Source organism: Coregonus clupeaformis, chromosome 24 (assembly GCF_020615455.1).
Source record: "Coregonus clupeaformis isolate EN_2021a chromosome 24, ASM2061545v1, whole genome shotgun sequence".
Taxonomy (NCBI): domain Eukaryota; kingdom Metazoa; phylum Chordata; class Actinopteri; order Salmoniformes; family Salmonidae; genus Coregonus; species Coregonus clupeaformis.
In genome coordinates, this window is record NC_059215.1 from 28,262,254 (window position 1) to 28,329,278 (window position 67,025).

General features: G+C 42.4%; 4 protein-coding genes across 6 annotated transcripts; 3 read left to right on the forward strand and 1 right to left on the reverse strand.

Moving 5' to 3' along the window:
- Positions 1-11,352: 11,352 nt before the first annotated feature.
- Positions 11,353-26,846, forward strand: ttll9 (tubulin tyrosine ligase-like family, member 9). 2 transcript variants are annotated; one of them, XM_041846300.2, is made up of 14 exons: positions 11,353-11,503; positions 11,870-11,916; positions 12,471-12,563; positions 12,828-12,939; positions 13,753-13,938; positions 15,911-15,979; positions 16,167-16,257; positions 16,382-16,422; positions 16,755-16,842; positions 17,433-17,491; positions 17,635-17,831; positions 23,410-23,523; positions 24,982-25,106; positions 25,267-26,846. In XM_041846300.2, exons 1-14 carry the CDS (start codon positions 11,489-11,491, stop codon positions 25,335-25,337), a joined length of 1,308 nt encoding a protein of 435 aa, XP_041702234.1. In that variant the 5' UTR covers positions 11,353-11,488; the 3' UTR covers positions 25,338-26,846. The 2 variants fall into 2 exon arrangements, with proteins under 2 accessions (XP_041702234.1, XP_041702235.1); XM_041846301.2 differs by having other exon boundaries at positions 12,828-12,906.
- Positions 26,847-28,096: 1,250 nt separating this feature from the next.
- On the reverse strand, positions 28,097-36,082 carry fam217ba (family with sequence similarity 217 member Ba). The gene is made up of 4 exons (XM_041846299.2): positions 35,627-36,082; positions 29,901-30,000; positions 29,686-29,750; positions 28,097-29,609 (listed from the first exon to the last, which is right to left on the reverse strand). The coding sequence occupies exons 1-4, from the start codon at positions 35,731-35,733 to the stop codon at positions 28,211-28,213; spliced, it is 1,671 nt and encodes a 556-aa protein (XP_041702233.1). The 5' UTR covers positions 35,734-36,082; the 3' UTR covers positions 28,097-28,210.
- An 865-nt stretch (positions 36,083-36,947) lies between these two features.
- Positions 36,948-45,212, forward strand: ppp1r3da (protein phosphatase 1, regulatory subunit 3Da). The gene is made up of 2 exons (XM_041846298.1): positions 36,948-37,026; positions 44,064-45,212. Exon 2 carries the CDS (start codon positions 44,092-44,094, stop codon positions 44,998-45,000), a length of 909 nt encoding a protein of 302 aa, XP_041702232.1. The 5' UTR covers positions 36,948-37,026; positions 44,064-44,091; the 3' UTR covers positions 45,001-45,212.
- Positions 36,953-59,543, forward strand: LOC121538366 (calcium/calmodulin-dependent protein kinase type 1). Of its 2 annotated transcripts, XM_041846296.1 has the most exons (14): positions 36,953-37,026; positions 52,393-52,527; positions 52,938-53,031; positions 53,683-53,768; positions 54,100-54,231; positions 54,316-54,390; positions 54,494-54,632; positions 54,903-55,026; positions 55,129-55,204; positions 55,303-55,415; positions 55,625-55,703; positions 56,340-56,427; positions 58,928-59,036; positions 59,139-59,543. In XM_041846296.1, the coding sequence occupies exons 4-14, from the start codon at positions 53,692-53,694 to the stop codon at positions 59,150-59,152; spliced, it is 1,026 nt and encodes a 341-aa protein (XP_041702230.1). In that variant the 5' UTR covers positions 36,953-37,026; positions 52,393-52,527; positions 52,938-53,031; positions 53,683-53,691; the 3' UTR covers positions 59,153-59,543. The 2 variants fall into 2 exon arrangements, with proteins under 2 accessions (XP_041702230.1, XP_041702231.1); XM_041846297.1 differs by lacking the exons at positions 36,953-37,026; positions 52,393-52,527 and adding an exon at positions 52,550-52,737.
- The last annotated feature ends 7,482 nt before the right edge of the window (positions 59,544-67,025 follow it).

The following is a 67,025-nucleotide window of genomic DNA, read 5'->3' on the forward strand; positions in this document are numbered from 1 at the left end:
TGTTCTTGGGGTTGTACTCATCCTTCTTCTTCCTCCAAACACGGCGAGTGGCGTTTAGACCAAAAAGCTCTATTTTTGTCTCATCAGACCACATGACCTTCTCCCATTCCTCCTCTGGATCATCCAGATGGACATTGGCAAACTTCAGATGGGCCTGGACATGCGCTGGCTTGAGCAGGGGGACCTTGCGTGCGCTGCAGGATTTTAATCCATGACGGCGTAGTGTGTTACTAATGGTTTTCTTTGAGACTGTGGTCCCAGCTCTCTTCAGGTCATTGACCAGGTCCTGCCGTGTAGTTCTGGGCTGATCCCTCACCTTCCTCATGATCATTGATGCCCCACGAGGTGAGATCTTGCATGGAGCCCCAGACCGAGGGTGATTGACCGTCATCTTGAACTTCTTCCATTTTCTAATAATTGTGCCAACAGTTGTTGCCTTCTCACCAAGCTGCTTGCCTATTGTCCTGTAGCCCATCCCAGCCTTGTGCAGGTCTACAATTTTATCCCTGATGTCCTTACACAGTTCTCTGGTCTTGGCCATTGTGGAGAGGTTGGAGTCTGTTTGATTGAGTGTGTGGACAGGTGTCTTTTATACAGGTAACGAGTTCAAACAGGTGCAGTTAATACAGGTAATGAGTGGAGAACAGGAGTGCATCTTAAAGAAAAACTAGCAAGTCTGTGAAAGCCGGAATTCTTACTGGTTGGTAGGTGATCAAATACTTATGTCATGCAATAAAATGCAAATTAATTACTTAAAAATCATACAATGTGATTTTCTGGATTTTTGTTTTAGATTCCGTCTCTCACAGTTGAAGTGTACCTATGATAAAAAATTACAGACCTCTACATGCTTTGTAAGTAGGAAAACCTGCAAAATCGGCAGTGTATCAAATACTTGTTCTCCCCACTGTATATACACACAGTGTATATATATATATATATATATATATATATATATATATATACACACAGTGAGGGAAAAAAGTATTTGATCCCCTGCTGATTTTGTACGTTTGCCCACTGACTAAGACATGATCGGTCTATAATTTTAATGGTAGGTTTATTTGAACAGTGAGAGACAGAATAACAACAACAAAATCCAGAAAAACGAATGTCAAAAATGTTATAAATTGATTTGTATTTTAATGAGTGAAATAAGTATTTGACCCCTCTGCAAAACACGACTTAGTACTTGGTGGCAAAACCCTTGTTGGCAATCACAGAGGTCAGACATTTCTTGTAGTTGGCCACCAGGTTTGTACACATCTCAGGAGGGATTTTGTCCCACTCCTCTTTGCAGATCTTCTCCAAGTCATTAAGGTTTCGAGGCTGATGTTTGGCAACTCGAACCTTCAGCTCCCTCCACAGATTTCTATGGGGTTAAGGTCTGGAGACTGGCTAGGTCACTCCAGGACCTTAATGTGCCTCTTCTGGAGCCACTCCTTTGTTGCCTTGGCCGTGTGTTTTGGGTCATTGTCATGCTGGAATACCCATCCACGACCCATTTTCAATGCCCTGGCCGAGGGAAGGAGGTTCTCACTCAAGATTTGACGGTACATGGCCCCGTCCATCATCCCTTTGATGCGGTGAAGTTGTCCTGTCCCCTTAGCAGAAAAACACCCCCAAAGCATAATGTTTCCACCTCCATGTTTGACAGTGGGGATGGTGTTCTTGGGGTCATAGGCAGCATTCCTCCTCTTCGAAACACACCGAGTTGAGTTGATGCCAAAGAGCTCCATTTTGGTCTCATCTGACCACAACACTTTCACCCAGTTCTCCCCTGAATCATTCAGATGTTCATTGGCAAACTTCAGACGGGCATGTATATGTGCTTTCTTGAGCAGGGGGACCTTGCGAGCGCTGCAGGATTTCAGTCCTTCACGGCGTAGTGTGTTACCAATTGTTTTCTTGATGACTATGGTCCCAGCTGCCTTGAGATCATTGACAAGATCCTCCCGTGTAGTTCTGGGCTGATTCCTCACCGTTCTCATGATTTACATTTACATTTTACATTTACATTTACGTCATTTAGCAGACGCTCTTATCCAGAGCGACTTACAGTTAGTGAATACATATATTTTTTTTATACTGGCCCCCCGTGGGAATCGAACCCACAACCCTGGCGTTGCAAACGCCATGCTCTATCAACTGAGCTACATCCCTGCCAGCCATTCCCTCCCCTACCCTGGACGACGCTGGGCCAATTGTGCGCCGCCCATGAGTCTCCCGGTCGCGGCCGGCTGCGACAGAGCCTGGATTCGAACCAGGATCTCTAGTGACACTCAGGAGACACATGATCATTGCAACTCCACGAGGTGAGATCTTGCATGGAGCCCCAGGCCGAGGGAGATTGACAGTTCTTTTGTGTTTCTTCCATTTGCGAATAATCACACCAACTGTTGTCACCTTCTCACCAAGCTGCTTGGCGATGGTCTTGTAGCCCATTCCAGCCTTTTGTTGGTCTACAATCTTGTCCCTGACATCCTTGGAGAACTCTTTGGTTTTGGCCATGGTGGAGAGTTTGGAATCTGATTGATTGATTGCTTCTGTGGACAGGTGTCTTTTATACAGGTAACAAGTTGAGATTAGGAGCACTCCCTTTAAGAGTGTACTCCTAATCTCAGCTTGTTACCTGTATAAAAGACACCTGGGAGCCAGAAATCTTTATGATTGAGAGGGGGTCAAATACTTATTTCCCTCATTAAAATGCAAATCAATTTATAACATTTTTGACATGAGTTTTTCTGGATTTTTTTGTTGTTATTCTGTCTCTCACTGTTCAAATAAGCCTACCATTAAAATTATAGACTGATCATTTCTTTGTCACTGGGTAAACGTACAAAATCAGCAGGGGATCAAATACTTTTTTCCCTCACTGTATATATTTGCGGGATAAAAAGAAGAAGAAACAACCCACTATGACACAACCTTATAAATACCTGCTCTGCTGACAAGGTACCATTATAGACTACCATATACAGTGAGCTCCAAAAGTATTGGGACAGTGACACAAATATCATACCCCCATGACATTGGTGGGTATGATATTTGTGCATCTGTAACTTTCTCACTCATCATTAATCACGATTCATTCAGGATTATCTGTAATCATGGTAGCATCCACATTAATGTAGAAGTGTTTATAAACATATTCTAATCGTATTGATTTATTTAATAAAAGTGACTCCAAAATGACACTACATAATTTACCATTCATTTCTATTCGGCACAAAATTATCTGAAACATAACCAAAACAAACAGCAAATGCATCCAACAAATTTGTAGTGTCACAAGCTTGATGTAGTCATTGTGTGCTATGAATATGGGACCAAGTACTTCACTTTTGACTGCTTTAATACACATGTCCCAATACTTTTGGTCCCCTAAAATGGGAGGACAGAGCCAATACTTTTGTAGCTCACTGTAAATACCTGCTACGCTGATAAGGTAACATTATAAACACTACCATAGATACCTGCTATGCTAATGAGGTAACATTATAAACACTACCCTATAAATACCGGCTATACTGATGAGGTGATGTTATAGACACTACCTTGTAAATACCGGCTATACTGATGAGGTGACATTATAGACACTACCTTATAAATACTGGCTATACTGATGAGGTGAAGTTATAGACACTACCTTATAAATACCTGCTATGCTGATGAGGTATTATAACCACTACCTGCTATGCTGATAAGTGAGATAGGAAGCGATGTGAATTATATGAGTTTACAAGATTAATGAAAAGAGATGATCATTCAGAACAGCCTTACTGATTGAACTTTCATAAACTACATTATAACACTGTAAGCTTTTTCTCTCTGTTGTGTCAAATTTCCTCTGAGATGTATGTTTTAATTGTGACAAAGTCCCTGACAAACAAAAGGTATTGAAATATAAATAAAGTGAATACAAAAAAATGGACACTAATACATTTGAAGGGGCTTGAAGACAGGCCTTTTTTTAAACCCTTTGCCCATATCATCTTGTCTAATCTCGGAAGCTAATGCTGCGTTCGCAAGAGGAAGGTGGGAATTTACCATTTGTGAAGTTGTAAATACCAGTTGGATGCATTCACGTGCTTTGAACAGGTTGAGAAACGGCGATTGGCTAATGGCCAACAAGCTGTGTAAACCATAAACTAACTTAGCAGGCGTAGAAGGACAGGGGGAAATGGAAGTTAGGTTGAAAATACTGTATCCCTGAAAACCGGCAACATCCGCTTTCATCCACCGCCGCTAAGGGTGACCATAATCATCATCTCCTAGCAACCAATTTCATGAGCATCAGCACTTAAGAACAGCTTCTCCTTAAATTTAAATTTTTTGTTAAATGTTTTTATTTTTGTTAAATGTTTTTTATAGTTATTTTAGTGCATTGCTGTGTTCTGCACATCTAGAGGAATCGGAAGATACTTTTCTTTTGTGGAAATAGTTTGATTTTGAGAGATTTTGAGAGATTGGTCGACTTGGTTTTGGCATGGCTAATCTGCTGAATCTTCAGGCAAAACAAGGCAGGAATGGGATTGGGGGACTATAAACCCAACAAGGACAACAAGAAGAATTAGGACAAAGACAAACAAACATAAAACCAACAGAGGGAGAAAAATGAAGGATTTCTGAGGGATTTCTGGAGGATAGTTCAGGCCTTGATAGTGAAACAAGCATTCAGATGAACAAACAAACAAGCAAAGTGCACTTGGAAGAGAGGTGGGAACATTCTGAACATTGAGACAGTATCTTAATTTATGTGTAATGTTTTCTTTAATTGGAAAACACATTGAATATCTTTATTTGTATTATTCATAAAAGTGCATTGTTTAAAATGTGCATTTATCTATAGGTGCATTATTTATATAAGTGCATTCATCAAGAGGCATATGCACATCCTTCTAGAGCAGAGTGCATTGTTCAAAGAGGTCACCATGGAGATGAAGATGGATGCATTCTCTAAGCATTGTTTCAGAGACCTTGCCTTCACTTATCCTGAAAATGTTACAAGTGAGTCAGGAAAAAAGAAATTCAAAAATAAATTGCTAGAGAATTCCCAGACTTTGAGGGCAGACTTCATCCTAAAAGCGAACAAGGAAATCAAAGGAGACGGATTATCCTAATGCTTGGCACATAGCTCTCCACAAGGCCAAAAATGAACTTAAAATGTCCGAAAACAGAACAATGAGGCAATTGTACATTGATTCCACCCCCAAATTAAACATTAATATTTATAATAACGGCACTGTGATTGTTCAAGGTTCGGAGGCCAGTCTGGATACATTTGTCCAGTACTTTAATCAAATTAAACCTCTTGTTGCCAAACTCAAAACCTCTCCACCAAAACTGCATACAACAGCCTCCACATCCTTTGGGTCCCAGGATGTAGTCCCCAGTGCCCCTCTCCTTCCCCCACCTGCATCAGACATAGCCCTCAGCATGCCACTCTCACATGTGACACCTGCAGTATCACAGCATCTCAGAGAGGAGGAGATCAGCCTGGTGCGTCAGGATAGGGATGAAAACCTGAAGTTGCGGTATGCTATCAGGTGCGTTGAGGAGAACAACCAGTACCTCAGGATGGAAGTGTGCAGAGTACGAGAGGAACTGTCTACCACAGTCAATATAAGCCATCTCCAGGGCCTGCAGAAGGAGCTACTAGTTCTAAGCAGGAATTGGTCAGCCCCCACCAGCCAGTAAAAACCTAGGACCCAGCAAACTGTTGAACAAGGACCCATCATCCAACCCAACCATCCAACCAACCCAACCAACCAATCCACCAACCCAGCTGACCCCTCCACCCCAGTTGCTCCCACTCTTGCCAGCCTCCACAGGCCTGAGAAGAAGCCTGACATTGTTTTGATGATGGACTCCAATGGAACATTTATTAACGACCATGAAAATAGAGTAGTGGCAAAATGTTTGTGCCCCACATCTGAGAGAGCCATGGAGCTCCTGACCGTGGCCCAGTTTGGCTCACCGAGCCTCATCATTGTACATACTGGAACCAATGACCTGCGTGCTCAACAGGAAAAGGTGGCCACATCACTTGGGAGGGTGATGCAGAGGGCCTCTACCACCTCCCCAGATGCCATGATTGTATTGTACACCCTGCTCTGGAGGAGAGATTTTCACCTGCCACCATCGAGAGAATAAATGCCAGCCTCCCCTGGAACTGTGCTAAATGGCCAAATGTAAAATTGACCCACCATCCCACCCTTAGTCTGGACTGTCTGTATGATAATGTACACTTGTTCAAAGAGGCTGTCCCCACCTTCGCCAGGACGTTAAAGGATGTTGCTCTGGGTGGCCAGGAGCAGCAGACCAGCCACCAACTACCTGAGACTAATCAGACACTCCTTTAGACCTGCATCTGGTGGCGCCTCACAGAGACTGGAGAACAGCCAGCAACACTGCCCCCCATATCACCCGCCACCACTTCTCTCCCAGGAACTGCATGCAGATACACTGAGCTATGCTCAAGCCAGTCACAGTGGCCCCACACAGTTTGTAGCATCGCCAGCGACACTGCCTTCCACCCTACCTTCTTCAATTCACCCCACAACCTCCCTCCCATGTTACCAAATCAGGCCTGCATCAACTCAGCCCAGCTCTACACTGCACCGACCACTACCCTAGGGTCTGGCAAAACACTGTTGATGGTAGTGCACCACATGATGCAGTCCACACCATGTATCATTCACATCATCAGCCCTCATATGCTGAGAGTTAGGAGCTTTGCCAGCTACACTGCCCTCCGCACCACCCTCCTCAATTCCCCCACAACCTCCCTCCCAGGCTAATTTTGGTTACCTCCCTACTCCCATCCCCAGGACAGGTCTGGGACACTACTGCCCCCCATGGCAGCCCCAACCCTGCAACAGGAGCCACACCAAGGCCTCCTGTGCACACCCAGAATGGAGCATTGGCAGCCACTCCGGTCATCTGCAGCAGCTCCACTCCTTTGGCGGGAGCTTCATCCGGCCGGAACTGATCTCTGCCAACAATACTCACCCAGTTCCCGCAAGCCCCTGCATCCAGCGACTTTAGGGAGGTCTGTTGAATGCTCAGTCTGCTCTGCTCTCACGTGGTTGGCCAGGGACCTTGGCAAAGTCTCAGCTCACTCAACAAATAGCTGCAGATGACCAGCTCAGTTGGTAGAACATGGCGCTTGCAACGCCAGGGTTGTGGGTTCGTTTCCCACGGGGGGCCAGTATGAAAAATGTATGCACTCACTAACTGTAAGTCGCTCTGGATAAGAGCGTCTGCTAAATGACTAAAATGTAAATGTAGTGACCCTATGCCTGTTAGCTCTTATGGAAATGAGCTGAATACCCCCTCTGACTTTATGTCATGTAGGGGGCTTGGGCTAATGCACCTAAATGTGCCAAGTATGAGTAAAGAAATTGACACAATTTACATTTGGGTACAGGACTCGTGTCCTGACATTCTGGTTCTCTCAGAAACATGGTTAAATGGTTCTGTCTCTGATAAAGACATTGAAATAAATAATTATAATGTATTTAGATTTGACACATTACAGAAAGGGAGAGTAGTGGCCATATATGTTAAATCGAATTTCATGGCGCCCCGAACTTTAAATATTTCTGTTCCCAAGAAATTTGAGCTCCTGGTTGTAGATGTGTCCATAAACCAGAATACACATGTATTTGTTGCTGGGATTTACCACCGCCCTACTGCCATGTCGGATGCTGTTGGTGCTTTCTGTCCTCGGAGTTGGTCATTTTTGATGATTTGAATCTGGGTTGGCTATCCCCGACCTCAATCAATTTAAAAGTATATGCATTGATTTTAGTCTGACACAATTGATCTCAAAACCCACACGGCTAAATGTGAAAAACCCTGTTAACTCCTCATTGATTGAATTCTTATTAATAACCCCCAGAAATATTTGTCTAGTGGAGTATTTGCATATGATCTCAGTGATCATTGTCCCATAGCATGTATTAGAGATACCAAACAGCAAAATACTAATCCTTGTTAAATTAAGAAGATACATTTTTAAAAGTTTTCTCCTCAAGGGTTTTTACATGACATGTTCTACTCTGATTTAGCCACTGTCTCCTGTATTCCTGACCCTGAGTTGGCTCTAGAAAATGTATCCTCCATATTTATTCCTCTGGCAGATAAACACGCCTCTTTTAAACAATTCAGAGAAAATAAATCCACTGGGGTTGATATGCTTGATCCATTTTTGCTGCAGCTCTTTGCCCCCCTGATTGCTGAATCATTAAACCATATTTTTTTAACCTGACATGTACTCCCCCTTCACACTCCCCCGGCCCATGTACTCCCCCTTCACAAAGGGGGTTCCCGTTGTGACCTAACTAATTATCGCCCTATTTCTAAACTTTCTTGCCTAGCTAAAATATTAGAATCCTTGATTAATTCTCAGCTAAAATCTTTCTTATCTTTGAAATGTATTCTAAATGTACATCAGTCGGGTTTTAGACCAGGTCATAGCAGTATCTCTGCTGCATCCCTAGTTATACATGATGTGGATAAAAGGCAACATTGTGCTGCCCTCTTCATTAACCTGTCAAAGGCCTTCAATACTGTTGATCACTCACTGCTTATTCAGAAGCTTTCCTCAGTTTGCCTAGACCAGGCTTTTTTTAAACTTGCATTCAATACTAATTTCAGATCAATAAAGTGTTTCTGTAATACAATGAAAGCAGACTGTAGTTCAGATAGCGCCTGGTCAACCGTGAGGGCAATAGCATACACAACAGTATCATCGGCATAGAAGTGCAGGTTCCAATTTTTTACAGTCCATATTGTTAATGTAAACAGTAAAAAGTACAGGACCCAGAATTGAACCCTGCGGGACACCTTTCGTTATGTCCAGAAAACCTGATTTAAAACTATCAGTAGATACACATTGAGTTCTATCTGTAAAGTAATTTTTTAACTAGTTACATGCATGATGATGATTTAAACACTTTGGATGGTGTCGATATTGATCGTGTCCCTGCTTACAAATATCTGGTCATCTGGATAGAGGAAAAGCTGTCTTTTTAAAAGCATATTGATGAGTTAAGAAGCTGATAATAAAAATGGGCTTGTTCTATAGAAATAGGTCATGCCTCTAGCTAAATAGTAGAAAGCAGATTATTCAGTCGACCTTCCTATCGGTCCTAGGCTATGGTGACATCATCTAAATGAACGCAGCTGCCATTTCATTAAAGCCGTTAAATGCAGTTTAACATGGCACACTGCACATTATTATGGGCGACAGTTTTAGTACTCATCCCAGCATTCTCTACCAGAAAGTTGGTTGGCCCTCTTTGATGTCACGTAGGTTGACACATTGCTATGTTTTCATGTATAAAGCCCTTTTACAAAAACTCCCACCTTACCTAACAACATTACTAAACTTTAGAGTTATGAGTTACCACACCTGGTCTCAGGGATGGTTATCTCTGGAAATTCCTTTGGTCTCTACCGAGTTAGGTAAATCAGCTTTAAGTTTTCTTGCGACTTATTTGTGAAACAATCTTCAAAATGTTCTTAAATTGGATGTTTTGATTCCTCTAGGGCAATTCAAAAAATCGAATTGAGGACATTATTACTGATGAATGTGTTTGTTGTTTATGACTGTGTTTTTCTTTCTGCTTGCATTTTCTGTAATTTCTGTAATTCAGGGCTCATGTAAAAGAGACCTTGGTCTCAGTATGGCTTCCAGATAAAATAAAGGTTAAATAAAATAAACAACAAGTACAGCTATCATGCTTGTAAACAAATTATAGTGTTCAAAACCCATATTAATAGATTGCTTATGTGTAAATAATGTGTTGTTGTTGGATTTAACTGCCAAAAATGCTGTATTGAGGTCATTTCCTTAGTAAGTGACATCAGAGGTCAGCAGGTGGGAGAAGTGGGAGCTCAAGATGATAGATGAGTTTCCCACTAGTAATTACCAGTTGGAGGGCCGTTCAAGTGGATTTTTTCCCAGTCATATATGGTGAATTTCCACTTCCCACTTGGTTACGAACGCAGCGTAAACATGGTCGGGCTTGAATTTTGGATTGGGAGACAGCCTGGAAATAGACAGACCCCTTACTGTGTTTGCAAACACTGCCACACGAGGGCGATGCGCCCAAATTGGTGGCAGATCATGGGAGAGTTCTCATAGAGCGCCAGCAAAAAAAAGCCTCCATTTACATGTTGCTTATGAGAGCATTTCACACTACTTTTGGATTAGAATTGGATTTTAGGCTCGTATGAATGACCTGCTTAATATAATGTTTGTGTCATCATCGCAAATCAACTGCATTATACTTTTTTTAAACACTTCAACTTCAACCAGTAAAATCTAAGATTTTTATAACTAACCCAAGATAGACCATGTATTTTCCAATGGGAGCAAATTAATCATAGTGGGCAGAACAAGCAAGGAGGTGGGCAGAGCCAAGCACGAGCTAGTGAGATCCTATTAGCGCGTTCTAGCATTTATTAGCATATTTTCGTTAGGGAACGCCTGCTCTGTGAAGTGAGCGTTTGCACTAACTCAATTCGCTCTTGCACTCCTTCTAAACAACGCAATTTTTAGAAACTCAGTCCACTCTGTTTGTTACAGATTATAGTTTTGGAAACAGAAAACTGTATGGATATCAAATGTTTCATCGATGAGAAAGTATCTGGCTCATTGTTCTATCTGTAGTAAAATGGCTCTTTGGCTAGCTTTTGCTTCAGCCAAAATTGTTATTTTGCAAAGATCACAACCAAATATAGTATTATATGCGTATGAGAACCCTAAAAAGTTATTTTGTTTAGAAGTAATAAAAACGTAATTCTAGGCTATGTTGAATGGGCGCAGATGGTGATGGCTTTCTTATGGTGCGTTCAAGACAACTGGGAACTAGGAAAAAAACGAGGTAAAATGACGTCAGTAATCTTAAAGTCGGAAAATCGGAGCTCTAGAAAGAGGCCCGAGTTCCCGACTTGGACTTCCGAGTTGGATGACCCGTTCAAAACGAATTTTCCTAGTCGGAGTTCGTTTTTTTCCGAGTTCCCATTTGTCATGAACGCACTGAAGTTGGAGGTTTCAGAGTTCCGAGCTGCCAGTTATTTGAAGGCGGCATTAGTAGCGCATCCAAAAGACAAGCGCGTCTGTGCGTGACGTCAGTGTGTCTTGTACTGACTGAAAAGGGGGTTACCTGTACGCTTTTTCTCTCTTCCTATGATTTGGGAAATATGAAAATAAATGTAAATAAATGTTCAAAGTTTGTGTATGTGTGTGTAATTAATTGGAATTCATGTAATTGTAAATACAGTTTTTTTCTTTCACCCCTCTGAAATGAGGTTGCCATGACAACATGTGTTGTCAAACCAGAGAGATACTAGCTAGCTAGCTACTCCTTTCTAGTATCTCTGGTCAAACTACTCGACAGCTAGCTAAACATTTAGCTAAGTAGCCTTTTAGCTGAGCCCTGGAAACAGATGTGGCGAATGCTACCACGGAAACATGTCAAAGAATAGGGTAGGAAAGCCATTCAAATGAAAATGCTTGCATGCTGTGTAGCCAACTCTAGATACATTAACGTTACTGTTTGTGCATTTTAACCTGTGGTTCTGACACTGGTGAAGTTGAAGGCTCTGGTTCTTCTAGGCAGCTGATAGTGGGCTCTAGAGCAGATCTAGCGCCGATTATCAGCTGCCTAGGGTAGTCTGGTCACGACTTCATTGTGTCAGAGGCAGATATATTTAGCTTTGTCTGTTGTGAACGTTAGCAAAGATAATCGACTAACGTTAACGTTAAATGTCTAGCTAGCTAACTTATTAGCCTATCACTTGTTCAGGCAATTGTGAATGGCTAGCTAGCTTAACTCATTCATCGTTTTACCAGACTGCTGGATACAAGGGTCCTTATGGTTATCAAAAAAGAAGAGAGGGGTGAGTTGTTCTGCAAATATGGTTGTTAACTAGCTAACGTTAGCTAGCTAACTAACGTTACTCACTAGCATGATTTGAAACATCTGACAGTACATAGCGAATTTGACATTCATTTTGACACCCAGCTAGCTAATTGATGATAGCCACTGTAGGCTAATGCTATTAGCTGTGTGTGTGTGTGTGTGTGTGTGTGTGTGTGTGCGCGCGTGTGTTTTGTTTCTTTGCATTTTACTAGCTATATTGTGTGTACACACTCTTAGAAGAAAAGGTTTTACATGGAACCAAAATAGTTCTACCTGGAACAAAAAAGGGTTATTCAAAGGGTTCTCCTATGGGGACAGCCGAAGAACCCATTTAGGTTCTAGATATAACTTGTGTTTCTTAGTGTAGACTGACTTGCTTACATGACAATAAGTAAAATGCACATGATTTGTGATCTGTGAACACAGTAATGGCAAATGAGATTGTATCTGGTGTGATGATGTTGGATGTCTGATGTTTGTGACATAGCTTGGCAATAGAAGAAACTAACAAACCACTTGTTGACTCCACAGGGAGGGAAGAAGTTGTGTGCGTTACAAATGTGGCCTAACAAACACCATTCAGGATGTTTTGCGGCAAAGACCAGGCTGGATGGAGGTCAAAGAGTGAGTTGTGTAGGCTAGACCTAATAACTTAGCCACAATCTGTGTGTGTGTGCGCACTACATTGCATTTTGATTAGGCTATGTAGCATATTGTATCCAGAGTGTATGTATGTATGTATGTATGTATGTATGTATGTATGTATGTATGTATGTATGTGTGAGTGCGTGTGAGCATTTTAATTAGCTTATTGTATCCAGAGTGACTTAGCCAACTTTACAAGAAGTCAAATGCCCATGTTTTTTTTTTTTTTATCTGTGAGCACAGTGATGGAGAATGGGATTTTAACTGGTGTGATGTTGGGTGGCTGAGGGAGAATTTCGACCACTCCTACATGGAAGAACACGTGAGGATATGCCATTTTCGCAATCATTATGAGGTCAGTCAGTACCATTACACATTAGTCAGTAACACTTACTGTGGGACCCCCTATGTAGGCATTCATAAACCCTTTACAACACTAGCCTACAAAATACATTAGGCTATAATAGCCGTCATATGTATTCTAGTTAGATGGCAGGCAAATCTGTTGTCATGTGCAGAAGTTGACATAGAAGCACATGACAACAGATTTGCCTAACTATAGCCTAACCAGCCTCAAAAAATCTTATGCCGGTGTCCATAAGATTCATGTTAATCACTGCCTATAGGGGACATTATAATGTATTAGCTGTTGTGAAGGCTTTTATGATGCATGAGGATCCCTACAGTAGTGTTACATGTATTGTAAAAATAGCTGTTACCATATATGGACAGCAGGTGTCACTGTAACATATTTTCCCATGTGGCGCTCATATTTATAGTAATGCGTATTATAAGGGCAATCTGCAGTTCAAACAACAAAGCGGGCACCCCACACTGTTTTGGTAAACAGCTGAGGAATGGGGCTGGAGAAATGCAACCACTCTCAAATTCATAGTTAGACAGACTTATGGATGAAAGGACTGACCATCCATGAGATCAAAAATATACATTACTAGTTGAAGTAAGTCGCTCTGGATAAGAGCGTCTGCTAAATGATGTAAATGTAAATGTAAGTAAGATCATGAGGCGTTTCTTCAAGAATCAATGGGTATATAGGCTATCATTCATTTAAAAGTCAAAAAATGGGTGTACCAATCGCAGATTGCCACTCATAACATAACACTTATGTTTGTACTGTATCATAATCTTAATTTGCTTTATGATGCAGCTAACGCGCAAGAACCTAATGGTGAAAAACCTGAAGAGGTACCGCAAAACCCTTGAGAGGGAAGCTGGCCGCATTGAAGCAGCCAAATGTGACTTTTTCCCCCGAACCTTTGAACTGCCCAGTGAATACCACCTCTTTGTGGAAGAGTTCAAACGGAGCCCGGGCAGCACTTGGATCATGAAACCGGTGAGAGGACCTGCAGATTTGTTTTATTGTTTAATCTAGGCCTATCTAACCTTTATTTAATCCATTCCCATCAAGATACAAAAACATGTATTTTCCAAGGGAGACGTGGCAAACAAGGCAGCTCCAATTAAAAAAACACAGAACAATCATACAATCAGAACATACAGTGGGGGAAAAAAAGTATTTAGTCAGCCACCAATTGTGCAAGTTCTCCCACTTAAAAATATGAGAGAGGCCTGTAATTTTCATCATAGGTACACGTCAACTATGACAGAGAAAATGAGGGAAAAAATCCAGAAAATCACATTGTAGGATTTTTTATGAATTTATTTGCAAATTATGGTGGAAAATAAGTATTTGGTCAATAACAAAAGTTTCTCAATACTTTGTTATATACCCTTTGTTGGCAATGACACAGGTCAAACGTTTTCTGTAAGTCTTCACAAGGTTTTCACACACTGTTGCTGGTATTTTGGCCCATTCCTCCATGCAGATCTCCTCTAGAGCAGTGATGTTTTGGGGCTGTCGCTGGGCAATACGGACTTTCAACTCCGCCAAAGATTTTCTATGGGGTTGAGATCTGGAGACTGGCTAGGCCACTCCAGGACCTTGAAATGCTTCTTACGAAGCCACTCCTTCGTTGCCCGGGCGGTGTGTTTGGGATCATTGTCATGCTGAAAGACCCAGCCACGTTTCATCTTCAATGCCCTTGCTGATGGAAGGAGGTTTTCACTAAAAATCTCATGATACATGGCCCCATTCATTCTTTCCTTTACACGGATCAGTCGTCCTGGTCCCTTTGCAGAAAAAACAGCCCCAAAGCATGATGTTTCCACCCCCATGCTTCACAGTAGGTATGGTGTTCTTTGGATGCAACTCAGCATTCTTTGTCCTCCAAACACGACGAGTTGAGTTTTTACCAAAAAAATATATTTTGGTTTCATCTGACATTCTCCCAATCCTCTTCTGGATCATCCAAATGCACTCTAGCAAACTTCAGACGGGCCTGGACATGTACTGGCTTAAGCAGGGGGACACGTCTGGTACTGCAGGATTTGAGTCCCTGGCAGCGTAGTGTGTTACTGATGGTAGGCTTTGTTACTTTGGTCCCAGCTCTCTGCAGGTCATTCACTAGGTCCCCCCGTGTGGTTCTGGGATTTTTGCTCACCGTTCTTGTGATCATTTTGACCCCACAGGGTGAGATCTTGCGTGGAGCCCCAGATCGAGGGAGATTATCAGTGGTCTTGTATGTCTTCCATTTCCTAATAATTGCTCCCACAGTTGATTTCTTCAAACCAAGCTGCTTACCTATTGCAGATTCAGTCTTCCCAGCCTGGTGCAGGTCTACAATTTTGTTTCTGGTGTCCTTTGACAGCTCTTTGGTCTTGGCCATAGTGGAGTTTGGAGTGTGACTGTTTGAGGTTGTGAACAGGTGTCTTTTATACTGATAACAAGTTCAAACAGGTGCCATTAATACAGGTAACGAGTGGAGGACAGAGGAGCCTCTTAAAGAAGAAGTTACAGGTCTGTGAGAGCCAGAAATCTTGCTTGTTTGTAGGTGACCAAATACTTATTTTCCACCATAATTTGCAAATAAATTCATTAAAAATCCTACAATGTGATTTTCTGGATTTTTTTTCTCATTTTGTCTGTCATAGTTGACGTGTACCTATGATGAAAATTACAGGCCTCTCTCATCTTTTTAAGTGGGAGAACTTGCACAATTGGTGGCTGACTAAATACTTTTTTTCCCCACTGTACCTGTGCACTAAGTCTATAAGTCTACAAATGCATTATTTTCAAAAGTGAACGTGACAATTCACACAAGCATAGTTTAGCATTAGGTTGTCATCAGTAATAAGAAGAGTAGACAAAACAAAACTATTGCTTTTACATTATGCACTTACATATTGCATTTGTATCTTTATACTATAGTTATGAAGTTCATCTCCCTCTATCAATCTTTGTTCAGGTTGCAAGATCTCAGGGGAAGGGCATTTTTCTATTTCAAAAACTAAAAGACATCATGGACTGGAAAAAGGTAACACCATGCGGTAATATAATACGTTGAAACATGACATTATATGATTGTTGTGCAATGTAGATATCTTATAGGTTGTTGCCCTTAAACCATGTAAACATTAAGTCCATGTTTGTAATAATACATTTGAAAAAAGACAATGACAAACACACACACACACTGACAGTGGATGTTTGTGTTTGTACAGGATGGGAGTCGCTCAGAGGAGCAGAGAGATGAGACTCAAGTGGAGAGCTACGTTGCACAGCGCTACGTAGAAAATCCCTACCTTATCAGTGGTGCATTAAACTTAAGTTTGATAATAGGTCTAAGTTTGAAATAAATTATTACACAATGCATACTTTTGATGTTTATGTATTGCTCTTCTCTAACTTTCTCTTTTTATGACCTTTCCTTAAATAGGGAGAAAATTTGACTTGAGGGTTTATGTGTTGGTTACATCAGTAAGTTTAGGTCTTCTTAATCACTAAATCAATCAAAATCAAAGTAATCAAATCTATAACTATTTTAGGAGATCATTGGATTAAAGCACTTCACTCATACAGGCATGACACGTCAACTGATGGAGTAAGCAACACATGCTGTAAAATATGTAAATTGAATACTGTTAACTAGATTTCATTTGTGTGTGTGTGTGTGTGTGTGTGTGTGTGTGTGTGTGTGTGTGTGTGTGTGTGTGTGTGTGTGTGTGTGTGTGTGTGTGTGTGTGTGTGTGTGTGTGTGTGTGTGTGTGTGTGTGTGTGTGTGTGTGTGTGTGTGTGTGTGTGTGTCTTAGTATATCCCACTGAAGGCATGGTTATATCGAGATGGCTTTGCCCGATTCTCCAGCACTCGATTCTCTCTCACCAGCATTGATGACCAGTGTATCCTTCTCATTACCTCATTACAGCCTTAAATGTGAGCTGAGTTATTGTCTAAGAGCAGTTATCTGCACACAGTAGTCAACTGTTCTGCAGCCAAATAATAATTGTATTTTCCTAAGAAACAAACTCCCAACTGTCGGCTCTATTTCAACTCGACTCAATTCAGGATGAAATCCGGAATCCTAATAATAAATTGTCTGTGACAATTTGAGTCTTTTGAATTGCCTGGCATTTAAATATATTTGACCCAAATTCTGTTCTACTATTTCTCCATCATCTCTTTCTCCAGTGCCAGTCTGTTTGTGCCATCATGCCAACTCCTTGTCACTCATTGCCCTGTCAAACAGTGCATTCCAAATGTATTCAGACCCCTTGACTTTATCCACATTCTGTTACGTTACAGCCTTATTCTAAAATTGATTAAATCGTTTTTTCCCTCATCAATCTACACACAATACCCCATTATGACAAAGCAAAAACAGGTTTTTAGAAATTGTTTGGCTTGGCAATGACAGCAATGGAGTTGTCAGGAGCACAAACAGATATGGGACTAGGCTAAGAGAAGATTTCTCCTTAATGCCTCTCCTAAGATGTCCATCTCACCAATGTGGCAGTGCAAAAAACAGCGCCAGATTATGACCCTGAAAAGGTGTGTAGAATTCCTTCAAAATTCACAATGTTGGGGGTAATCTATATCGACCAAATGTTTTGTAAGACCACTATTAAACAAAATTGAAGAATAAATTACTTTGCTATGAATCTCTCTCTCTATTCTCCCTTCTGTGTGTGTAGGGCTGTAAGTGGCAGATGCAGCAGCTTCGGCGATACCTGACTGCGAGGCATGGCACAGAGACCATAGAGGCTCTGTTTAAGGACGTTGACAACATATTTGTTCGTAGCCTGCAGAGTGTGCAGAAAGTAATCATCAACGACAAACACTGCATTGAGCTCTATGGCTATGACATCCTGCTGGATCAGGACCTCAAACCGTGAGACACGCACACCTCCCTCCTCATTCCCCACCAACTGACTGCATTTCTAATACAAAGCATTAACCAGTCTGACCCCAATATGTAACCATTAAATTGCTTTATAAATCTGAAGTTTATGTAGGAAGGTATGTAAAAGATACTGTATCACTGTGAAGTTAAGTCAAGCATTTGAAGTAAACATCACATAGTCACAGAATGGTAGTAAGACCATGCATTGCTCATGTCATTGCATATCGTAAAAAAATGAGAGCAGCAGTGCAATGAATCATTACTCCCGTTTATACTTGGTTCTAACATGCGTTCTTTGTCCTGATCTTGTCCACATTCTCATTGTGACCACATATTTCGACAGGTGTAGATGATTAAAAGACACATTGTGATCTGATTGTTATCAGATCTTCCTGACCACCTCCAGAGTTAGTCAAGGACCCATTGTGCCTGGATATCTTACAAGTGTTGACAGGTCTGGACAGTGAAACCATTTAAATCATCTTTATATCACACTCTAATATCATTGACAGGTGGCACCATTGACTTATGGCATCAATATGTTTCTAAAATAATCATTAAATATTACTAGCGGTACCCCGCAAATCAAAATGTGTTTTATCAGTTCAGCTTTTTGATCTTTGGATATACACTACCGTTCAAATGTTTGGAGGGGTGGTAGGGTTAGTGGAAAATAATAAAGGAAAATATATTTTTAAAATATGTACACTACCGTTCAAAAGTTTGGGGTCACTTAGAAATGTCCTTGTTTTCGAAAGAAAAGCAAATTTTTTGTCCATTAAAATAACATTAAATTGATCAGAAATACAGTGTAGACATTGTTAATGTTGTAAAGGGCTACTGTAGCTGGAAACGGCAGATTTTTTATGGAATTTCTACAGTGGGGGAAAAAAGTATTTAGTCAGCCACCAATTGTGCAAGTTCTCCCACTTAAAAAGACGAGAGAGGCCTGTAATTTTCATCATAGGTACACGTCAACTATCACAGACAACATGAGCAAAAAAAATCCAGAAAATCACATTGTAGGATTTTTAATGAATTTATTTGCAAATTATGGTGGAAAATAAGTATTTGGTCAATAACAAAAGTTTCTCAATACTTTGTTATATACCCTTTGTTGGCAATGACACAGGTCAATCGTTTTCTGTAAGTCTTCACAAGGTTTTCACACACTGTTGCTGGTATTTTGGCCCATTCCTCCATGCAGATCTCCTCTAGAGCAGTGATGTTTTGGGGCTGTCGCTGGGCAACACAGACTTTCAACTCCCTCCAAAGATTTTCTATGGGGTTGAGATCTGGAGACTGGCTAGGCCACTCCAGGACCTTGAAATGCTTCTTACGAAGCCACTCCTTTGTTGCCCGGGCGGTGTGTTTGGGATCATTGTCATGCTGAAAGACCCAGCCACGTTTCATCTTCAATGCCCTTGCTGATGGAAGGAGGTTTTCACTCAAAATCTCACGATACATGGCCCCATTCATTCTTTCCTTTACACGGATCAGTCGTCCTGGTCCCTTTGCAGAAAAACAGCCCCAAAGCATGATGTTTCCACCCCCATGCTTCACAGTAGGTATGGTGTTCTTTGGATGCAACTCAGCATTCTTTGTCCTCCAAACACAACGAGTTGAGTTTTTACCAAAAAGTTCTATTTTGGTTTCATCTGACCATATGACATTCTCCCAATCCTCTTCTGGATCATCCAAATGCACTCTAGCAAACTTCAGACGGGCCTGGACATGTGCTGGCTTAAGCAGGGGGACACGTCTGGCACTGCAGGATTTGAGTCCCTGGTGGCGTAGTGTGTTACTGATGGTAGGCTTTGTTACTTTGGTCCCAGCTCTCTGCAGGTCATTCACTAGGTCCCCCGTGTGGTTCTGGGATTTTTGCTCACCGTTCTTGTGATCATTTTGACCCCACGGGGTGAGATCTTGCGTGGAGCCCCAGATCGAGGGAGATTATCAGTGGTCTTGTATGTCTTCCATTTCCTAATAATTGCTCCCACAGTTGATTTCTTCAAACCAAGCTGCTTACCTATTGCAGATTCAGTCTTCCCAGCCTGGTGCAGGTCTACAATTTTGTTTCTGGTGTCCTTTGACAGCTCTTTGGTCTTGGCCATAGTGGAGTTTGGAGTGTGACTGTTTGAGGTTGTGGACAGGTGTCTTTTATACTGATAACAAGTTCAAACAGGTGCCATTAATACAGGTAACGAGTGGAGGACAGAGGAGCCTCTTAAAGAAGAAGTTACAGGTCTGTGAGAGCCAGAAATCTTGCTTGTTTGTAGGTGACCAAATACTTATTTTCCACCATCATTTGCAAATAAATTCATAAAAAATCCTACAATGTGATTTTCTGGAGAAAAAAAAATCTCAATTTGTCTGTCATAGTTGACGTGTACCTATGATGAAAATTACAGGCCTCTCTCATCTTTTTAAGTGGGAGAACTTGCACAATTGGTGGCTGACTAAATACTTTTTCCCCCACTGTACATAGGTGTACAGAGGCCCATTATCAGCAACCATCAGTCCTGTGTTCCAATGGCACGTTGTGTTTGCTAATCCAAGTTTATCATTTTTATTAGAAAACCCTTTTGCAATTATGTTAGCGCAGCTGAAAACTGTTGTGATGATTAAAGAAGGAATACAACTGGCCTTCTTGAGACTAGTTGAGTATCTGGAGCATCAGCAATTGTGGGTTCGATTCCCCTCTCAAAATGGCCAGAAACAAATAACTTTATTCTGAAACTTGTCAGTCTATTCTTGTTCTGAGAAATGAAGGCTATTCCATGCGAGAAATTGCCAAGAAACTGAAGATCTCGCACAACACTGTGTACTACTCTCTTCACAGAACAGCGCAAACTGGCTCTAACCAGAATAGAAAGAAGAGTGGGAGGCCCCGGTGCACAACTGAGCAAGAGGACAAATACATTAGAGTGTCTAGTTTGAGAAAGACGCCTCACAGGTCCTCAACTGACAGCTTCATTAAATAGGACCCGCAAAACACCAGTCTCAACGTCAACAGTGAAAAGGCGACTCCGGGATGCTGACCTTCTAGGCAGAGTTGCAAAGAAAAAGCCATATCTCAGACAGGTCAATAAAAAGAAAAGATTAAGATGGGCAGTCTGAGAGATGTATTTTTCTTTGCAACTCTGTCTAGAAGGAACGAACCCCGGAAGAACAGCGTCTACAGAATGACGACATCGAGACCTACCAAGGTGACGTGGGCGAGTCTGCTGGCCCCATTCCTGTCTGGAGACGCCTAAAAGGCGTATTATGACCTCAACACCGAACAGGCGGCTGACTATGACTGTCTCAAGAGGGAGGTACTCAGCCGCTACGTTACAGCCTGGCCTGTCGGGCCCAACTGGTCCACGACTGGAGGTTCGTGGCCGAAGCTTCCCCCCGAGCCCAGATGAGCAACCTACTGCGCATCACCAGAGCATGGCTCCTAACCAACCTAGCCACCCTCCCCGTTATCGACAAAGTGGTAATGGATCACTTCTTACGGGCGCTACCACACGACATGAAGAGAGCGACGTGCCTATGCGCGCCCCAGACCTTGGAGGACCTCTTGGGAGCCGTGGAGATGCACCAGAATACCGAGGCCCTGCTGAAGGGGACGCAGGCCGAGTCCGGGAGCCGTCGGAGGGGACGGAAGGACGACCCCACCACCGTACTACCCAATCCGACAGTCAACCGGGCTAAAGGACTGCAGACCCGCGGAGAGACAGCCGGGAGAGAGTCGACCCCCTGCCGACGACCCCAGATGGATGAAGACCAAAGGAGGCATTTTGAGTGTGGCGCCCGTGAACACCTCGCATGGAATTGCCCGGGTCGAGAGGAGTCGATGCCATCAGCGGGCCCCGGAGACGAGCCGGGCCACGCAGTAAACTACGTCACATCCTGTTGGGCCCACAGCGAACCACCAGCACCCATGGTCCAGGTGATAGTCGATGGTCACGACACCCATGCTCTGTTGGATTCCGGGAGTGTGGTAACGCTCGTACAAGCACGCCTGCTGGCCCATCCGACCGACCGTGGTGAGGAGATGTCCGTCTCCTGTGTCCATGGCGACACCAAGCGGTATTCGACCTGGCAGGCCACCATCGTGACGCCACAAGGGAGTGCCAGATGAGGGTGGGTGCTATACCTGAGTTGCCGGTACCCCTCCTCGTTGGACGAGATTGTCCGAGGGGAGAAAAAGAGTACGAGCCGGCGACTGACAAGAGCGGACACCGCCGTGTTTTCCGAGAAGCCGAAGGAACGGTACGAAAAAGGCTATACCGGATCCCCGAGGCCCGAAGGAAGGCCGTGAAGCAGGAGATGGAGGGTATGCTGAGGATGGGAGTCATCGAGGAGTGCCACAGCGCATGGTGCAGCCCCATTGTGTTGGTGCCCAAACCGGACTGCGTTTCTGCAATGACTTCCGGGGGGTGAACAACATCAGTTTGTTCGAAGCCTACCCCATGCCGAGAGTGGACGAGCTCATCGACCAGTTGGGAAAGGCCCGGTACATCAGCACCCTGGACCTAACCAAGGGATATTGGCAGGTACCCTTGGCAGCCTCCTCCTGGGAGAAGACGGCATTCTTGACACCGGACAGCTTATACCAATAACGGGACCTCCCGTTTGGTCTACATGGAGCCCCACCCACGTTCCAGCGCCTGATGGACCGAGTCCTCCAACCCCACCAACAGTACGCAGCGGCCTATTTGGATGACATCATCATCCACAGCCTGGCAAGCCGGGTTGACAGCGAATCCAAAGAAATGCAAGCTGGTGTTCGAGGAGGTGGAGTACCTGGGATATTTGATCGGACGGGGGAACATCAAGCCCCAGGAGAGGAAGGTTGAGGCGGTTCGTGACTGGCCCGTTCCCCTCACCAAGACACAGGTCAAGTCCTTCCTGGGGCTGGTGGGAAACTATAGCCGGTTTATCCCCAACTTTGCGGCTATAGCCTCCCCCCTTACCGATCTGACAAGGGTCCGCCTCCCAAAAACAATGAAGTGGTCGGATGAGGCCGAAGCGGCGTTCAGGCGCCTGAAGGAAGCCCTGTGCTCCCATCCGATTCTCGTGACGCCCAATTTCCAGGTACCGATGCTGGTGCAGACGGATGCCTGCGACACAGGACTAGGGGCCGTCCTGTGCCAGGTACATGATGGGGAAGAACACCCCATCATGTACATAAGCCAGAAGTTGATACCCCGAGAAAATAAGTACTTGATTGTCGAGAAAGAGTGTCTAGCGATGAAGTGGGCGCTAGACACTCTTAAGTATTACATGAAAAACAAATGATAGTCCCACTAAGCGCAAACCAGATGGGATGGCGTATCACTGTGGATCTGTTGGTGTGTTCACAATTTAAAGTGATAGCCAGGTCTGGCACTATTCTTGGATCATCTTAATGTTGGATCATTGCCGTAATCCTAATCTCTTTTGGGCCGATTCAGAGTTATAAGCGCACGCAACTCTTGACTTTCACTTAAATCTTTAATTGATGTCAATGGGAGACTGGTGCGAACATTCAAGTCTGATCAAGTCGAATCGCAATTCAGAATGTGTCTCTCCACAGGTGGCTGATAGAGGTGAACGCCTCTCCCTCTCTCACCGCCAGCAGCCAAGAGGACTACGAGATGAAGTGTTGTCTGCTGGAGGACACCTTACACATCGTGGACATGGAGGGCAGGTAGGGAGTAGGGCAAGGAACTCAACCCAGGGCCAACATGCCTACTGGTTTCCTTCTTTGCTTTTGATTTAGCCACTGATTTAGACCTAGGAAATCAAGATTCTCAGGCCAATCGGGGGGGGGGGAGAATCTATTTCACTCATATTGTAATAAAGTATAGGTCATATTTCATAGAAAATCTGGACAGCTAAAATACTGGACAGCTACTGAAAAATCAACAGACAATATATCCCCCTAGTGATAGAGCTGAATATCTATGGATTAGGGTAGACGTCATTATGACCCTTTGTGGCAGGGTTGGGGGCAGCTCCATTTCAATTCAATTAATTCAGGAAGTACACAAATTTCGATTGGAATTTCTTTCTTATTGAATTTGAGTTTACCTCCTGAATTGAGTTGGAATTGACCAACACAGCCTCTATGCAAACTAAGGCCCAATTAAATTTACATTTTAGTCATTTAGCCGATGCTCTTATCCAGAGCGACTTACAGGAGCAATTAGGGTTAAGTGCCTTGCTCAAGGGCACAGACAGATTTTTCACCTCGTCGGCTCGGGGATTAGAACCAGCGACCTTTCGGTTACTGGCACTACGCTCTTAACCACTAAGCTACTTGCCGACCAATCACAGATCAAATCAATCACAGATAAAAGGGAAACCACACTACAGGTTCAACTCAGAATGTTTACTCTGTATTAATGTTAACTGCGTTACACCTGACACACCCTATAAGCTCCAGTGCAGACTGCAATTGTCAGTAGATATTGACCTATCCCCAGAAAATACAGTATCCACAGTGTGGTTGCCTTTAGTGATGGAATTTGGTCCAAATATTGGCTTGCTCCTTTCCTATCTTCGTTACTTTTCACTGATGAAAAGACTTGATTGGTAGTCTCCCTGTGCAGATGGGTTGCCTCCCACATGAACAATGTTCCAACATACATGTCTGAACCGATACAAACGTCCAGTTGGTATAGTCGGAAATGGACAGGAAAGCAGGAAATACAGCTTTCTTACTTCACCGCCTTATACGCTTGTACCCTGGCATAAATATCCCCACCGGACACAAAATTGGTAGCTAGCTAGATGGAGCTGGCAAATTATATTTTCAATGTGTATTTTCCAAGTTAGTAGTTTGCATGCGCCATGACAGCTAACGTTAGCGTTACATGCTTTCCACCACTGACTGGCTGTGGCTATAATTAGCCTAGCTATCCTCTTTCATGTTTCCGAGGTGATAATATTTCAAGAGCACAATTCCCGCCTGCATTTTAAGCCGAGCCTACCCAAATTTGTGATTTGTTAGGAGAGTTGTCTGTCTGGAATATTTTTTTCTACCCTTTCGAAGTTGCCAAGAAAATCCCCTATTCTTCCCAGACCTAAGGCAACAGCACTTCCCGAGACTACTTGATGTTATTTTTCCTATCGTCTATATTCTCTCTTTGGTTGTTCTCTTTAGGTTGACTGGCAGAGAGAAGAGGGTTGGTGGCTATGACCTTATGTGGAACGATGGACCCGTCTACAGAGAAGATGTCAACCTAGAGACACTGGGCAGCGCCTGTTTCACTGCAAACACACACCTCGGTAAGTCTGGCTTAAACTGTTACTCTGTCACCACACTTGGGTTCAAGTCCATCTCAAGTCAGTCAAAATGATTAATTTTTACACTTCAATACATTTGCTTCTCACCTTAGAGAGAGCATAATATCAGATTGTGTTTTGACAACTGTTTTCTCCACAACAGGCTGTGTAAACGACAGGAAGAAGCAACTCCGTCAGCTTCTAAAACCATTTCCAGGCCAGAAGAGGATATGACACACTACAAAAAAATATTTTCCAATTCAAATGAAGAATTAATCATGTCTGTGTACACAGTATACATATCACCACTCTTGAGTTTCCATCAATATTTAATAAATATGTATTTTCTTACAACCCTACTCATGGATGGTGAGGTCACACTCACTCAATGATATCGCTCAATGATTCAGTGCAAAGCATATTTATTTCTATGCCTTACAAACAACTGCATTCAACATTGAGAAAATATGTACCACAATCTTTCTGCGTGCGTGTGAGAATGTTTACAACAACTCTACTCCCTGATCTATGGCTTAGATACTTTACATTAATATTGAATAAATAAAGTGCAATTTAACACAGCACGACTATTACATGTATGTAGCGTTTCAATTAATAAATTCCACATGATAAAGTACAATAAATGGATAGATGTTCTAATGTAAACAAATGAAATAACTGTTAAATTATGCGAAAAATATACATTCAGCTTTTTTGCTTAACATTTCTCCTACCCAAAACTGTAAACATAACAACATCAATGACAAATGCGAATCAAAATGTGATTAACACAATATCTATCATAAATAGAACTATGGTATACAAAATTTGGAAAAATACGCATTTACATTTGTAGCAAACATTAGACTGTCTCTCTTGAACAAAAAAGAGCTCAGCCCTATGCAAAATATACTTGTAATAGACAATGTAAATTAAAGTATATTCAAACAAGAGAAAGTCCTTACACAAGTATACCTTGAATAGAGTATATCATTCATATCGAACTTGGAACCAATAAACCATTATTCCAACAATATCACAAAGTGTGTCTCTCCGTATTCAACAATTGAACTCTTAATAGACACAGAAACATATGAGGCACCAACAACATGATGGTCAAGCAACAAATAAAAAATATAGTGAGAGAATACAGGAATAAATACATTCCAACACCAAAAACAGCTCCACTAGACCAATGATGATGGCTATTTTGAGTGAACCTCAGGCTCTGTGGATCAGCCTACTTGCTGACTAAATAATTAATGGTTGACTAATAATAGGCCTATGTGTTGTCTACTTTTCAACATCAATAACCTGTACTGACAAAAATGACTGTACAGTGCAAAGTGCCTTGAGCCAAAGTGTTCAGTTTGCCTAAAAGCCTTCATTGATTACAGTCTGAAATAAACATATCTGGAAAAAATATTTACTCCACACATTAGATCCTAATATCAGATATCATGGTCCAAGTTCCATGTAAAGGCTTGCGTGTATTGTCCAAACCAAAATTGTTACAGTGCAAGATTGTTACAGTACAACACGTTGGCCATGTTTTTATTCTTTGACCTATTAAAGTATCACTTGAAATCAATTCTACATGAAATAGATTATTATATATTTTTTATTTGACCTTTTGAAAGTTGCAAACAGCTAGCGTTGTGATTTAAACAGCAGTAAAACAGTTACAGTGCCTTCAGAAAGTATTCACACCCCTTGACATTTTCCACATTTTGTTGTGTTACAGCCTGAATTTAACATGGATTAAATAGAGATTTTGTTTCACTGTGGAATTATGTTTTTAGACATTTTTACAAATGAAGTACGAATGAAAAGCTGAAATGTCTTGAGTCAATAAGTATTCGACCCCTTTGTTATGGCAAGCCTAAATAAGTTCAGGAATTTCAAAAAAAGATTCAACCACAAAGACCAGGGAGGTTTTCCAATGCCTCGCAAAGAAGAGCACTTATTGGTAGATATATATATTTTTAAAGCAGACAATATCCTTTTGAGCATGGTGAAGTTATTAATTATAATTTGGATGGTGTGTCAATACAGTGTAGTCACAATGTAGTCACTACAAAGATACAGGCATCCTTCCTAACTCAGTTGTCGGAGAGGAAGGGAACCGCTAAGGGATTTCACAATGAGGCCAATGGTGACTTTAATACAGTTACAGAGTTGAATGGCTGTGATAGGAGAAAACTGAGCATGGATCAACAACATTGTAGTTACTCCACAATACTAACCTAAATGACAGAGTGAAAAGAAGGAAGCCTGTACAGAATACAATTATTCCAAAACATGCATCCTGTTTGCAACAAGGCACTAAAGTAATACTGCACAAATTAACTTTATATCCTGAATACAAAGCGTTATGTTTGAGGCAAATCCAACACATCAATGAGTACCACTCGTCATATTTTCAAGCATGATGGTGGTTTCATCATTTTATCATCGACAAGGACTACAGAGTTTTCTGGGATAAAAATAAACGGAATATAGCTAAGCACAGGCAAAATCCTAGAGAAAAACCTGGTTCAGTCTGCTTTCCAACAGACACCGGAAGACAAATTCACCTTTCAGCATGACGATAACCTAAAAGTTGCTTACCAAGATGACATTGAATGTTCCCAAGTGGCCTAGTTACAGTTTCGACTTATATCGGCTTGAAAATCTAGGGCAGGACTAGCAATGATCAACAACCAACTTGACAGAGCTTTCAAAAAATAATAATGTGCAAATATTGTACAATCCAGATGTGCAAAGCTCTTAGAGACTTACCCAGAAAGACTCAAAGCTGTAAGTCGCTGCCAAAGGTGATTATATCATGTATTGACTCGGGTGTGAATACTTATGTAAATGACATTTCAGTATTTCATTTTCAATAAATTAGCAAACATTTCTAAAAACATGTTTCCACTTTGTCATTATGGGGTATTTTATGTAGGTGAGAGAAAAAATATATGTCATCCATTTTGAATTCAGGCTGTAACACAACAACATGTGGAATAAGTCAAAGGGTATGAATACTTTCTGAAGGCACTGTATATTATATAGAACTTTATCAAGCATAGCTTTAAGCTCCTGTACTGAGACAGGAAATGTGGTTACTTTGCAATAAAGTGAACATTCTTTGCTTTTCCATTCACCTTGGCAGACAATGGTGCCTTGGAGAGAGAGAGTGGCTCTTTTACTGTTCTTTTAACCCCACTTTTAGATGCCTGACTTCCTGTTTCTGTCCTCTGACAGTCTTTCTCGACCCTCTTGGTGGTGTTAGCCTCTCGTTTACTTCCAGAGTGTGTGCGTTTCTCCACACCAGCCTTAGCCGTACTGGACTCCTTCCTCCCCTCAGCTTCCGAATTGGCTCTGGCGCGGCCTTTCTTCACACCGGCCTGACCTTTACCGTTAGTGCCTGGCTCCTGGGCGGGTTTGCGGATGTTGCCCACCGCCTGCATGTTTCTGACGTGGCTTCTTCCTGCCGAGGGGCTACCTGGAGTCTGTCCTCCTCCACTGCAGCCTGTGGCCCTACCCTCAGAGGAAGTGACCCGGCTCTCACTGCTGCTCCTCTTCGGGGGAACCCCGGGCCTGGCTCGGCGCTCCAGCAGGGGACTGAGGCGTGAGTGGCGCTGGTAGGCGTAGGAGGAGCAGCTCCCATTGCACAGAGGGTAGCGGATGTGACAATGGGGGCAGACAGGGAGGTGGGCGAGCTGCTGTGCTGCCAGCGAAGGGGGGTTGTGAGGGGCAAACGGGAAGGAGCGCTGACACTGCCGCAGGCCTTTGGGGGAGCTGAGGCGGCTGGGGGGCGCCGTGTGGGGCCGAGGGGCGTTCGTGGTGGTGGCAGAGGGGAAGCCCAGGGCCCTGGGACGGCCTCCCGCAGGTCGGCAGGTCTCCGCCTGCACAGTCTGGATCTGGAGCCACTCCAACTGCAGCAGCCTCTCCAGGTACTTCTCCAGGGGCCCCACGGGTTTGGGGCGAGGTGCGCCTCGGCCCTCTGTGTGGAGGAACACAGCCAGCTGGCGGAGGCTCCAGGTGTTGAAGGGAGGAGGCAGGAAGTCAGGGTAGCTGTAGCTGACGCTGTCGTTGTCGTTCGTGGCCCCGTGTGGTCCTGGGAAGGCTGGGGGGAAGTCACTGGAGTTGATCACTTCAGCGCGGAGGTTGAGATGGGGTGGGGTGCATGGGGTACAGGGGGAGGGGAGTACGGGCAGTCTCTCTGAGTCTGACAGGTCGCTGGCGCTGTCCGAGTCGTCTTCCTTCTGCTCAAACTGCCTGAGAGACTCCAGGGTGGGGACTTGAGTGTGTGTGTGAAGCCGCATTGGCCCCTGGCGCAGCCCAGGTATAGGGGAGAGGGGCAGAGAGAGAGCTTTCCGACTTCGGCCCAGTACCCCATGGTTCTGATCTACCTCACCGCAACATGGGGACGTTTGCTGCACCTCTCGCTTCTCCTCCTGCCTCTGTGTTGAGGAGTATGTGTGTGGTTTAGACTTCAATCCTCCTTCTTCTTGAGGGCTGTGGAGAGTTAAAGTGTTGTTAAGGATTTGACTGCACTGAGTCATTTTAAGAAAGGGTTCCCCTATAAACTTACCTTGCCAGTTTGGTAGTGTTTCGAATAGTGCCAGATTTGACTCTGCTCCCCTTTGAATGAATGCCCTGTGGAGAAAATGTATCATATACTGAACAAAGTAGCCTTTGGAAAATAAGTTATTTGCCAAACACTAGTCTGGTTAATGGTAATTGTGCACATAACAAGACCTCATGATCTGCAAGACCTGCAAGATTATTTCACCACAAGTCACTCACCCTCTGGATTGTCGACACAGTGTCCTTATCCTGACCTGGCCCTGGAAGGGCATTCTTGAGCTGAGCTCCTGCCTTCTTCACCTTGTTAGCTTTTTTTGAACTGTTGAAACAAGAGAGTGGAGTGAGGAGACGGGAGAGGGCTTGTAATTATCTCTTTGCACTAGATGCAATTCGGGACCCCTCTTTATACTTCTATTGGTCCGTTTTTAAGCTAGGACTCCATTAAACAGGCTGGAGGCGGTGGCGCTCCAGTACAGTAGGTGGCAGTAATGCACCATAATGTTGGATGCCAACCGCCGATAAAACCCACAGAAGAAGAAGTGCCTGTTGGGCACTGCTTTCCTGCAGTTACAGTATGTTAACAACGGCTAGGGCAAGTGTTAGCGAAGGACACTAGATGCTAGGTAGCTAACTAGGACACCGGCGGTACATAGCAAGCAGGAGGCGGGATATGTAGATAGCTAGCACACTGTTTTCCCGCAGTTCTGTTAACCACGGTGTGGGCAGGTTTTCGGCAGGCGTTAAGCGAAGGAGTAAACCCATTTGAATTCAATCACTTTTTGACACCACCCCTTTTGATTTAAACAAAACCTTCCATACATATTTGTCCATTGTAGAAGTGCTCAGAAAGTGATTTTTTTGGCCTGAATGCCAAAACATTCAAGACATAAAAGGTGCTCAAAGTTGACCTATTTTGCATACCATGAGACATCCATGTCATCATCACTGAAAAAGATAAACGGTTGAGATTGATATAATTTAAAAACTTACAAACAGGGCTGTCAAACTGTTTTATAATTTCTTGAAATGTATTTAATTTTAATTTAAAAAACATTTTTCTACCTCGTCAATTATCTAAAAATGCGGAAACTCAGATTTTTTCATATTCGGATATGTTGTAGCTTAGACCCTATTTTACTTCATCTGAGGTTTTCGGTTGTGTCCACCATTGGTTAAGACACAACATGCTCTTGAATACAGGTTGGGTGTCATGTTTTGGCTGATAAATGTAATAAAATTGAATAAAGTTTGACTTTCAAATAGTACGACAAAGATGGTTAGAGGTCCACACATCAGAGAATGTTGATTTGAATGGGAATATGTAGTTTTAAATTATACTCAATCCTCCATAGGAAACCTATTGACATCATAGAAATATAGATAATAGAAAATACATCTTTATGGTAGTAATTAGAAGATCAAATTTCAATTCAATTTACATTTCTATGGTGTACCAGCTAAATTGCAATGGTCTGAAGGGATAGGTCCATTCTATGAATTATATTTATATGATTTAAATGACACCCACCCTGTATTCAAGAGCAAGTTGGGTCTCAACCAATGGCGGGCACAACAGAAAATCCTAAGATGTAAATTAAAGTCTAAGCTACAACATATGTGAATATGAAGAAAATCAGTGTTTACGCATTTTTAGATAATTTACGTTAAAGGTTAAGGTCCTTTGATGTAGAATCACTGTATACCAACATCCCCCAAAAAGAAGTGATCGATGTCATTCTCTCCTACGGAGAGAAGAGAATGTATCTTCCTCTGGCTTCATTACCTCTCTGGCCTCCATTGCTCTTGCCAATAACTTTGTTCAAAAAGGACTTCTACCTCCAACAAATAGGAGTTGCGATGGGAGCCACTATGGCCCCTAATGTTGCCAATTTGTATGTGGTAACCTTCGAAAGACACAGTGCGTATGATCCCCAGGTCAACCATTTCCTACCAAACGTCATGGGTTGGTACAGGTACATTGACGACATACTGATGCTGTGGACAGGTAGCGAACAAGTGCTCCATGACTTTTTTGCTCTCCTCAATACATGGAACACAAACCTCAGATTCACTATGGACTTCAGCACTGACCGTGTCAATTTTTTTGACCTCATCAAAAACCATGGCAACAGACTCTCCACTACCATATATATTTAAATTTAACATATTTAGCAGACGCTCTTATCCAGAGCGACTTACAGGAGCAATTAGGGTTAAGTGCCTTGCTCAAGGGCACATCGACAGATTTTTCACCTAGTCGGCTCGGGGATTAGAACCAGCGACCTTTCGGTTACTGGCACAACGCTCTTAACCACTAAGCTACCTGCCGCCTATATATATATATACACACACACTGAACAAAAATATAAACGCAACATGCAACAATTTCAATTATTTTACTGAGTTACAGTTCATATAAGGAAATCAGTCAATTGAAATGAATAAATTAGGGCCTAATCTATGGATTTCACATGACTGGGCAGGGGCACAGCCATGGGTGGGGCCTGGGAGGGCATAGGCCCACTCACTGGGGAGCCAGGCCCAGACAATCAGAATTAGTTTTTCCACACAAAAGGGCTTTATTACAGACAGAAATACTCCTCAGTTTCATCATCTGTCCAGGTGGCTGGTCTCAGACGATCCCGCAGGTGAAGAAGCCGGATGTGGAGGTCCTGGGCTGGCGTGGTTACACGTGGTCTGCGGTTGTGAGGCCGTTTGGCCGTACTGCCAAATTCTTTAAAACAACGTTGGAGACGGCTTATGGTAGAGAAATGAACATTAAAATATCTGGCAACAGCTCTGGTGGACATTCCTGCAGTCAGCATGCAAATTGCACGCTCCCTCAAAACTTGAGACATCTGTGGCATTGTGTTGTGTGACAAAACTGCACATTTTAGAGTGGCCTTTTATTGTCCCCAGCACGAGGTGCACCTGTGTAATGATCACACTGTTTAATCAGCTGCTTGATATGCCACACATGTCAGGTGGATGGATTATCTTGGCAAAGGAGAAATGTTCACTAACAGGGATGTAAACAAATCTGTGCACAAAATTTGAGAGAAATAAGCTTTGTGTGTGTATGGAACATTTCTAGGATCTTTTATTTCAACTCATGAAACATGGGACACTTTACATGTTGCGTTTATATTTTTGTTCAGTATAGAAAAGAAACCGACCTTAACACATTACTACTGGCTAGCAGCTACAACCCGAACACACTCAAAGACAACCCTGTCAGACAGTTTGCACATCTCAGGAGACTGTGCTCTGATAGAAATGAGTTCATTGAAAAAGCTAATGATTAGAAGGTAAGGTTTACGGAGAGAGGCTACAGTCAAAAGGTCATAAAAACAGCATACAAGATAGCACTGTATTCACATAGAGACATACTGCTACAACCACGAAAAAAGCAACAGTCCAACCGACTATTATGCAGTATCCAATACTCCCCCATTGCCAACAAAATAGTCCTGCACAGACATTGGCATGTCCTGCTATTACATGACAATTTTAATGAGAAACCCCTTGTGGCTCTCACAAGGAACACCAATCCCAGAGACAAACTGGTGCACTCTATACACAAAACTGATGCACCCACACAAAACACTATCGATGGCCTCACACTCCCTATAGGCCATTACCCGTGCGCACACTTCCTGTTGCGCACAATCACAAAAACAATTTCCCCATCCAAAAACCAATCACCCTGAAGTGCCTGACTACATGCGCTTCCAAAGGAGTCATCTATGCCATCCAGTGCCCGTGCTCCAAATTATACATCGTGAAGACCATATGCCAGGGTTCTTCAATTCCGGTCCTGGAGGGCCGAAACACCTCTGTTTTTCATCCTCTCCTTCTAATCAGGGGCTAATTCAGACCTGGGACACCAGATGAGTGCAATTAACTACCAGGTAGAAATAAAAAACAGAAGTGTTTCGGCCCTCCAGGACCGGAATTGAAGAACCCTGCCATATGCGCACTGAGAACAGGGATCATAGAACACAAGAGCTATATTAGACGCAAGGACGAGAATTATCCTCTAGCAGCCTACTTTATTCAACACCAACACACAGTCAATGAACTAAAGTTCTGGGCTGTAGAGAAATTGCAGAGAAATGAGAGAGGGGGTGATTTTGACCGTTTATCACTAAGAAAAAGAGGCTAAATGGATCCACCTCCTAGATACTGTCGCTCCCCACGGATTAAACAAACAACTACAGCTGAACTGTTTTCTCTAGTATACATAGTTTCCCCTATAGTATACAGCCTTTTGTGTAATTCCTTGCACTGCTGAGTTGCTGATTACCGCCACGGTGTACTTCCTGTGTGTGTTTTTATACAATGTAGTTTACGCACCAGTGCATAATCTGTCTTTTACGCCTCGATCACACCAAGTGTCAATGCATTTTGGTACACCAGAAGTAAATTCATTTCCAATGGAATGCTGAGTTTGCCTTGCAGCATTGCGTTGCAGAGGCAGTTGCAGTGCGTTCTATGTGGTGCATTCATTGGATTTATCGAACGTATGCGTCAAACTGTATGCGTAGACGGCTTGACAGAAATGGTAGCAGAAGGTGAATGTTGAACTTTTGTTGCACACATAGCCAGATGATGCTGCCTACTATTTTGCACGAAAACAGTATCGGTGAGATCAAGGCGTCACGCACGCAACTCTGATAGCGTGTCCCTTCACGCACGTTCTTTGTATACATTCCTGTGCGCTATTTTTCATGTTGCCTCGTGATAATGTTGTAGATTTGTTTTGTATGTAGTTATTTACCTGTCATGTGACATTTACCTGTCCCCACCTCCATTTCTAGAGACATGTCAGCTTCCGTCCACAACGCTACCTGAGGATACCTCTAGTAGTCGAAATGCGTTGCAGTTGTGCATCCTGATGTACTATGCTGACTGCTCCCATATGTACTCTTTTGTAAATACATTCTGTTAATAGTTCACTCAAGTTTATTGCAACGTACTGGGCGCCTACTCGTCTTCTTTCTATTACATTAAAGGTCAAAAAAAATAATTGAATGTTTATTCAATTATTTATTTATGAAATTGTTTGACAACCCTGTTTGTAAGCTTTTTAATTATATCAAACTCAACCATTTACTGTATATTTTCCAGTGATGAAGACATGGATGTCTCACGGTATGGTGGGGTATGCAAAATGGGTCAACTTTGAGCACCTCTATTTTTTTGTACCTTTATTTAACCAGGTAAGCCAGTTGAGAACAAGTTCTCATTTACAACTGCGACCTGGCCAAGATAAATATCCTAAATGATTTGGCATTCAGGTCCAAAAAGTCACTTTCTGACCACTTCTTCCATGGGCAAACATGTTTACAACATTTTGATTAAATCAAAAGTGATGCTGTCAAAGTGATTGAATTCATATGGATTTACCTGAAGGACACTGGGTGCTAGCTAGCACAAACTGTTCACACCCCTCTTGTTGGCATAGTGAAAACGTTGCAGGTTTAAAGCTTATTTCCTGTAATTCTACACATTTTGTCATGGTGTGCAGAAAACATTTTCTCAGTTTTAAAGCTCATTTTCTTGTGTTTCTATACATTTTTGCCATGTCTAATGTGTATCCATCTGATATTTGAATGACTCGAACATTACTACAGTTTGGGGGAACAACTGCTCTATATAAACACTGTGATTATTATTTGACCCTGCTGGTCATCTATGAACGTTTGAATATCTTGAAGAACGATCTGGCATTAATGGCCATGTACCCTTATAATCTCCACCCGTACAGGCAGAAGAGGAATGGCCACCCCTCAGAGCCTGGTTCCTCTCTAGGTTTCTTCCTAGCCACTGTGCTTCTACATCTGCATTGCTTGCTCTTTGGGGTTGTAGGATGGGTTTCTGTATAAGCACTTTGTGACAACTGCTGATGTTAAAATGGCTTTATAATGCATTTGATTGATTACCTCGTAATCGGTCCGTTATTTTCAGAATTTTTCGTACGTATCTTCTCTTTGGAAACCACCCGTTTCAGTGGCGTGGAGGCAGTGCGTTCCTGCATGATGGGGCCCATGATCCTGGAGCTCAAGGACAGCTGCTTTCAGTCCAATGCAACGAATAATGTCCTAGCTATAGATGCCAACCTAAATCCCATATGAGGTACTCTATGTTGAGGGTAAAATCGTCCATATTATCGAAAGTGATGCAGTGCATAACGCGCATATCAGGAGTCTATTCCCGTGCGAAAACAAATACTGTAATAATATTCCAGTTTTCTCAAGGGTTTACTGCCGTGTCGTGTACTGTAGCTAACGTGAGTCCCCAATCAATATAACAACTGTATCCTAAATTTGCTTCCGCTATCACTGTGTCGAATAGGTGTGTTTACTTGCTGCGGTCTCTGTCTGGCACGGTTCTGTTTGGTTCTGTAGCCCACTGCTGGGATGCGTTCAGTTCATTAAACGTTTGCTACGTCCCCAAAACGGTGCGCACCGTTCTTCAACAGTATTTGAGGTGTGTTTGGTCCCGTTTGATGGGTGTGGCCTGATCAATATGTGTCTGCCCATTTCAAATCGGAAAACTCGTGCAGCACACAATAGCCTATTCACAACATTCAACTGATTGTTCAACAGGTAGCTTAGTGGTTAAGAGTGTTGTGCCAGTAACCGAAAGGTCGCTGGTTCTAATCCCCGAGCCGACTAGGTGAAAAAATCTGTCGATGTGCCCTTGAGCAAGACTACTTAGCCCTAATTGCACCTGTAAGTCGCTCTGGATAAGAGCGTCTGCTAAATGACTAAAAATGTAAATGTAAATTCATAACAGCACCGTTTCCGGCACACCGTTTAGTCCTGCTGAATGCGGCCCTATTGTGTTAGCAGAGAGGAGCATTGTGGGAATTGTAGTCATTACAACTGTGACGCTTTAAACACACAAATGCTGGATTGTTTTCTGTATTTAATCCTTAACCATACAAACGCTTAAATGTGTTTCAGGTTCAGTAGGTACATTTATGTTATCTTAAATTCACACTAGAACGCTGACAAATATTACTGTCATGAGATCAACCACTGCATTTCCCGTACGACTACCTGATAAAATCAGGTCTGTCATTGGGCATGGCAAAATTAAAGTATGTGCGCGCATCTTCGATGATCTACAACGTGAGTTTCCCATCCGGGATAGGCCTACTGTGTGTCCGCTACATGAGTATTTACCCACATGTTGTGCGAATCAGTCCGCGTAATCACACGCACGCGAACGGGCCAACCTACGAATTATCTAGGCTGCTAGTAAATGGAGGATCAGTCTTCGGCTTCAACCTACAAATATAGCCTACTTGACAATCCCTACATGCATCGTACAAATGGTGAGCTGCTGTGATTTGTTCATTCGTTTTTATTGAATAAGCCAACCATTTCAAGGGATCAACATAAGAATATAATATTTATTTCCTGACTCGCGAGGATACGCCATAGACTGTACAAAGATACGCCCACTCTTCCTTTCTGTCTGAAATTGAAGTCACTCTACAAATACCGACGCAGTGTTCGAGAGTAACAAAACCGTGATGTATCATCGGTAAATTGTGACTGACTGGCTGATCTACAAATAATAATGGGTCATTATGATGTAAGGTGATTTGTAGATTATATTAATAAAGTCTGATTGAATCAACAAATACGAAAGCAAATATTTTTATAACTAAACCAAGATAGACCACAGCCTGTCGTTTCCGATGGAAACAAATCAGTCAGTGGTCAGAACAAGCAAGGAGGTGGGCAGAGCCAAGCACGAGCTAGCGAGATCCTATATGCCTGTTCTAGCAGACATCTGCATATTTCCGTTAGGGAACGCCTACGCGATGAAGTGCGCGTCTGCAATAACTAAATTCGCCTTTGCGCACCTTCTAAACAACGCGATAAAAAAAAAAACTTTGGCAAAGGTTAAAGTCTACAAAACTTAGTCCACTCTGTTCAAAACATATTCAAGTTTTGGGAACAGGAAACTGTATTGAGATCAAATGTTTCATCGATGAGAAAATGTGCAGAATGTCGGCCAAAATCCATCTCCTCCCACTGCTGGCCACTGGGCTTCCTCTCACTACCATCAGACTGTTACCATTGTTAAACCAGGGATATTCAGTCTGAAAGAAGTCTGCCTAAAAAATATGCAAGAGTCTCTACAAGCCAGAATGTTAGATACAATTATTTTTACTGTTGTCAGTGCTGTTGGTCTTTTTGACAGTAGGAGGTGGAGATGGGGTATCCACAGGAAATTGTTATTTACCCGACTTTTTGCTGCAGTGGTAGGTTCTGTCACTTGCATTTTGAATCTGATGCATTGTGCGTGATGAATAATATGTAAACAATAGCCTAATGTAACCGAATGTAGTCAACCGAAGCACGTTTCCTTGCAATCAGCTGGAAGTGTTTGTAAAATTTGCCAGCTGGTTGCGTGGGACAATGTTTGGTTAGGCTCGGCCATATTGTACAAGTGTTTGTCTCATGCGAAAAACCAATATACAGGCTAACATACTGAAGGTCGGATTGATAATGCTTCCCTGTGGATATTTTGTCTCAGATTACCTCCGACATAGGGACAAAATCGGCGGACAACAGGTAAAGTAAGTTGAAAGGATGTTTGTTCAACATTTTTACTTAAAATGGGACTGTTCGGGAATGCTGTGCCTACATGTAAGAGACGAGAGTGTAAGTATTTCACTCTCAGATTCTAAAAGAGGCTAGGGTACAAGACTGTGTTCATAACTGGCTGTGTTGGCAAAATCACTACATATCCCATCGAGCCAAGCGGGAGAGGCTGCCCGTTGTCACAGTTTCAAGATCAGTCAGAAACATCCAATTCACTCCACGCCAACGACGCCAGTGGATCTTACAACTGAACTTGGATCCGCGTTAAGTAGTATTGATATCCTTCGCCACTGTCTTACAACATATATTTCGAACCAGTCATGACCAGGGGTGTAGTGCTCCCTCACTTTTTTTCAATTTGAGAATACATGGAGCTGGTAAAACTATTTCTGGAAAATGTATTCTGATAAATTCTAAATAAATAATATTTAATTACCACTGAAATTCCATGAAAAACGATAGAATGACAGCCCAATAAATATGTATAGCAGCCTAGGGGTAGGTAAATGGTGGTTTATTCCCGGTCTTCTCTCTGGCGGTGGTGAGAATGATGAAGAACTATAGGATACGTGTGTGCACTGCAGAGGCCCGTCGGCTTGACCACTTTGGCCAATCAGAACATAAAAAAATTAATCCTAATTCATCATAAATCTGCCTTGATGTTCATAAAACTCCATGGACCCCTCTTGCCAGTGGAACCCAGAACGACATGACCACTTGGTTATGGTGACATGCACCGTTCTGCCGAGGACACCCAAACCAGAGTGGCCTGACACTCTCTGAAAGTTGCTGTAGCCTTGCTTGGGATATTTAGCCTACATTGGCTGTTGGTTGGGATGCAGGGCCCATTCTAGCTTGGTAAGTCAAGGTGGGCAATTGGAAATGTGAATTGGGCCAAGTTGAAGGTAATAATGCATTTAGGTTATAGTTTATTGAGATGCGTGAATACACCACACCTAAAGCTTGATTTATGGCTGTTTTAAAATGAATTTCCTGCAATTCTAAGTAGTACGTTTTTTTGTTTGTTTACTATTGTTTTATTTATTTTTTCGACCCCCTTTTTCGTGATATCCAATTGCGATCTTGTCTCATCGCTGCAACTCCCCAACGGGCACAGGAGAGGGTCCTCCGAAACATGACCCGCCTAACCGTGCTTCTTAACACCTGCCTGCTTAACCCGGAAGCCAGCTGCACCAATGTGTCAAAGGAAACACTGTTCAACTGATGACCAAAGTCAGCCTGCAGGCACCCGGCCCACCACAAGGAGTTGCTAGAGCGCAATGAGCCAAGTAAAGCCCCCCCGGCCAAACCCTCCCCTAACCTGGACGACGCTGGGGCAATTGTGCGCCGCCCTATGGGACTCCCGGTCACGGCCGGTTGTGACACAGACTGGGATCGAACCCGGGTCTGTAGTGACGCCTTAGACTGCTGCGCCACTCGGTAGGCCCCTGTAGTAAGAATTAATGTTCACTACTTGGTCAATTGATTTGATAGCATGTTTAATCTATGCAAATAAATTCTATGACTGGATAGTTCACCTCTTGCTTTCTTTTATTCTGTAAAAGGGTATATTGTAGCCATCTGTTCAAGCTAATCAAAGTTGATTTATGTTACAGCATGTAAGCTACACAAAATGCCTACTCGCAATAAAGCTATCCTCGTAAACAGTGCAATGATATTAATCTATGTATTTGTATTTACATTAGGCTATAGCCTTCAAATAGCTATACCACGTAGTCGTAGGACTATTAGGCTATAGGCCTACTGCTAATTCATGTTGTTTGTTCCTGAACTGGCCGAATGGCAGAGCTATCCTTCAGCACCACAGGTTGGTTAAACTTCTGTAACGTCGTTGCACGATCCTGGCGCTGTCCTTTCAGCACCACGAAGGGCGCTCCAATCCCTTAAAATGACATCTCATCAAGATCTGTTGCCTACGCCTAATAGTCATACTCATCACTTATTATTATTATTATTATTATTATTATTATTACAAATAGAAAATGATCACTTCTCACAATGGTGCTTGTTTAGTAAAGTTAGATCAAAGATGAATCAATCTCTTGCAAGATCACAATGATTATCATTTTACATAACAGAACCGAATATAATACCAAGCATAGTAGATATATAACGTTACTGTTACACCAAAAACACCTAATTTCGAATTAGATTTTAGGATGAAGCTAACCATACAGTGCATTCGATAAGTATTCAGACCCCTTGACTTTTTCCACATTTTGTTACGTTACAGCCTAAAATGGATTCTAACATGGATTCAATATTTTTTTCTCATCAATCTACACAAAATACCCCATAATGACAAAGCCAAAAACAGGTTTCTAATTGATTTGCAAATTTATTACAAATAAAAAACAGAAACCCCTTATTTACATAAGTATTCAGACCCTTTGCTATGAGATTCGAAATTGAGCTCAGATGCATCCTGTTTCCATTGATCATCCTTGAGATGTTTCTACAACTTGATTGGAGTCCACCTGTGATAAATCCAATTGATTGGACATGATTTGGAAAGGCACACACCTGTCTATATAAGGTCCCACAGTTGACAGTGCATGTCAGAGCAAAAACCAAGCCATGAGGTCGAAGGAATTGTCCCTAGAGCTCCGAGACAGTATTGTGTCGTGGCACAGATCTGGGAAAGGGTACCAAAAAATGTCTGCAGCATTAAAGGTCCCCAAGAACACAGTGGCCTTCATCATTCTTAAATGGAAGAAGTTTGGAACCTCCAACACTCTTCCTATAGCTGGCCGCCCGGCCAAACAGAGCAATCAGGGTAGAAGGGCCTTGGTCAGGGAGGTGACCAAGAACCAGATGGTCACTCTGACAGAGCTCCAGAGTTCCTCTGTGGAGATGGGACAACTTTTCAGAAGGACAACCATCTCTGCAGCACTCCACCAATCAGGCCTTTATGGTAAGTGGCCAGACAGAAGCCACTCCTCAGTAAAAGGCACATGACAGCCCGCTTGGAGTTTGCCAAAAGGCACCTAAAGGACTCTCAGACCATGAGAAAGAGTATTCTCTGGTCTGATGAAACCAGATTGAACTCTTTGGCCTGAATGCCAAGCGTCACGTCTGGAGGAAACCTGGCACCATCCCTACGGTGAAGCGTGGTGGCAGCATCGTGCTGTGGGGATGGTTTTCAGCAGCAGGGACTGGGAGACTAGTCAGGATCAAGGGAAAGATGAACGGAGCAAAGTACAGAGAGATCCTTGATCCTTGGTATTGTGTTTAGATTGAAAACAATTTTATCCATTTTAGAATAAGGCTGTAACATGAAAAAGTGAAGGAGTCTGAATACTTTCCGAATGCACTGTATATGCGGAACTATATATACTTTGAAACAAAATACAATAAAGGCAAATAGTTTAACACCATCTGCTCAAATTCGCTCACGGAACAGTAATTGAAGAGGATCTAAATGCATATTCCCATGAAACTGATTGAGATCAATCAAATGAATGCATGGAGATGCAGTTCGGACATTCCACTGGTAAAAGGTGAAGAATTATCATTCATGATTGACAGTGATGATGACATATTTTGAAATTCGGTAGCCTATGCGTAACTTGGTGTTTGAGGGTATTCAAAATAGAAACATTTCTTGAGACAATATGTGTGGGCATGGGTAGACGTTGCAATTGCATTTTCTATAATGGTAGGCTATTAAATTGGCTACATCTGTCTGTACAAACTTTGATTGAGGAAATTATGACATCATGAGCATTTTTTTTGGCACTCCCTCACCTAAAAAAAATTAGCCCTACACGATTGGTCATGACTATTCAACAAAACAATAAAACAGTAAATAATTTTTCTTTCCAACGGATTTCTTAGTTACATGATTGTATAACTAGCAAAGGAGTTTGGAAGTTTAGGATGCAGTATTTATGAAGTTTGGCAATGAGAACAAACACTAGCATATTTCAGCTAGCCAGCTATACGGAACAAAAATATAAACGCAACATGTATAGTGTTGGTCCCATTTTTCATGAGCTGAAATAAAAGATCCCAGACATTTTCGATACGCACAAAAAGCTTATTTCTCTCAAATGTTGTGCACAAATTTGTTTACATCCCTGCTTAGTGAGCATTTATCCTTTGCCAAGATAAGCCATCCACCTGACAGGTGTGGCATATCAAGAAGCTGATTAAACAGCATGATCATTACACAGGTGCACCTTGTGCCGGGGACAATAAAAGGCCACTCTAAAATGTGCAGTTTTGCCACAGATGTCTCAAATTTGGAGGAATCATACAATTGGCATGCTGACTGCAGGAATGTCCACGAGAGCTGTTGCCAGATAATTCTATGTTAATTTCTGTACCATAAGCTGCCTCCAATGTCGTTCTAGAGAATTTGGCAGTACATCTGACCGGCTTTTGGTGACTGTAGTCAGATGTTTTGTAGCCCAGTCTAGTCGCACCATGAATTGTTTGTTTTACACTGGCTCTTTTTTGTGCATATTATACGATATGTATTTGGACAGTGAAGCTAAATATAAAATGTCTCGATGGGCCTATTCTACCATTTTGGATTCGAGATCAAATTATGAATATGAGGCGACAGTGCATAATGTCACCTTCTATTTGAGCGTATTTTCATACATCTGTTTTGCCATTTAGAAATAAAATCACTTTAGTTAGGCCCATCTAGGCCTTCCATTTGAATAGTTAAAGGGATAGTGTGAAATTGTTCTACTTACCAAGAGTCAGATGAACTCATGGATAGGTCTACCATTTTAATGTCTCTGCATGCAGTTTGAAGGAAGTTGAAGGTAGTGTTGCAAGCCATTACTAACTAGCGTTAGTGCAATGACTGGAAGTCTGGAAGCATATAGCTAAAGATGTTTATAACTATCCATTCTAGCATATATTTGCATATTTCTGTTAGGGAACGCCTACTCTGTGAAGTGCGCGTGTGCAATAACTCAATTCACCCTTGCACTCCTTCTAAACAACATTTTTTAGAAACTTTGTCCAATGGTAAGGTCTACAAAACGTAGTCCACTCTGTTTGTTACAGATTCTAGATTTGGAAACAGAAAACTGTATTGAGATCAAATGTTTCATATAGGAGAAAATGGGCAAATGATAAATCAATATCATGTTTGCAATTTATTTTCATAAATGGGTATATATTGCATTATCATTTTCATGATTGAGTATGCATAATGCCTGTCAATTCGGAAAAAGAAAAAGCTAGCAAAGTGTGTAATATTTGTGCCCCTTTCACATGCTAGTCAGAATAAGAAACTCAGAAATGTTCGACTTGCTAACTGGTTATATATACGTGCCGCGTTCAACCAGTTAGCAAGTTGGATATTTACGAGTTTCCTATTTCCGACTAGCACGTGAACGTGGCACCAAATTTCCATGAGACTATCCAGTACAACACTGACACAGAGCCAAAATTTGAAGTTTTTAGCTTCAGTGTTCAAAAGCGTATGGTGAAGAATGTAGATAACGCAGAAGAAATGGTGGTCCTCTGTAGCTCAGCTGGTAGAGCACGGCGCTTGTAACGCCAAGGTAGTGGGTTTGATCCCCGGGACCACCCATACACAAAAATGTATGCACGCATGACTGTAAGTCGCTTTGGATAAAAGCGTCTCCTAAATGGCTTATTATTATTAAATGTTTGTATAATAAATGCCCTGACTGTGTTTTTACATTGCACAAACTCACCAGATTTGAGATTATGCACCCATAACGTTTTCCTTCCCTTTTTTTATAAGGTGTGAAGGACCTCTTTTATTAAGCAGCATGGATTGGACTATTGGGCAGGAGAGAATTCCCTCATGTAATAGTGAACTGCCTAAGGCCTCAAACAATGCCTCCGGAACCAACCTCACTATCAGTCTGAATGAAATGCTCAGATCAAAAGCTGATGTGGAAAGGAAGCGTGTTCCAATCCGCCCACCCAACCCAAGAGCCCCTCCACCCAGGGAACTGGAGTTCAGTCGAGGCCTTTCGTGTGAGCCCATGCCCAAACCCATTATCCGAAGACGTGCACAATCTCTGTCCTCCTCCACAGAGAGGAAGAGGCACACTCGTAATGTTGGGGTGCGCTTTGTAGACTGTCTGGGCCTGGACCTAGAGGACGTTAAGGTTTTCAAAACCGGAGAGGACCCCTTTGTGCCACAACATGTCTCCTTCAGGCTTTTGATGGGTGCAGAGCTGGCGGGGGGTGAAAACGTGGAAATCTCGCTGCCGTATCTGAAGCCGGTGTTCCCTCAGCAACCCGGTGATCGACCGGAATTCTTCAGCCGCCTGCGCCAGCAGAGAGTCTGTCTGGAGAGGGTTTTGTGCTTTGAGCTGGGCATCATCGGGATCACTCAGGTCCTCAACCTCCGCTTTGAGAAAGAGGTGAGCGTGCGCTATTCTTTCACAGAATGGAGGTGCAGCTCAGAAACCAAGGCCTCCTGGGTATCTACCACCTGCAAGTCCTGGGATGGAACACAGGAGCAGCTCAATTGTGACACCTTTCGTTTCCACCTGCCTGTTCCTCCTTTCCTGCTACCTGGAGCTGCTTTGGAATTTGCTGTCCGATACAAAGTGTCCGGGAAAGAGCACTGGGACAACAACGAGGGGCAAAACTATAAGTTGGTCTGCCATAGCTACAAGCTGACTGTGCCCAAGGAGTGTGAGGATAGCATGGTGCACTTTATTTGAGCTCATTAATCAAGGAGCATTTACTGGTTGCTCTCATAAAGTTCCAATTAATAATTTGGCCATAAGGTCAAAAACTTAATTAGAACTGAGAGCCAGCAGTAGTGTTCAGAAAAATACCCATTGACTGGGTTGAAACAGATCTGGTAAGTACAGTTGAAGTCGGAAGTTCACATACACCTTAGCCAAATACATTTAAACTCAGTTTTTCACAATTCCTGACATTTAATCCTAGTAAAAATTCCCTGTTTTAGGTCAGTTAGGATCACCACTTTATTTTAAGAATGTGAAATGTCAGAATAATAGTAGAGAATTATTTATTTCAGCTTTTATTTATTTCATCACATATTTGGTAACATTGCCTTTAAATTGTTTATCTTAGGTCAAACGTTTCGGGTAGCCTTCCACAAGATTTCCACAATAAGTTGGGTAAATTTTGGCCCATTCCCCCTGACAGAGCTGGTGTAACTGAGTCAACAAATTTCCTATAGGATTGAGGTCAGGGCTTTGTGATGGCCACTCCAATACCTTGACTTTTTTGTCCTTAAGCCATTTTGCCAAAACTTTGGAAGTATGCTTGGGGTCATTGTCCATTTGGAAAACCCATTTGCGACCAAGCTTTAACTTCCTGACTGATGTCTTGAGATGTTGCTTCAATATATCCACATAATTTTCTTTCCTCATGATGCCATCTATTTTGTGAAGTGCACCAGTCCCTCCTGCAGCAAAGCACCCCCACAGCATGATGCTGCCACCCCCGTGCTTCATGGTTGGGATGGTGTTCTTCGGCTTGCAACAACCCCCTTTTTCCTCCAAACATAACGATGGTCATTATGGCCAAACAGTTCTAGTTTTGTTTCATCAGACCAGAGGACATTTCTCCAACAAGTACGATCTTTGTCCCCATGTGCAGTTGCAAACCGTAGTCTGGCTTTTTTATGGCAGTTTTAGAGCAGTTGTTTTTTCCTTGCTGAGCGGCCTTTCAGGTTATGACGATATAGGACTTGTTTTACTGTGGATATAGATACTTTTGTACCTGTTTCCTCAAGCATCTTCACAAGGTCCTTTGCTGTTGTTCTGGGATTGATTTGCACTTTTCGCACCAAAGCACGTTCATCTCTAGGAGACAGAACGTGTCTCCTTCCTGAGCGCTATGACGGCTGCGTGGTCCCATAGTGTTTATACTTGCATATTATTGTTTGTACAGATGAACGTGGTACCTTCAGGCATTTGGAAATTGCTCCCAAGGATGAACCAGACTTGTGGAGGTCAACATTTTTTTTTTCAGAATTCTTGGCTGATTTCTTTTGATTTTCCCATGATGTCAAGCAAAGAGGCACTAAGTTTGAAGGTAGGCCTTGAAATACATCCACAGGTACACCTCCAATTGACTCAAATGATGTCAATTAGCCTATCAGAAGCTTCTAAAGCCATGACATCATTTTCTGGAATTTTCCAAGCTGTTTAAAGGCACAGTCAACTTAGTGTATGTAAACTTCTGACCACTGGAATTGTGATACAGTGAATTATAAGTCAAATAATCTGTCTGTAAACAATTGTTGGAAAAATTACTTGTGTCATGCACAAAGTAGATGTCCTCACTGACTTGCCAAAACTATAGTTTGTTAACAAGAAATTTGTGGAGTGGTTGAAAAACAAGTTTTAATGACTCCAACCTAAGTGTACGTAAACTTACGACTTCAACTGTATGAATAACATGTTATTGGAGCACTCAGCTAATAGAGAAACACATCATGGTTATCTGTGACTGTGTTGGAAGCCATGTTGTTTATTATTCATTCATACACATTTATTTTAACAGAGCACACCTATTACTATTGGAGTGCATGTTTTCAAATGCAAATGCACTTTATTATATATACAGCACTTGTTCAGATAAGACTGACACAGAGTACACATTTCACTGTGGCAATGTACCTCTGAATAATGTACTTTACTTTATGTTTTCTACTGTTCGGATGTTTTAAAATAATACTTTTTACTTATTCTGACTCAGATCCTCGGAACTACCCATGCTTGCCAGGTGGAGCACATCTAACTCTGGTTGAGATGAATTTATAACAGGAAATAAATAGTTTTTATCTTCAAGAGAAGATCAGCCAAACATTTAAACTATGCAACCAAGCAACCTTTTAGTTCAAATATTACTCATGATATAAATTGAAAATATTTAGCTACTAACAAAGGAAATACACCGTTTAACTGGTCATACTTAGAAAAGTTAATACTGTTGTTTCTTGTTCTTTTTACATTAAAGCACAAAATTGACCCAATTCAAAAAGATGTCCTCCTGTGACACAGTTCAGTTTTTTTAGAACGATGTAAACAGCTAAAAACCACATGGAGTCACATCTTTTCAGTTCTGATTTGGAGAACATTCATATGTGCTAGTATATCCAATACCTAGCCACGCAACCTGTGTCTGGACATGCCAATCAGATTTTATCAGTGCTCAAGTGATTTTTACTACACTCTCCATGGAACAGGTTAATTTCGTCACAACTACATTGGTGGAAACAGTTGAAATGATGGAGGACAGTGATAGCACGTGCCAGCATAGCCTCTTCACTCGGTCGACCAGTACACATTGGTCTCCAATCACTGAACACTATACCCTTGTACCCCGCAAAATATTTACCAGTTCTATGATTTACATGTTTCCAAAAAAACATTTCCCATCACTGAATGCATATCTAGAATGAATCCGGAATGCCTTACCAGTCAGCATGGGTTATCCTTTTTACTCTACACTAGGGGTAGGCAACTAGATTCCGCTGCGGGCCAATGTTTGTCGGAATGGATGGTCAGGGGGCCGAAACATAATTATAATCATTTGTCGAATTCAAATTGACAACAAGTAAGCCCAAATGCGATTTGTATTTGAAAAAAAACAATAATTTCATACCTTGATTACATTGAGACACGATCACATATGTCTCTCTTTTTATTTGTGGGAATACCTGAGAACAGATTTCTTACTTTAAACACATTTTTAGCTGAATTCCTGGTGATTTTAGTCATTTTTTTAAACTTAATTTGACCAGGTTAGTGTCATTGAGATTACAAATCTCTTTTGCAAAAGAGACCTGGACAAGAAAGCAGCACACAAAGTTTCAAACATTTACAACATACAGTGAGGGAAAAAAGTATTTGATCCCCTGCTGATTTTGTACGTACGTTTGCCCACTGACAAAGACATGATCAGTCTATAATTTTAATGGTAGGTTTATTTGAACAGTGAGAGACAGAATAACAACCACAAAATCCAGAAAAACGCATGTCAAAAATTTTATAAATTGATTTGCATTTTAATGAGGGAAATAAGTATTTGACCCCTCTGCAAAACATGACTTAGTACTTGGTGGCAAAACCCTTGTTGGCAATCACAGAGGTCAGACGTTTCTTGTAGTTGGCCACCAGGTTTGCACACATCTCAGGAGGGATTTTGTTCCACTCCTCTTTGCAGATCTTCTCCAAGTCATTAAGGTTTCGAGGCTGACGTTTGGCAACTCGAACCTTCAGCTCCCTCCACAGATTTTCTATGGGATTAAGGTCTGGAAACTGGCTAGGCCACTCCAGGACCTTAATGTGCTTCTTCTTGAGCCACTCCTTTGCCGTGTGTTTTGGGTCATTGTCATGCTGGAATACCCATTTTCAATGCCCTGGCTGAGGGAAGGCTGAGGGAAGGAGATTTGACGGTACAAGGCCCCGTCCATCGTCCCTTTGATGCGGTGAAGTTGTCCTGTCCCCTTAGCAGAAAAACACGCCCAAAGCATAATGTTTCCACCTCCATGTTTGACGGTGGGGATGGTGTTCTTGGGGTCATAGGCAGCATTCCTCCTCCTGCAAACACGGCGAGTTGAGTTGATGCCAAAGAGCTCGATTTTGGTCTCATCTGACCACAATGCATTCACCCAGTTCTCCTCTGAATCATTCAGATGTTCATTGGCAAACTTCAGACGGCCCTGTATATGTGCTTTCTTGAGCAGGGGGACCTTGCAGGCGCTGCAGGATTTCAGTCCTTCACGGCGTAGTGTGTTACCAATTGTTTTCTTGGTGGCTATGGTCCCAGCTGCCTTGAGATCATTGACAAGATCCTCCCATGTAGTTCTGGGCTGATTCCTCACCGTTCTCATGATCATTGCAATTCCACGAGGTGAGATCTTGCATGGAGCCCCAGGCCGAGGGAGATTGACAATTATTTTGTGTTTCTTCCATTTGCGAATAATCGCACCAACTGTTGTCACCTTCTCACCAAGTTGCTTGGCGATGGTCTTGTCGCCCATTCCAGCCTTGTGTAGGTCGACAATCTTGTCCCTGACATCCTTGGAGAGCTCTTTGGTCTTGGCCATGGTGGAGAGTTTGGAATCTGATTGATTGATTGCTTCTGTGGACAGGTATCTTTTATAAAGGTAACAAGCTGAGATTAGGAGCACTCCCTTTAAGAGTGTGCTCCTAATCTCAGCTCGTTACCTGTATAAAAGACACCTGGGAGCCAGAAATCTTTATGATTGAGAGGGGGTCAAATACTTATTTCCCTCATTAAAATGCAAATCAATTTATAACATTTTTGACATGCGTTTTTCTTATTCTGTCTCTCACTGTTCAAATAAACCTACCATTAAAATTATAGACTGATCATTTCTTTGTCAGTGGGCAAACGTACAAAATCAGCAGGGGATCAAATACTTTTTTCCCTCACTGTAAAACACAAGCACTACAGTTTAAAAACATCAGTTTACACATTCAACAGGCACATTCGTTTTGGGAGAAATGGTTCAACTAGGGGTCAAAACATTGACAGCCCCCTAAACCATTTTCCACCATAGATTTTACCCTGGCTTTAAAATCAGTTAAGGAGCTCCTGTCATTTCAAGTCCTTTTGTAGCTTGTTCCAAGTACAGGGGGCAGGATACTGGAATGCTTTTTTACCTAGCTTTGTGACAGCCTTAGGCACCATCAAAGAGATGTAGTCCTGTGAGCATACAATGCCTTCAGAAAGTATTCACACCCCTTGACTTTTTCCTAATTTTGTTGTGCTACAGCCTGAATTTTAAATGGATTCAATTGAGATTTTTTTTGTCACTGGCCTACATACAATACCCCATAATGTCAAAGTGGAATTATGTTTTTCTGAATTTTTACAAATTAATAAAATATTAAATGTCTTGAGTCAATAAGTATTCAACACCTTTGTTATAGCAAGCCTAAATAAGTTCAGGAGTAAACATTTGCTTAACGAGTCACGTAATAAGTGTTTAATATGTGCAATAATAGTGTTTAACATGATTTTTGAATGACTGCCTCATCTCTGTACCTCACACATACAATTATTTGTAAGGTCCCTCAGTTGAGCAGTGAATTTCAAACACAGATTCAACCACAAAGATCAAGGAGGTTTCCCAATGCCTCACAAAGAAGGGCACCTATTGGTAGATGCATAAAATAAAAGCAGACTTTGAATATCCTTTTGAGCATGGTGAAGTTCATTTTTGATTTTTTTTGTACTTTTTACCCTCCAATTGGTAGTTACAGTCTAGTCCCATCACTGTAACTCCCGTACGGACTCGGGAGAGGCGAAGGTCGAGAGCCATGCATCCTCTGAAACACGACCCTGCCAAACCGCACTGCTTCTTGACACACTGCTCGCTTAACCTGGAAGCCAGCCAGGTCTGTAGTGACGCCTCTAGCGCTGCGATGCAGTGCCTTACACCGCTGCGCCACTCGGGAGGCCCATGGTGAAGTTCTTAATTACACTTTGAATGGTGTATCAATACACCAAGTCACTAAAAAAATACAGGCGTCCTTCCTAACTCAGTTTACGGAGAGGAAGGAAACCGCTCAGGGATTTCACCATGAGGCCAATGGTGATTTTAAAACAGTAATGGCTGTGATAGGAGAACTGAGGATGGATCAACATTGTAGTTACTCCACAATACTAACATAATTGACAGAGTGAAAAGGAAGCCTGTACAGAATAAAAATATTCCAAAACATGCATCCTGTTTGCAACAAGGCACTAAAGTTAAAACTGCAAAACATTTGGCAGATTTGAAAATGGCTGTCTAGCAATGATCAGCAACCAACTTGACAGAGCTTGAAGAATTTAAAAAATAATAATGTGCAAATATTGTACAAACCAGGTGTGCAAAGCTCTTAGAGATTTACTCAGAAAGACTGAGAGCTGTAATCGTTGCCAAAGGTGATTCTAACATGTATTGACTCAGGGGTGTGAATACAAGTCAAAAGTTTGGACACACCTACCCATTCCAGGGTTTTTCTTTATTTTTTACTATTTTCTACATTGTAGAATAATAGTGAAGACATCAAAACTATGAAATAACACATATGGAATCATGTAGTAACCAAAAAAAGTGTTAAAGAAATCAAAATATATTTTATATTTGAGATTCTTCAAATTAGCCACCCTTTGCCATGATGACAACTTTGCACACTATTGGCATTCTCTCAACCAGCTTCATGCGGTAGTCACCTGGAATGCATTTCAATCAACAGTTGTGCCTTGTTAAAAGTTAATTTGTGGAATTTCTTTCCTTCTTAATGTGTTTGAGCCAATCAGTTGTGTTGTGACAAGGTGGGAGGGGTATACAGAAGATAGCCCTATTTGGTAAAAGACCAAGTCCATGTTATGGCAAGAACAGCTCAAATAAGCAAAGAGAAATGACAGTCCATCATTACTTTAAGACATGAAGGTTAGTCAACCCGGAACATTTCAATAACTTTGAAAGTTTCTTCAAGTGCAGTCGCAAAAACCATCAAGCGCTATGATGAAACTGTCTCTCATGAGGAATGCCACAGGAAAGGAAGACCCAGAGTTACTGCTGCAGATGATAAGTTCATTAGAGTTAACTGCACCTCAGATTGCAGCCCAAATAAATGCTTCACAGAGTTCAAATAGACACATCTCAACTGTTCAGAGGAGACTGCGTGAATCAGGCCTTCATGGTCGAATTGCTGCAAAGAAACCACTACTAAAGGACACCAATAAGATGTTTTCCTCTGGCGGCTAAAATGTCCAAACATCACAAAGATGATTTTGTAATAGTATTCACATTTACATTGGCAGTATTGGATGGCACAATAACAACAATATCAACCTGCCTGAAATGTGGACAGTTATCACTCAGGACAGTTTGAATTCTACACTGCAGTTAAAAATGTGAGATTACTGTGTCTAACAGCAGATTATAAATTAGAATAGAGAGTGTAATAATATTCATATTCATATTAGTATACAGTATATATTGTGATTTGATTTTGATTTCACAATTATTAAGCCCGATTATTTGTTAAATTTTTGTTCAGAAGCATGATTGTGTCTGCAGGATAAATGCATCTTACTCTGTTTTGCAGCTCTGCTATGAAAGGCATGCAGAATGTGGGATAGACTGTTCTTCTGGCCAGAGGGTTGTTTGAGTTCTTTGTGCCAGATGGATTGGATGGATGAGATTCACTGGATAACCCTGTGCCCATAGAAGGACAGTGCAGGTTGGTGTTGCAGAGACAAAAGCCAGGTTACATAATGTAAATACAGAGCCTGTGGTGTTCCTTCACAGGCTCAGACAACTTGCAAGTAAACCGGTGCACATGGCTTTCTCCTTGATCATTTATTATAATATTTTGGGACAAATTGTAAACAGTGCTACCAAACTTAATATACCAGATGCAGAGAAATGTACTGAGTAGTTCCTCTTGACAGTAAGCCTTTTACACATGGCTTGTTTTCTTGAAGCTGATGCATTGCGTAACTGTGAGAGGCAGTTTTCAACCTTACTCTCTCTATCCGCTTTTCTCTGCTCTATCTCTTTCAAAAGTCAGCTTTTGTACTGTTAGTGTGTGGGTGGGGTGGACAAGGTTGCTTCAGGAAAATAAGGGGGATTTTCAATTAACGCTCATAGAGGCTAAGGAGAGTGGTGACGAAGGTACGGAGAGAAGAACTGTGAAGACCGCTAACAGACAGTCAGGATTATTTTCCACCACTGCAATCAACAGGTAAACTCGCACCCTATAATTTTTTGGCCACATATAACCAAACAACACACTTGTTTTATATTGTATAGACTTTACAGGTAGATTAAAGGTTCTTTGAATAATCATTTTTTATTTAGACTAGGAGATTAGATTTGACCAAGTCATTCTGCCATGCTATTTAGAGTTAATATATTAGGTTTATGAACACATGTATGTTATAGGCTTTGAATACTATAAAAATATATATTTAAAATGCACTTGAGGCTGAGGGGAAGTTATAAAGTTGAATTCTGCATTTAACATGTTTGGTTCCACTGTTGGAAAATGTAATAGTGAAGTCCTTGTACAGACATATTTGCTGTGGAACATGACCATTCGATGGAAAGTGACGGAAACCTCAGAAACCTTCAAAGCAATGAAAGATGATTCAGATTACTTCCAGACCTATCTTATGATGGCTATGATGATAGATACATTTCATTTGAACACCTTAAAAAAAAAAAAGATTTGGCAAGTTACTCACATTAGAATATGAACCTAATACTAAAGATGTGCAGACCCTAGGGTTGTCTTTAGCCAAACAACTAACCAGTGTAATTGGATTGGGTGAATTAGTGATTTCTGCTCAAATAAAGGAGGCATTACGTTTTTCTCTTTTCCCATTGCATAAAGCTATTGAAGATGCCTCTGGGGAAGGAATTCAGGAAGAAAGCAGAGGACATCACAGCAGTGTATGATCTGGGAGAGAAGCTAGGAGAGTGAGTGTCTGTTATATTTTTGCCACATAGGATTAGATCTACATGCCTTTTCCACACAGATATAAGGCTCTTTACTTGGAACTGTACTACCCAGTTATGTTGCCATACAATTCTGTGAGAGCCATTACCTTGATGCCTTGATGCTTACTGAAATCATGGCACATTCTTCCCATTATGAAGTATTACAATTCTCTATCAGAGGCCTCTGGAGTTGTCAGATGGGGAAGCCATCCCAATTCATCGGATGAATGAATAATTATCATCCCAAAATAAAACAATGAGAACGAAAGCCTGTATGAATGGTTACTAATACGATGTGGGTGTGTTTCAGGGGATCATTCTCTGAGGTACGCGTGGCTCAGCACCGCCGCACCCTGAAACTTGTAGCAGTCAAGTGTATCCGCAAGAGGGCGCTAAAGGGCAAAGAAGGCATGTTGGAGAATGAGATAGCAGTGCTACGCAGGTTAGTGTCACCTCTGCACTTATAGCTAATACAAAATAGACAAGAAAACAATGGTTCAGAGTGTATCCATTTTTTCCCCTTCAGAATCAACCATCCCAACATTGTGGCATTGGAGGAGACCTTCGAGACATCTACAAAGCTGTATCTGGTTATGACTCTGTGGGTGGTGGAATTTGAATTTAGATACCCTGAAATGATCTAATCCAAGATTAATTGTTCATTTCTTATATTTTACAATGCAATTGAAGGCTTGTTACCACAGTGTTACAGGAGGCGAGTTGCTGGACCGTATTCTGGAGAAGGGGAGTTACACTGAGAGGGATGCCAGCCGTGTCATACAGCAGGTTCTGGAGGCAGTTCAATACCTCCACCAGCTGGGCATCGTGCACAGGGACCTGAAGGTACAACTGTCCACTAGCTGTTAGAAAACCACTTAACCTCACTATAAACAGCATTGTAGGATTACTGTTATATGTCCCCCAAGTATCTCAACATAAAAGAGAATAGAATGTATCTGTGAGATCACAGGTTAAGGTAGATGATCAATGCGCTCAATATAATTGGGATCAACACTCATGTGATTTGCTTATAGGTTGGTAGCAGTGTTCAAGTAATTGATAGATACAGCTTAATTTTCAATGATTTAAGGCCTTCTATTATTATCATTCCAGCCTGAGAACCTACTGTATCAGACTCCGTCTGAAGATTCCAAGATTGTCATCAGTGACTTTGGCCTGTCCAAGATGGAGGAGCAGGGGGTGCTCACCACAGCATGTGGAACCCCTGCGTATGTGGGTGAGGATCCCCAAATACATACATCCCCTCTGAATCCTCATCATGTAGAATTAAAGCAGTTTGAGCCTCATACATTAACCTTCTCTTTCATTTTGTGTGCAGCACCAGAGCTTCTGCAACATAAATCATATGGCAAAGAGGTGGACCTATGGGCTCTGGGGGTGATCACCTATATACTGTGAGTGTATAGTAATGGTTAATTCCTCACAGTTTACTTAAAACAGACAAGTGTGAAAAGTTATGTTGTGCTAAAATGATTTATTTTTTATGTTCCAGACTCTGTGGCTACCCTCCGTTTTACGATGAGAGTGAGTCACATATGTACAGGCAGATCATAAAGGCTGAATATGAGTTTGACTCCCCATATTGGGATGAAATCTCTAACTCAGGTACAGTATGACCTTGGTCTATGAGAGATCCTTTTAGCTAGCCTGTATTAGTTCATTACATCACATCTCACACATATTTGACACACAATGTTATCACTGTCTTGGCAATAATTACTTATTTTTCTTTGTGCTTTTAATTTAGCTTTCTTTTTTCTTGAAATTGTATGTCCTCCTGAATGCTGCGTCTCTCTCCACATTTTTCCGTTCAGCAAAAGATTTCATTCTGCGCATGTTGCAGAAAGAACCAGAGAAGAGGTACAATTGTGAGCAGGCCTTGAAGCATCTTTGGTGAGTTTAAAAATAGATTAGTATCTATGTGTGTATTCTTTTCTATAACTCGTTTAGTAAGAATTCTCAGGACTATCAGTGCATGTCTTTGGTCAGCTGAAGTATAGAATGAGATGTTCTATACACAATGAATGGGTACTTTGATAAATAGGGATATTTTCAAGTATTTCTATAGCCTATTGTAATGTCCATGGCAGTTGAGTTTTAAACATAGATCACTTGAATCCAAACATACAGTAGATTCTTGCAGCTCAAAATACAATAAGTTTCTTTATCTATATTGATTGCATATCACCTTATGTTTCCTTTAGGATTTCGATGAAAAGCATCCTGTAGGTCTATCACAATATCACATGTAGTATACAGTACACATAGCATCCCACTGGGCACAGACGTCAGTTCAATGTCTAGTTTTGATTTACATTTGGTTGAGTTGTAGTTGTCAACTAACATGAATTCAACGTGAAATCAACAAAACATGTCACCATGTCATTGGATTTAAGTTAAAAGTTGGGTGAAATGATGTGGAAACAGCGTTGATTCAACCGGTTTTTGCTTAGTGGGCTATGACTCCAAAGTTCAATGATAATGCTATTGATGGCTTGTTGATTGGTGCTGGGCGTGTTGTTGAATCAGGATATCAGGAGGAGCCGCTCTGGAGAAGAACATACATGGATCCGTCAGTGAGCAGATCCAGAAGAACTTTGCTAAGAGCCAGTGGAAGGTAAGATTAGTCCTGCCTGGGCACTGTTTAAAATAAGTATTTGACCCCTCTGCAAAACATTACTTAGTACTTGGTGGCAAAACCCTTGTTGGCAATCACAGAGGTCAGACGTTTCTTGTAGTTGGCCACCAGGTTTGCACACATCTCAGGAGGGATTTTGTCCCACTCCTCTTAGCAGATCTTTTCCAAGTCATTAAGGTTTCGAGGCTGACATTTGGCAACTCGAACCTTCAGCTCCCTCCGATGATTTTCTATGGGATTAAGGTCTGGAGACTAGCTAGGCCACTCCAGGACCTTAATGTGCTTCTTCTTGAGCCAATCCTTTGTTGCGTTGGCCGTGTGTTTTGTCATTGTCATGCTGGAATACCCATCCACGACCCATTTTCAATGCCCTGGCTGAGGGAAGGAGGTTCTCACCCAAGATTTAACAGTACATGGCCCCGTCCATCGTCTCTTTGATGCGGTGAAGTTGTCCTGTCCCCTTAGCAGAAAAACACTCCCAAAGCATAATGTTTCCACCTCCATGTTTGACGGTGGGGATGGTGTTCTTGGTGTCATAGGCAGCATTTCTCCTCCTCCAAACACGGCGAGTTGAGTTGATGCCAAAGAGCTCCATTTTGGTCTCATCTGACCACAACACTTTCACCCAGTTCTCCTCTGAATCATTCAGATGTTCATTGGCAAACTTCAGACGGCCCTGTATATGTGCTTTCTTGAGCAGGGGGACCTTGCGGGCGCTGCAGGATTTCAGTCCTTCACGGTGTAGTGTGTTACCAATTGTTTTCTTGGTGACTATGGTCCCAGCTGGCTTGAGATCATTGACAAGATCCTCCCGTGATGTGCTGGGCTGATTCCTCACCGTTCTCATGATAATTGCAACTCCACGAGGTGAGATCTTGCATGGAGCCCCAGGCCGAGGGATATTGACAGTTCTTTTGTGTTTCTTCATTTGCGAATAATCGCACCAACTGTTGTCACCTTCTCACCAAGCTGCTTGGCGATGGTCTTGTAGCCCATTCCAGCCTTGTGTAGGTCTACAATCTTGTCCCTGACATCCTTGGAGAGCTCTTTGGTCTTGGCCATCGTGGAGAGTTTGGAATCTGATTGATTGCTTCTGTGGACAGGTGTCTTTTATACAGGTAACAAACTGAGATTAGGAGCACTTCCTTTAAGAGTGTGCTCCTAATCTCAGCTCGTTACCTGTATAAAAGACACCTGGGAGCCAGAAATCTTTCTGATTGAGAGGGGGTCAAATACTTATTTCCCTCATTAAAATGCAAATCAATTTATAACATTTTTGACATGCGTTTTTCTGGATTTTTGTTGTTGTTATTCTGTCTCTCACTGTTCAAATAAACCAAATAAACATTTCTTTGTCAATGGGCAAACGTACAAAATCAGCAGGGGATCAAATACTTTTTTCCCTCACGGTATTTGCCAGCATGCTCTACTGCAGGTAAATTTTTTTAGAATACTTTGTTTTTGCATATATAATATAATAATAATATGCCATTTAGCAGACGCTTTTATCCAAAGCGACTTACAGTCATGCGTGCATACATTTTTTTTTTTGTGTATGGGTGGTCCCGGGGATCGAACCCACTACCTTGGCGTTACAAGCGCCGTGCTCTACCAGCTGAGCTACAGAGGACCACCATATACATTCATTGATTGATTAATCTTATGCTACATAAAGATAAATAACATACATTTTTCAAAACGAATCGAATCAGTTAGTTAGATTTTTTGCACCTGTTATTGAAATGTTTGTTCCAGTTTAAATGGCGTAGGTAGTCTCCATACAATGTTCCTAACTCTGGCAGTCATAAAGAATGCAGGTTGCGGGTTAATAAAAATTCCAACTGTTGGATATCCAAACTCTGGCTGGATTCCAATAGGAATTACATATCACTTTGCAAGACAGCATAATGTGACTTGCAGGTAGGATTACAAAATTCTGGTAACATTCCCAAATTTTGCAGGTTTTCCAGAAATCCCGGTTGGAAGATTCATGGAAAAGGGAGGGAATAAGCAGGAAATTATTTCTAGTTAGCGGAATATTGCAACCCTACTTGCAGGCCTGGTGTGGCCTGTAAACCATGAGTTTCCTAATGAGATATGTAATGTATTGAAATAAAGAGCTTAATTTTAATGAGAACATACACCTAGGAACTCATTTGGTGAAGGCCACAGGACTGGAAATGAACAAATTCAACAACCATTTCACTAACAAACAGTCATGGGTGTTAACTCTACAATTTACTCAACAAAGCAAGGCACACTGGGAAATTATATTGGATGCGTGGCTCAGTGTTCTAACTGTTCTTTCAGTTAGTTAGTTATTTTTGGCCACCCATGAGTGGAAGTGTTGTACCAGTTTAAGTGGTCTATGGTAGAGGTAAATTTTTGTCACTTACTAGGAACATATGGCTTTGTCACTGTGGTAAAATGTACCTTTTCTAAAAGCATACTTTTGTACCTGTGGACAATATATTTTCAGAGGGCATTCAATGCCACGATGGTGGTGCGGCACCTCAGTAAGAAGAAACTAGTAGTAGAGGAGGAGGCTAAGGATAAGGATAAGGCAGAGTCCACGGCTACACTGCAAGGTGAGGGATGAATGGCATAAATAGCCCAGTATCACAATCCCGCAGCTGACAGACAATGGTCACAGTAGCTACAGTAACCTGTTTTTCCCCCTCTTGGTTTAGGTTGTACCCTTTAATCCATGGGTAGAAGAGAAATTGCCCAGAAGAATCCTGTGACAGATCTGTCTGAGTGGTCATTTCTGCACTCAAGCGTCTCTGTATGTGATAAATTGCAAATACAGAATGCAACTCTCTTTCTGCCAGCAGAGAGCACTCTTAATTAAGCTTAAGTTCTTATTTCTGTTGTAAATTATTTCACTGTCTGTCATTCAAATGTTGCTCAGACTCTGGTTGGGCTCCATACACTTCAGTAACAAGACTCATTTGACACATTAAGTGTAATTTTGTTGATAAATCCATATAGGCCTAGTATGTGTTGACCATGCATGGATGTAAACATGTTTTCTTGAACGTTATTAAGTCTCTATAGACCCTTGTATTCTTCACCAATAAAAATATGTTAGAAAACACTGTATTTTTTACTGCCAGTTTGATCTATGATCATACTCTTGTTGAGTTTGACAAGGTCATTAGCATTCTTGATTTTCTTGGGAAGAATAAGAACAAATTAAATTGACTACATCTGCAGTATTGAAAATGACAAAACCCAAATTAAAGGTTCAATGCAGCTGTTTTTATCTCCATATCAAATCATTTCTGGGTAACAATTAAGTACCTTACTGTGATTGTTTCAATTAAAATGGTAAAAAAATTAACAAAAATAGCGTCTTAGCAAAGAGCAATTTCTCAAGCAGGAATTTTGCTAGGACTGTCTGGGAGTGATCTGAGTGGGGAGGGGAAAACGGAAAACTATCTGTTATTGGCAGAGAGGTTTGTACTCTCTTTCTTATTGGTCTATTAACTAATTTACCGCCTGGTGATGTCACCAGGCAGGCCAAAACTCCATCCCACCAAAACAGGCTGAAATTTCAGGCGGTCTTTTCAAACAGCTCTTGCACTAAAAGGGCATTATCATCATTTTCACAATTTCACAGTATTATTCCAACTTCATAGTGTGGAAATATATATATAAAACACGTTGTTTGACTGCACTGGGCCTTTAAAGCAACAATGTGGGATAGGGGCAGGATGCATATTGCCTTTGACAGGAGAAACAAACCATGCTTACCCTAAACTAATGAGACAGTTCCTAGAAAGCACTCCGCTGTATGTGAGTGAGAGAGAGAGGTAGCCATAAGTGTCCTAGTGACCTAAAAACCCATAATATCTTACATTTGGGTCAGAATACATCAGAGTGCCCTTGAACATGGAGCAGTTCTCTTTTCATTAGAACAATCCCTGGAAATGGTTTAAAGGGGAATTTCACCCTGGCTCTGCCACAGCATATAGTCATTACTATATTAACAACATTATGTTTTTATTTTACATTTACATTTTTAGTCATTTAGCAGACGCTCTTATCCAGAGCGACTTACATGAGCAATTAGGGTTAAGTGCCTTGCTCAAGGGCACATCGACAGATTTTTCACCTAGTCGGCTCGGGGATTAGAACCAGCGACCTTTCGGTTACTGGCACAACGCTCTTAACCACTAAGCTACCTGCCGCCCCTTTATCATAAACATCACAATTATCCAAACCACAAGCTAGAACTAGCACATTTTAATTTCACATCTGCTCATAGTGAACCACAAAGTCCCGCATTCATAGCGAATGCTGAAACCACTGCTAGGTAGAGGGGGCGTGGCCACAAACTAGAATAATGGCGTTGTTTACTTTTAACGACCAACACAGTAATCTCACAACTTCTCTAGGCAAGATTTTTTTGAAAACATTTGTTTTTCACTGTTTGTCATCATGCCCGTGTGGTGTTCTGTGCCTGGCTGAACTAATTTTAGCACTTGTTTGTAATTAGCAATCTTTCACCATTTTACCTACCAGAGATTCACCCCGATTATGCCAGTGGCTTGCGGCTATCAAGAATGATGCGGTGACCAAAGATTATCAGAGGGAATTTCAGGCTGAACTGATGGGGAATCCATTTCGATGACAGCTGAGAAGTGATGTGATACCATCTATTTTTTACCTTCACAACAAAACGGAAGATTCTCAATTAGAGGTAACCTAACGTTAGCTAGCTTGCTAGCCTAGCTGGGTAAGTTAGCTAGCTAGCTAACGTTACAGTCCTGTATTGAACTCTGAAAGCCGTCAGCTAAATCATGTATCTATCTTTGGGATACACACTGTCCACCTCATTATTCTCTCTGCAGATTCTCAAAACCCAATAGCTACAAAGACATGAACTCTTTAGTCATATCCCAGTTTACCTATTTGCTTATGGTCTTGCCTACACCTAGCGACCTATTTTTTAAAATTATATGAGCAAAACATATTCCATTTTATTTGGAACGGCAAGCTAGACAAAATTAAACGGGCCTATTTATATAATGAATATGAATTCGGAGGGCAGAAATTATTAAATATTTAAGCATTAGACCTCTCACTAAAGGCGTCAATCATACAAAACGTATACTTAAATCCGAACTGGTTCTCTAGCAGATACAGTTGAAATCTGAAGTTTACATACACCTTAGCCAAATACATTGAAACTCAGTTTTTCACAATTCCTGACATTTAATCCTAGTAAAAATTCCCTATCTTAGTTCAGTTAGGATCACCACTTTATTTTAAGAATGTGAAATGTCAGAATAATAGTAGAGAGAATCATTTATTTCAGCTTTTATTTCTTTCATCACATTCCCAGTGGGTCAGAAGTTTACATACACTCAATTAGTATTTGGTAGCATTGCCTTTAAATTGTTTATCTTGGGTCAAACGTTTCGTGACCCTTCCGCAAGCTTCCCACAATAAGTTGAAGTATGCTTGGGGTCATTGTCCATTTGGAAGACCCATTTGCAACCCAGCTTTAACTTCCTGACTGAGATGTTGCTTCAATATATCCACATAATTTTCCTTCCTCATGATGCCATCTATTTTGTGAAGTGCACCAGTCCCTCCTGCAGCAAACCACACCCACAGCATGATGCTGCCACCCCCATGCTTCACGGTTGGGATGGTGTTCTTCGGCTTGCAAGCAACCCCCTTTTTCCTCCAAAATTTCAATGGTCATTATGGCCAAACAGTTCTATTTTTGTTTCATCAGACCAGAGGATATTTTTCAAAAAAGTACGATCTTTGTCCCCATGTGCAGTTGCAAACCGTAGTCTGTCTTTTTTTTTAGGCGGTTTTGGAGCAGTGGAATCTTCCTTGCTGAGCGGCCTTTCAGGTTATGTCGATATAGGACGCGTTTTACTGTGGATATATATACTTTTGTACCTGTTTCCTACAGCATCTTCACAAGGTCCTTTGCTGTTGTTCTGGGATTGATTTGCACTTTTCGCACCAAAGTACGTTAATCTCTAGGAGACAGAACGCGTCTCCTTTCTGAGCGGTATGACGGCTGCGCGGTCCCATGGTGTTTATACTTGCGTACTATTGTTTGTACAGATGAACGTGGTACCTTCAGGCGTTTGGAAATTGCTCCCAAGGATGAACCAGGCTTGTGGAGGTCTACAATATTTTTTCTGAGTTCTTGGCTGATTTCTTTTGATTTTCCCATGAAGTCAAGCAAAGAGGCACTGAGTTTGAAGGTAGGCCTTGAAATACATCCACAGGTACACCTCCAATTGACTCAAATGATGTCCATTAGCCTATCAGAAGCTTCTAAAGCCATGACATAATTTTCTGGAATTTTCCAAGCTGTTTAAAGGCATAGTCAACTTAGTGTATGTAAACTTCTGACCCACTGGAATTGTGATACAGTGAATTATAAGTGAAATAATCTGTCTGTAAACATTTGTTGGAAAAATTACTTGTGTCATGCAGAAAGTAGATGTCCTAACCGACTTGCCAAAACTATAGTTTGTTAACAAGAAATGTGTGGAGTGGTTGAAAAACGAGTTTTAATGACTCCAACCTAAGTGTATGTAAACTTCCGACTTCAACTGTCTGTATATATATATATATAAATGTATATATATATATGTATGTGTGTGTGTGTGTATGTATATATATGTATATGTGTGTATATATATTGTGATGTCACGAGAGGCTGTGTCCTGGAGGGACGTTACATCCCCCTGAGGTGGCTGCAAACCCAGACAGCTATGGCTCCATCTGCTGGTATGGTCGGGAACTCCAACCCTCTATGGCCAATCTTCCCACGCAGCTGAAACAAATCAGGAGCTGATGAGCTGAAGGTGTGGAAGGGAAGAGACACACTGAGGGAGTGTGTGGGGGGAAGGGAAGAGACACAGTCTCGAGGCGGGGCTCTCTGGAGGACAAGAGTGCTGCACGTCCACTTCCAGGAGGAATATAAGGATTTGGAGATACTTACCTTTGGGGAAATACTCACCTTTGGATATATGCACCGGTGGAAATACGTGTGGGACATTTGGAAGGACGTTTTGCTGGGTTGGCCACTAGCTGCAACGTGGAATACAGTAAGACTGGGGAAAAGTTATTTGAGCGAGGGAGAGTTATGATTTTGGATGTGGAAGAGACATCCCTGAACTGTTAACCCTTAAGAGCCACCAGAGAACAGTATTGTGTTATACTTTCGTTAGTTTCCCAAGACCTTTAATAAAATCCTTGTTTTGGTTGAACCTGGTCTCCTTGCACTACTTGAGCAATCCCGCTGAAAGCTGTGTAGCCTCTCGTGACATCACAGATGGTGGAGAATACGGGCACGCTCAAGCGTTAATAGTGCATGTCAGAGGAGGATACCGAAGGTTTGATCACCCAGTTTTCCAAGTTGGCCGTAGGCTCCCCGCCGACTGAAATGGAGGACATATTGAAAGCCCTTGTTGCTGGCCAGCAAGCCCAGATGCAAGCAAACGTGGCTCTCTTGGAGGAGCAAAAGAAAGCCAACCTTCTGAAGGCAGAGGAATTGCAGTTGCAGAGACAGAGGGTTGTCCAAAATACCCGCCCAATAAAGGCAAGTGACTTTATATCTAAGATGGGAGCTACCGATGACATTGAGGCATACCTGCATGCATTTGAGGCCACGGCCACTAGGGAAGCCTGGCCCAAGCAACAGTGGGTTGGTCTGTTAGCCCCCTTTCTAACCGGGGAATCACTGAATGCTGTCCGGGACCTGGGCCCTGACCAGGTTACTGACTATGATGCCCTGAAGTCTGAGATCCTCAGCAGATATGGACTCACAAAGTTTGGTATGGCCCAGCGCTTTCACAGTTGGACCTTCCAACCAGACCAACCTCCTCGGGCGCAGATGCATGAACTTGTCCGAATCGCAAGGAAATGGCTGGATCCGCAGAGGAATACAGCAGCGGCGGTGGTGGAGGCCGTTGTGGTGGATCGTTACCTCACGCGCCCTGCCTTATGAGGCAAAACGGTTCATCAGTCAACAGGCCTTGACCACGGCTGATCTGACCGTGGAAGCTGTGGAAAAGTACCAGGCCACAGCGGAGATGCTGAATGCTTCCGAAAAGACCCCAGGAGGGCGGGCCCACCACAAATGGGAAGAACCCGTCCAAAGGACCCCAAGGTCTCGAACCCAGCCACGTCAGGACTTATCCCGGCTCCAGGGGGGAGCCAGAAACCAGGCGGGTCCAAGAAGAGTACACCAGGAGGGGGAAACTCGACAGTGTTACCGGTGTGGGGAGATGGGACATATCTCCTGGCAGTGTGGGAAACCAGCCGATGAACCTATGCCCACTGCAGAGTCCTCCAGCTCAGCACCCACACACCGTTTTGCCTCGCTCTTGGGAGTCGTAGATGGCGGCCCAGATCGACCCCCCACCTGCCCGGTAACTGTGAATCACCATGATGTGGAGGCCTTACTGGATTCTGGTAGCCGGGCCACCCTGGTGCGTAAGGATTTGGTGGGCCCAACGTGTCTGACCCCGGGGAAAGTCCTCCCAGTTTCCTGTGTCCATGGGGACACCAGAGAATACCCCATTACTGAACTTACAATGACCAGCACACGGGGAACCATACACACGACGGCGGGGGTGGTTGATTCCCTCCCCGTCCCTGTCCTAATTGGACGAGACTGCCCAGCCTTTTACCCACTCTGGAGAGAGTCTCAGGAGAGGATAACCCGAGTACCTCGGAAACGGAGAGGCAAGACTCATCCTGGGAAGGCTCCGGTGCAATCCTCCGAATTACTCACTCCCGCCCGGGCTCGGATAGGGATGGCAGGTGCCCAGACCGACACAGAGACGGAGCTACAGAATCTGGACAAAGAACTGTCTGGTCTGAAGGGGACCGCTGAGAGGTATCGTTTGTTAAAGCAACAGTTAGACATGAAGACAGAAGAGTTAGATATCCTCCAGGCTAAACTCCAACAGAGCTCCTTCCATAAGCAACAGGAGGAGCTGGAGAGGCTGCGCAGGACCATCGAGGAGTGTGAGGAGACCCTGCGCAGTAGTAAGGAGGTCCAGAAGAAGGCAGAGGAGAAGTACAAGGTGTTGGAGAACAAGATGAAGAATGCGGAGGCAGAGAGAGAGAAGGAACTGAAAGCTGCTCAACAGAAGCTAAACTCTGCTAAAACCAAGGCTGATGCGTTCAGTAAGAAACTCAAGGAGAGACAACAGGAGGCTGAGTCCCTGGTCCTAGAGTTGGAGGAGTTGAAGAGAGAGCAGTCTGGCAAGCACCACGGCAATGCGGACGCCCTCTCCCGGCGTGATGCCTTCTTCGCTGCCTTTACCCCGACGAGGACGTCGGTCCCGAGGAGGGGGATGTGTGATGTCACGAGAGGCTGTGTCCTGGAGGGACGTTACATCCCCCTGAGGTGGCTGCAAACCCAGACAGCTATGGCTCCATCTGCTGGTATGGTCGGGAACTCCAACCCTCTATGGCCAATCTTCCCACGCAGCTGAAACAAATCAGGAGCTGATGAGCTGAAGGTGTGGAAGGGAAGAGACACACTGAGGGAGTGTGTGGGGGGAAGGGAAGAGACACAGTCTCGAGGCGGGGCTCTCTGGAGGACAAGAGTGCTGCACGTCCACTTCCAGGAGGAATATAAGGATTTGGAGATACTTACCTTTGGGGAAATACTCACCTTTGGATATATGCACCGGTGGAAATACGTGTGGGACATTTGGAAGGACGTTTTGCTGGGTTGGCCACTAGCTGCAACGTGGAATACAGTAAGACTGGGGAAAAGTTATTTGAGCGAGGAGAGTTATGATTTTGGATGTGGAAGAGACATCCCTGAACTGTTAACCCTTAAGAGCCACCAGAGAACAGTATTGTGTTATACTTTCGTTAGTTTCCCAAGACCTTTAATAAAATCCTTGTTTTGGTTGAACCTGGTCTCCTTGCACTACTTGAGCAATCCCGCTGAAAGCTGTGTAGCCTCTCGTGACATCACAATATATATATATATATATATATATATATATGTATGTATGTATATGTATTTTAAATGTATGTATGTACAGTGAGGGAAAAAAGTATTTGATCCCCTGCTGATTTTGTACGTTTGCCCACTGACAAAAATGGTAGGTTTATTTGAACAGTGAGAGACAGAATAACAACAACAAAAATCTAGAAAAACTAATGTCAAAAATGTTAGAAATTGATTTGCATTTTAATGAGGGAAATAAGTATTTGACCCCCTCTCAATCAGAATGATTTCTGGCTCCCAGGTGTCTTTTATACAGGTAACGAGCTGAGATTAGGAGCACACTCTTAAAGGGATTGCTCCTAATCTCAGTTTGTTACCTGTATAAAAGACACCTGTCCATAGAAGCAATCAATCAATCAGATTCCAAACTCTTCACCATGGCCAAGACCAAAGAGCTCTCCAAGGATGTCAGGGACAAGATTGTAGACCTACACAAGGCTGGAATGGGCTACAAGACCATCGGCAAGCAACTTGGTGAGAAGGTGACAACAGTTGGTGCGATTATTCGCAAATGAAAGAAACACAAAATAACTGTCAATCTCCCTCGGCCTGGGGCTCC

What these genes read in the sequence shown, in the direction of transcription:
- ttll9 (XM_041846300.2), top strand. An exon ending in GGCTGGATGGAGGTCAAAGA is followed by an intron (nt 12,564 to 12,827) that starts GTGAGTTGTGTA and finishes CTGTGAGCACAG; the next exon opens with TGATGGAGAATGGGATTTTA. An exon ending in CTGGATCAGGACCTCAAACC is followed by an intron (nt 17,832 to 23,409) that starts GTGAGACACGCA and finishes GTCTCTCCACAG; the next exon opens with GTGGCTGATAGAGGTGAACG.
- fam217ba (XM_041846299.2), bottom strand. Translation starts at nt 35,733, where the DNA reads ATGGGCCCCATCATGCAGGAACGCACTGCCTCCACGCCACTGAAACGG. An exon ending in CTGTGTCGACAATCCAGAGG is followed by an intron (nt 29,751 to 29,900) that starts GTGAGTGACTTG and finishes TTTTCTCCACAG; the next exon opens with GGCATTCATTCAAAGGGGAG. An exon ending in AACACTACCAAACTGGCAAG is followed by an intron (nt 29,610 to 29,685) that starts GTAAGTTTATAG and finishes AACTCTCCACAG; the next exon opens with CCCTCAAGAAGAAGGAGGAT.
- LOC121538366 (XM_041846296.1), top strand. Translation starts at nt 53,692, where the DNA reads ATGCCTCTGGGGAAGGAATTCAGGAAGAAAGCAGAGGACATCACAGCA. An exon ending in GGGGTGATCACCTATATACT is followed by an intron (nt 55,205 to 55,302) that starts GTGAGTGTATAG and finishes TTTATGTTCCAG; the next exon opens with ACTCTGTGGCTACCCTCCGT. An exon ending in TTGCTAAGAGCCAGTGGAAG is followed by an intron (nt 56,428 to 58,927) that starts GTAAGATTAGTC and finishes ATATATTTTCAG; the next exon opens with AGGGCATTCAATGCCACGAT.
- ppp1r3da (XM_041846298.1), top strand. Translation starts at nt 44,092, where the DNA reads ATGGATTGGACTATTGGGCAGGAGAGAATTCCCTCATGTAATAGTGAA.